General features: G+C 51.3%; 1 protein-coding gene across 1 annotated transcript; it reads right to left on the bottom strand.

The window, feature by feature from the left end:
* Positions 1 to 12,747: 12,747 nt before the first annotated feature.
* Positions 12,748 to 31,863, bottom strand: RSPO1 (R-spondin 1). The gene is made up of 6 exons (XM_061412469.1): positions 31,482 to 31,863; positions 26,462 to 26,858; positions 16,740 to 16,931; positions 14,617 to 14,766; positions 14,174 to 14,362; positions 12,748 to 13,493 (listed from the first exon to the last, which is right to left on the bottom strand). Exons 2-6 carry the CDS (start codon positions 26,553 to 26,555, stop codon positions 13,330 to 13,332), a joined length of 789 nt encoding a protein of 262 aa, XP_061268453.1. The 5' UTR covers positions 26,556 to 26,858; positions 31,482 to 31,863; the 3' UTR covers positions 12,748 to 13,329.
* Positions 31,864 to 63,310: the final 31,447 nt, after the last annotated feature.

Genomic DNA, 63,310 nt, shown 5'->3' with positions numbered 1-63,310 from the left:
TTTGGTGTGCCTGCTTTGCTCACTGCATGTATAATACATTTTTCACATACATCCTTCCTGATGTCATGGTGACCAGAAGAGGCAAGGCATACCTCCAGGCCTATAATTTCTCAGCTTTAAAACTGACATGTTCATTTAACTACCCAGCAAGACTGCAGTGTGATCATATGAATTATAATACGTGAAAGCATTGTATACCCAGCCCATGCCATGTAGATGGAAGCTTTCTCTTTCCCTCCGGACCCAGGGTTAGCACTTCACTCCCTGGAGTCTTGCTCCGAATAAGCACAGGTTTATGTGAATGGGAAGATCCCAACAGGAATACAGTAGGAAGGTGGTTCAAAATAAAGCTTTGTGCCAAGTGCTGACAGGAAAAAATGGACTAGTGTTTTCATGGGAACCAGAGAATCTTTTTTGGTTGTTGTCATTTAATTTTTTTATTGGCGTTTAATTGCTTTAGAATTTTGTGTTAGTTTCTGCTGTACAACAACATGGATCAGCATACATATACAAATTCCCCTCCCTCTTGAGCCTTCCCCCCATACCACCCCATCTCAGTCATCAAAGAGCACTGACCTTAGCTCCCTGGGGAAGCTACGGGAAGCAGAGAATCTCGGCCTCACTTCCTTCTTCATTCTGTAAAAACCTTTTCATTGGAATCTAATGGACAAGTAGCTGCAGCTTTTTCAAGAGGTGTTTTTTTCAAAGCGTGATCTGAGGACCACCAGCATCAGAAACACTTGGGGGAGTCGATGAAAAATGCAGACTTTTAAAAATTGTATTTATTTATTTGCTTATTTATTTGGCTGTGCTGGGTCTTAGTTGTGGCAGGAGGGATCTTTAGCTAAGGCAAGCACACTCTTAGTTGTGGCATGTTGGGTCTAGTTCCCTGATCAGGGATCGAACCCAGGCCCCCTGCACTGAGAGCATGGAGTTTTGGCCACTGGACCACCAGGGCAGTCCCCAGACTCTTTTTTTTAAATTGAAGTACAGTTGATTTACAATGTCGTGTTAGTTTTTGCTCTACAGCAGACTGATTTGCTTATACACACACACACACATATTCTTTTTAAATATTCTTTTCCATTATAGTTTATCATGTGTGCATATGCCAGTCGCTCAGGCATGTCTGACTCTTTGGGACCCCACGGACTACAGTCCGCCAGGCTCCTTTGTCCATGGGATTATCCAGGCAAGAATGGTGGAGGGGTTGCCATTTCCTCCTCCAGGGATCCTCCTGCACTGGGATGCGGATTCTCTACCACCGAGCCGCCTGGAAGCCCATTACGGCTTATCACAGGATATTGAATATAGTTCCCTGCGCTGTACAGTGGGGCCTTGTTGTTTATCCATCCTACATGTCATAGGCTGCATCTGCTCACCCCAAACTCCCACTCCTCCCCCGACCAGCCCCTTGGTAACAGCACATCTGTTCTCTATGTCTTTGAGTCCGTTTCTGTTTCATGTGTAAGTTCATTTCTGTCATATTTCAGATTCCACATATAACTGATATCATATGGCATTTGTCTTTCTCTCTCTGATTTACTTCACTTCTCTAGGCCCCTCCATGTTGCTGCAAATGCCGTTATTTCATTCTTTTTAAGGCTCAGTAATATTCCATTGTGTAGATATATATACACCACATTTCTTTTATCCATTCACTTGCTGATGGACATTTAAGTTGTTTTCATGTCTTGGCTATTGTGAATAGTGGTGCTATGAACATAGAAGTACAAATATCTTCTTGAATGATAGTTTTCTCCAGATAGAAGCCCAGGAGTGGAATTGCTGAATCATATGGCAACTCTAAAATACACAGACTCTTGAGTTTCACCCAAGAACTACTGAAACCAGACCCTCTGGAGGTGGGGTCCAGGAAACATATATCTTAAAAAACTTCTGTAATGATCCCTGTGTACGTAAAAGTTTGAGATCTGAAAAGCAAAGTCTTTCCCCAAAGTCCCCCTGGGGTTTTCTGATGAACTGACCGGAACTGGTAAGACCAGTCCAAGTAAGACCTAGTTCCTTTCCCACCTATCTTAAATCCTGTCTTTTTTCTCAGCAGAGCAGGGTGAGAAAGGCTGCAGCAGTGTCTCCTGCACTCTGAAAATATATGTCTTGGCTCTGCCCCAAATGCCTTGATATTTATGCTGCAGCCAGAGGGTCGGTATCCTTTGGCAATGCTCCATTTTAAGGCCATTAGCTCTTAATTAGTGCCAGCTTGTTGGTGTAGGCTTCCCAGCTGAACTAAGAGCAGAGGCTTCTCTACTCAGCCTCCCGTGTCTCTCTGGCAAGTCCTGATGAAGTGACTCCTGCTACGTGGGGCCAAGAGTTGGGCTCTTGAAGTGGCTGCTCCTCACTCTGAAAGAGTTACCAGCTCCCCACCCCACGGAGAGGCTCTGGGGCCCTGGAAGAATAGAGAAGCACTCTAAATAAATGTTTAGGGTTTTGTTACATTTGCTGAAAGCAAAAAGAGAGAGTCTTCAGACACCCTCAACAGTTTACAAGGGAATATAAGAAAAATAAAGTGTGTTCAACTGGAGCTTTATGGACCAAACTGTCCCCCAACCCCACTTTCAGTTTCGAGTTCCAGGGAGATTTTAGACAAGCATATAGCCAGCTGATGAGCTGGGTGGCTATGGAAAGCTATTAAAAGCTGAGAGATTCACCCCTGGGAACCCCAAGAAAATTCTCTTCATGGATGATGTATCTGGTCACCACTTCTAAGTGGGAAAAACAGAGTCTATATTGTTCTTGGCATTCATCTCATTACTCGGTAAGGAGCTCTTCAAAAAGATCCTTAGATTAAGCTTTGGAAAAATAACCAGCAGCATTTTGCCCCTTCCTATCAGTGAGTCCCTGTGGTTCTCAGCATATTCCACTGAAGAAAATCCGAGAAGCAATTTTTTGAGATGCTATTAATGGCCTCTAGTTTGCAGCTGGGTTTAGATAACTCAAGATTGCTGGCTGCATCCTGAGAAGTGGATTCAGAACACACACTGATGTGGGAATCTGAAGGATAATTCCAAATCGTAGATAATTGTTTAAGCTCCAAGGAGGCTGGAGGGCCCATATTAAGTCATCTCCCCAGGATCAGTGTGTTTCCTATTACACTTGATATCTATCTGTCCAATGATCCTTTTGATTTTTAAGCTGTTAGACTAAATCTTTGTGTAATTCTCCTCCTGCTCCTGCCCACCTCCCTCCTTTTCCTTATAAAAATACGTTTTAAAAATGTTAACCAGCTACCTTAGATTGTTTCCTGAAGAATAGTGTCACATTGAAGCATCTGAACTCTACTTCTGAAGCTGATGTGTCAGGGGAACCTCTGTCTGTCAGAAGGTCAGCCTTGCCCTGGGGGAAGCTTCTGCTCAGCAAGACACTGAGGTTTTCCTTGGCCTCCTGCATCCCTCTTGCTCCTTTGTCTAGTCTAGTCTAGACTGGGAACAAAATCTGACTTCCAAAGGAGAGACACAGACTGAGATATGGAAGAAAGTTAGGACAAATACTTTCTCAAGCAGCGAAGGAAGAAGTGGTCAAAACCTTGATTTATGTAATTTTTTAGAACCTTGATTAGAAAAAGACAGATCTGCCAACTTCCTCATTTCAGGAAAAATCGATCCTTCCAACTCACTGTATCAAGGTTGGAGGAATCTTCTAGATGCTTTCCATGTCTATTAGAGAGAATTTAGAACTGTAAGTTGCACTTCCAGCCAGGGATGGACAAATCCCCCAGATGCCTGGCTACTGTGTCCAGCACCTGGGGACTCAGATTTCTACTGTGCTGTGCCGTCCCTCACCTCCCAGTGCACCAGGCATAAACCAAGTAGCTTATTTCTGAGGGCAGGGATCTCCTGTCATATCCACCAGGTGCCTGTTTTTATAGGGCTCACAAGCTAAGAATGGTCTTTACATTTTGCAGTGATCAAAAAAAAACAAGAATAATATGTTGTGACACGTGAAGCTGTTAAGAAATGCAAATTTCAGAGTTCATTAATAAGGTTTTATTGGAACACAGCCACCCCGTTTGTTTAAAAAATGGTCTGGGGACTTTCCTGGTGGTCCAGTGGTTGGGATTCTGTGCTTCCACTGCAGGGGCTGCAGGTTTGATCCCTGGTCAGGGAACTTGGGTGCTACACGGTATGGCAAAAAAAAAAATTTTTTTAAACAGTCTACAACTGCTTTTGCTCTACATCAGCAGAGATGAAGAGCTGTCCTGCAAAGCCTAAAATATTTACCACCTGGGTCTTTACAGAAAAAGCTTGCCCACGACTCTGTCCTGGTCTCTGGTGTGTGTTCTGTGCATTGAACAGGCATGCAACTGACTAGAGCTGACAGTTTCCATTACCCTCCGAGAGTGAAAGTTGCCTGTCTCAACATGGAGATAGTTATTTTTTTTCTGCCCTGGGAATTCAAATGATGGGGTTCCCTACACATCTGAGTGTAGCTGATGCTTTGGTGGGCCAGCAGGGGGCTCTCTGCAGAGGTTTATATTTCAAGGGGAGGGGGCAGAGGGAGCCTGCATGGAGGTGAAACCAGAGTCTGGGAAGAGCGATGCTGGCCTGTCTCTGTCAGTCTAAGGGAGAAGCAGCTTCAGGCACAAATCTGAACAGCCCCTTTGTCCAGAGTCTTTATGAGATTGGTTTCAGCAATCTTGAGGCAACTACCACACAGGTAGAGAAGAGAGAATCTCTGCTTTGTCCAGCGAGATTTAGGTACTCTGGGGTCTTCAAGGTCTGCAGCTAGGGTGGGCAGTTTCAGGAGCATTCCGAGGAAGCCCCCCTGGGGCCCAAGGCTGGTGCACATGCTGGCAGTCGTGCGGTTTAAGGCTGCCCTGAGCAGCTTCACGGCAATGACTGATGAGGGTGTGGCTGGGAGAGGCAGGGCCTGGTGGATGCCTGTGAGGACCCTGTGGTATTGCTTGTGGTCACATAGGATCTGTGCCCTGGATCCCCCTCCTCGATAAACAAGTGAGACCTGAACAGGCTGGGTGGGGAAAAGTGCAAATGTGAGCGCAAAAATGCAAAACGTGAGTTTTCATACGGCTCAGCAGCAGTGCAGTCAAACTCCTTGAGTTCAAGTCTTGGCTCCACTATTAGCTGTGTGCCCCTGCTCACTTCCCTTGACCTCTTCATGCTCAGTTTTCTCATCTGTAAAATGGGCATAATAAAGGTACCCAAGCCACAGGGCTGTGCTGAGGATGAAGTAAGGCAATGCAAGCAAAGGACTTAAGATAGTCTATGTGCTATATAAATGTTAGCCATTGTTATTTTGAGTATGTCTTCCAACTGTACCCACAGCTTTGTGAGACTTGGGAAATGCAAGAACGAATCCCACAATCTCTGCTCTCAGAGCTGACATTGGGCTGGGGACACTTAGATGTCATAAAGGTTTATAGACAGTCCATAGGAAACACAGAGGATGGGGAGCACCTTCACATGCAAATTAAATCTAAAGATGACATATGAGTAGACCCACAGAGGACAGCACAGGGATCACATTTTAGGGGGAGGGAACAGCACAGGCAAAGGCACTTACATTTTGGAAAATTCATTTGAACTAGGTGCCACTGAATAGTTCTGGGTAGAAGAGAAGATGGGAGGGGGGAGGGGAGTGAAGGGAAGTGACTCTGGAAAACTGGGTTGTCACACCAGTGGTGGCCAATGACAAAGAGATCAAGGTCTGGTTGCTCTGGTCCAGTGCCCTAATGAACTTTGATGCTGGTCTTATTTTTCCTCCCAGAAGGAAAAAGGAGAAAGCCCTATTGATAACTACCATCTCCAGGAATATCATGAGACTAAAGGCATTCAAATGAGACCTTTCCGTTCATTCACTTTTTTTTTTTTTTCATTCTTTCGACAAACACCTAGCATGCAATAACAAAAGACGCATGCTATTGGTGGAAAATACAGGGGACATATGGGCTGAGCAAGGGCTGGGTGTGAAGAATGTGGGGCAGCACATGGAAGGGAAAGCATGCAGGATGGGGGTGGGAGGGGGCTGGAAGAGCTGCGGGGGGAACAGAAATGTCACAGTTGGTCAATGGAGAGGAATCAGAAGGACCAAAAGAGGGAAGAAGGTTTTTTAGAAAACGAGGGAAGTAGGGAGGGGGAAACCATGGGAATGCAAAGAGAATGTGTTTGTGAGAAACTGAGATGCAATGTCTGTGGACATTTTGTTGGTTTGGGGGCAGGAAAAGAATTGTAAATATGCATGGTCGGCAAATACCTCATACAACAAAATACCTTGTAAGAATGGATGTGAGGCAGGAGAGAAATCAAACACAGTCTTCAGCAGTGGCTCTGCCCTTGGGAGACAGGCCAAGTATACATTGAAGGCAGTTGCTGTCAGTCTCCCAGCCCCTGGGGCAGATCCCAAGTCTGAACCAGATGCGTTTTCTGTGAATCTCAACTGGCACAAGCAGCTGATGGGCCACCGTGAGGCTTTTCTGTCTGCTCCCCTCTTTCTCTGTGGAGCTCGGCCCTTGGGAGGTGGCCCGAGAGGCCAGGATTCCACTTGGTGGCCAAAGACAGGTGGTTCCAGCTTCAGGCCTGTCCCAGAGTAAGGCTTACTTTGGACTTTACTCTGCCTTCGACGCCCCAGCCCCATGGCGCATCAGATCGAATGAGTGGAGAGCAGTCTGTGCCCTACAGAATGTGGTTTCCTCATGCCCCAGGTGGTGAAGAGCACAGAAGAGGGACACTGGCCCAAACCAGAACTTTATCCAAATGTAAAGCCCTCAAAGATGACTCTAATGATAGTGATGTTCAGGTGACAATGCTGAGTCCCACAATGATGAGCCTGCTCTTCACGGGGCCTTGACACCTGAGTCCTCCCCTTTGGAATCCTCTGAGATGAGACAGTGGGTTCGACGACCTACATGGCCATCTGCACGTGCCCTCCTGGCAGTCCTGGGGCCAGCAGAGCCAGAGCTCTTGGGGCCACCATCTCAATTGCCCCAGCCTCTTTCAAAGTCAGTGTCTTGCTCCAGCTCCCTTGAGAGGACTCTTCTCATGATCCCTGAGATTGTGACACCCTCATTGTCACCACCATTGCCAAGGAAGCCATCTAGGGCTGGCCTGGGAAAGCACTTTTCTTTGTTCCTTGAGCTGCCAGCTTGTTTGACAGGCTTGGATCTGGTCTGGCTGTTCCAGCATCACTTAACCCCCTCCACTGCCCCTGAATCCCTGTTCCCCCTCCTCCTGTTCCCCTGCCCTGAAGGCTGCCGGCTTATTCCTTTTGGAGATGAACTCATTGTTGACTTTAACTCACTTCGATGTTTCCCAGGGAAGCATGCTGGCTGGAGGCCCACCCCAGCTCCTAGAAGAAGACAGCAGGGCCAGTGCCAAGACGGGGTGCCAGGGGCCTTGGAACTGCCAAAATGCCTCCCATTTTTATGGACGGGCCTGGATCGACCTGAAGACATTCCAAGTATTTAATCAGCAGCCCATGGTATATATTGGGTTGCAGAGGGAGCCCTCAGAAGCCAGCCCTTTCAGGAGGTGAAACTCAGCCAGAGGAAGGAGCCGGCCTTCTCCATGGGCCAGGCTGATGCTCCGCAGATGGAAAAAGTGCCTCCCAATAACAATAATCAATAACCAAAGTCTGGCAGCTGCTGTGGCCCGGCTTGAGGGGCCCTTGTGGGCTTGGCTCTGCCCTCTTCCCTGCACAGGACTGAGTCCAGCCAGGAATCCATCTCACCCACCACCCTGCACCAAGCTCCGGGAGAGCAAACAGGCGAGGGAGGAACCATATTTCACATACTTTCTCTTTCAAAATGTAGCCCTGTTTCGCAATTTCCTACTTAAGTTCTGGAAGGCTCTAGGGTAGGACCCAAGCCACCTTCTCCAGCCACTGGCCGGGTCTCTCCTCCTTCTCACCACCAACGTTGTAAGCTAGAGGTAGGAGAGACAGGTGTGGATCCATGTTGAGCAACCTTTCCACCCTCCCCCATCAGGGTTGCTGATCCATGGTCTATTTGATGCTGAAGCCAAGCGAGGCTTCAGACAAAACCTGTTTATTCCTCCCCCTGTGTCGGCTCTTTCCCTCGGGAGAGCCAGGAGGGACGCCACACCAAAGCAGGTGCACCCAGCTCAGGTATGCTGGTCTCAGCAACCCTGGGGCACCTAATCTCCAGATCTTCCCTACTCCCCTGTAATGAGACTTTTGTTCCGGCTCACTTTTACTAGCCAGGCAGCACTCCAGCCCCATTGCAATAAATCCATCTAATCCTTCAAAATGGAATCTGTTCTCTCTGGTGGTTTTTCTCCTTTCTTACCACCCTTCACCAGGCTTTCCACCTGTTGTCTGTTTCAATCTAATCTGGACCACAGCTGGAGGGGAGTCAGGAGCAAAAAAAGCCCGCACCTGGATTCCTGGCCCTGTGTCAGGGACTTGAATCAGGGCCCAGGAAGCTGACCCTTTCCCTAAATTCTCTCTGTCCTTCTGAACCAAACCAAACAAACCAGGGAAGGGGGTGGGGGGAAACCTACTTAAAAAACAACAACAAATTCAGCATGCACAATCCCATCACCCAAAATATTGAAATGGAAGACAAATGCTTTCCACGGAGAATCAGTCTGAAACATACCAGAGCTGGCATTGGGTAAGGTGGACAGAAATGTGTTAGTCTGAGAGATTCTGGGACCCTGTAGAGGAAGGAGCTAACATTTTCCAAATGACACCATAGCCAGATGACAGCTGTATACACATCCCATGCTGTTGTTGCCTAAACCTGGGAGTAGGGTCTGCAATCTTGACCTGACTCCTCTCTTCAGCACCCCATCCTTCTGAAAATCACAAAGTGACTTCCCATCCATCCTAACGGTCTCCAGCCTCAGGTGGGCTGCTTCCAAGGCTGCACGCAGGTAACCACTCTCCACCTTGAAACCCATACTTTATCTCCAGCTCAAAAACACATTGTTAGTCTTGAAAGGACAGAGACAGACCAGGGTAAGGATGCACTGGAATTGCACCTGGACACACCAGCCTATCAGCCTCAGAATTTGCTCCTATGTGTAATTCTATAGATGTGGCAGCTCAGAACCACCTGGAGCCCCTATTAAGTTCCCTCCTTTAACTGCCTAGAGCACCAGGAGTGGCTTGAGAAGAGATGAAGGGGAGCAGAATGCCTCAGCATCACCCAGGTGATGCAGAGATATGGGAGGATCCAGCTCCTTCTTTGATTTAGGTTTTGGTTTTGATGTTTTAGAGGAAAGTTGAAGGCAATGCTTCTGAAGTGTTTAACATGTGTGTGAATTACCTGGGGGACCTGTTTTGAGCCAGATTCTGATTTCTATGTCTGGGAGGGGCTTGAGAGTCTGCATTTTTAGCAAGCTCCCAGATGAGGCTGACGTTGTTGATACATGGCCACCCTTTGAGTAGCGAGGACCTAGGTTCTAGGAGATGAGGACAAATCAGTGCCAAAGATGGCCAAGACGAGCCTGATGCCCAGAGACAGAAAAACAGGGAAATGATGGTACACACATGTAGAGCTAGAGGCTGGGAACAGAGAAAGACACGCGACAAAAAGTAGGACAGAGAAAGGACAGAGTCAGAGAAACAGGGAAGGGCAAAAGAGAGAAACCAAATGAGAGATGGGTGAGGCAGAGGGCCGGAGAGACTGACAGAGTTGGGGCAGAGAGAAAGGCAGAGTAATGGGACTGGGTAGAGGCTGCAGCCAGCCATGGTCACCCAGGCTCCTGACAAGCAGTGAAGGGACTCAGAGACATGAGTGGGTCAAACCCCACAGTGAGTCAGGGGCACAGATTTGAGACCCCCATATTCCAAACCTTCCAGCCTTCCCACGCCAGCACTGCCATCTCCTTGCCCCTGTAGAACTATCCCCCTCAGAGTCTTCCACTACTGATTTCCCCCTTCTCTCTCCTGTGTGTTCAACCTCTACCTTTTAACTACACCCTTCCCAGCAGGTTTGAAAGATTGTCAAGTCTTCCCCATCTAAAACAAAACAAAACAAAACACTCTTTCTTGACACCATATCTCTTTCTAGCCCCTGTCTTATTTCTCTCTGTTTCTGAGCTAAACTTCCAGAAAGTATTTGTGCTGAATTCTGCCTCCATCACCCTCTGCAAAAAGCTCTGGAGGAGGCCACAGTTGGTGTGTGTGTTGCAAATCCAGGGGTCAGCTTCCAGGGCCTGTTCGTCTGTCTCTAGCAGCTTTTGGTCCTCTTGATCTCTCCTCCTGCTTGCTGGCTTTTGGGATAGGCCACTCCCCTGGTTTTCCCTTTGCCTGCTCCTTCTCTGACTCCTTGGCCTACTGATCTTCTGTTATCTGAGCTTTATCCTCGGAGGGCTGCAGAGCTGGGTCCTGAGACTTCTCTTTACCCAGGGTGCTTCCCAACCCACAGCCCCAAGGATCTTCTCTCCACCAGCTGGCATTCCAGCTCAGATGTCCCCTGTGTACTCTAGGCCTGCATTTGTGTCAAGGCAATGTCTACCTTGAAATTTCCTTGCTGGGAAAGATTGAAGGTGGGAGGAGAAGGAGACGACAGAGGATGAGATGGCTGGATGGCATCACCGACTCAATGGACATGAGTTTGAGTAAACTCTGGGAATTGGTGATGGATAGGGAGGTCTGGCGTGCTGCAGTCCATGGTGTTGCAAAGAGTCTGACACGACTGAGTGACTGAACTGAACTGAGTCTCTACCCACCACCGTCACCAGGACATCTCATTGGTTTCTCAAATTCAACTTGATCAAAACCAAAGTCTTTTTTCTCTTCCCGAACTGGTCTTCCTCGTGGATTCCCCATCTCAGAACACAGCATCATCCTCTGTCTGGATGTTCGAGCCAGAAATGGGGACTTTGTCCTTGACACCTTCCTCTCCCTTCTCCCCTCGTCCATGTCCAGTTTATCACCAAACTCTGCCAACTTTGTTCTCCAAATACCTGTGACTTTGTCCTCCTCTCTCCATTACCACTGTCACCTCCACCAACACGTGTCACCTGGATGACAACGACAGACTCCTAAACAGCTTCCTGATAATCTGTCTTCTATACCACAGCCAACATGCTGTCTTTCAAAATTTGCAAAGCTTCACATCTGATCATGCTGGCTTGCTGCTTAACTCTTCAGCAGCCTCCTTTGGCTCTGAAAATAAAGTCCCAACTCTAGGTGGACCTTTCTGGAAACAACGCACTTCCCTTGCCCTCCAGGCCTCCCAGCTGTATTGGTTTTCTTTCATTTCATTGAACACCAAGCTCCTTTCTGCCACAGGACATTTGCATGTTCTGGGTCCTCAATATAGGACTATGCTGTCCAATACAGTAGCCACCAGTAACATACGGCTAGTGAGCACTTGAAACACGGCCAGCATAACTGAAGAATGGAATTGTTTATGTACGTTCAACTAGTTAAATTAAAAAATTTGGAGCACAGGCTCTAGGTTGCGAGGGCTTCAGGAGTTGCACTGCATGGGCTCAGTTGCTCCATGGCACGTGGGATCTTCCCGGAGCAGAGATTGAAACCATATTCCCTGCTTTGGCAGGCAGTTTCTCAACCACTGGACAACCAGGGAAGTCCTGAATCTACTCTTTAATTTGAATTTTTATTAAACCTAAATACATATCAAGTATTTCTGGTGAAAATTTAGTGTCTGAATTTATATGCTGTGAAGGGTAAATATATACATAGAATGTTGAAGACAGTTTAAAAAAAGAACGTAAAAGCTCACTAATAATTTTGTTTATATTGATTACATGTTAAAAAGACAACAGCTTGCATACATTTGGTTAAATATAAGATAAAATGAACTGCACCTGTTTCTTTTTGCTCTTTAAATGTGGCTACTAAAAAGTATTAAATTAGGTAAGTGGCTCACGTTGTATTTCTGTTAGACATCACTGGTCTAAACGCCCTTGTCTTTATGTTAACTCTTCATCCTTCAGAACTTAGTTCAAATGTCACCTCCTCTGAAAAACTTCCCTGAGATAGCTTTTATTTTTATTTAGTTTTATTTACTTTCATAGCTATGTGTGTGTTTCAGTGGTTTCTGCCTTTAACTACACCCATCGGTAATTACACATTTATTGGAAGGATTACTTGATTCACGCCTGTCCCCCCACCATCCCCAAAGCTCCACGAGAGCAAGGCCCCTGTCTGGCTCCCTGCTGGAAACCAAACATCCTTCCAGAGCTTGGTGGCCAGATGGCTGCCAGTGGACACTTCAGAATGACAAGAAAGGATTCCATCCACTCTTCTGCCATCTACCCCACCACTGGGGTCCAGTGGTCCCCAGCCATCTCAGGGTCCTGGACACTCCCTCCTGCTAAAGTGCCGTGATAACCCTTCAGTATATAGATTCTACCTCTCCCAGATGGGAAGTCTTCCTTTAGAGCTGACCAGGATCCTTCCCGCTGCAAGCTGGCCAAGACCTCTATTCCATCCCTCGAGGGAATGAGAGCAGTGCTTCTCAGGTTTGAATGTACATGCCAGTCACCTGGAACATTGTTAAAATGCAGCCTCTGGTTCTCAGGTCTGGGATGGGACCTGTAAATTCTCATTTCTAACAAGCTGCCTGCTTATAATGTTGACACTGGTCCACAGGCCACCCTCTGAGTAACAGACATGTAGAGAATCTGGTTCCCGCCCCACATATCACCCTCCCACCCCGGCCCGTGGAGGAGGCCAGCAGGGGTCTCCTAAAATTCAGCCCTGTCTCTTCTTGCTCTCCTACATACTCCACCAAACCCTGTACCCTGAAAAGAAGCATAGTACCTGTGGCTACTCTTGTCAGTTGGTTTTCGTTTTTAATTTGAAATAAACCTTTAAGCAGTTTTCAGAGTCAGGAAAGCCCTGATATGAATGTGTAACAGTTCTCTCCAAGGATAAAGTCACACAGCTGGAGATGCTGAACAGTCCTCAAGCTTTGGCTGCTGTCTGCCACGCAGTCTGGTCCTATGAACTCCTCCAGAAGGTTCCACTCTGCAGAGTCTGGGCTTGGACGCTGGTCAACATTCTCTCTGATGCGTCCACTGTTTGCATCACAAACCAAGTGTGTGCCTCTTGGCCCTCTGAGGGGCAGAGACAACCCCTCTGCCTCCCCACCCCGCTCACACAGTGATGTCCAAGGGACAGAAGCGTCTTCCAGTAGCCTCGATGTGTGTGTGTGCGTGCGCGCATGCATGCACACGTTTGCACGTATGTCAGTTACTTGTTTGGACATGGGGTCTGTGTGCATGTGTCTGTGTGTTCCTGTATGTATGGAGAGGGTGTGTACGCATTGCCCCCAGTGCTCAAGTTCAGTAAAGCTCTCATCACACAGAGCAGCACTGGACTCCTTCGCATGGACCGGGAGGCTGAATAGGGTCTCTAGGTGGGCCCCACGGAGGTGACCGGCCCCTCTGTCCCTTGCTGTTGCTGCTGCTGGCCCTTGCGTCTTCGAGCGCCGGTGCCCGCCTCCTTGCTCTCCTTGCGGCCGGGGTTCCTGTTGGCGTTCTCCCGCCTGCCCTGGCTGCCCTTCCTCCTCTTCTGCCCTGGAACCCCAACAGCAGGAAGAGTCAACAAAGGGCGTCCTGACACAGCAGGAGGCCCTGGGCATGGCCAAGAGCAGGAGGAGGGATGTGGTCAGGAAGCTGGGCAGGGGGGTGGGGAGGAGGTCCAGAGGTGGTCGGGGTGCCCTCCAGTCAGGGCTCTGCAACATGGGTACTGAGAGGGGGTCCCATGAGCCTTTTCACTCTCCACCTGAACCAAACCGCCTCCTCTTTCCTCACGTTTCCTCAGACCTTGGATCCCAGTGGCCCGAGGGCATCTCCCAGCAGGGCACTGCAGCTCTGGGGACAGGCAGGACGGCTCCCCACTCCTCCATCCCACACCACTGCCACATCATTGCCCTCTGCGGGCTATGTGACCTTGGCCAAATCACTGCCCCTCTCTGGGCCTTCGCACTCCTCTTCCAAGCTCCCCTTCTAATGGCCCGTCCAGTGCCAGCATCCCCTGAATCAGAAGCAATGGGGAGGGATAGGACCACAGAAGCTTCCCGCCATCCCATGCAGCTGCGTGGATCACTGTCTACCTGGCACGGGTTTGCACAGCATGGGGTCCTGAGTTGAGGATGCCCCATCTGGCCCTGGCCTGACCCCTCTTCTGGGTCACAGGTAGGAAACAGGTGATCAGACCTCCCGCAGCCGTGCTGACCCCTGACCCCGCAGCTCACCCTCGGGGCAGGGCGTCCTCCGCACCGTGCACTTCCGCGTCTCCTTGGTGTCTGAGCAGACTGCGTGGTCTCCCCCGGGGGCATGGAGCACCCTCCGCGTCCGCTCCTCCAAGCCCCTCCGGAAGCCACAGAGCTTCTTCTTCTTGGAGCAAGGCCCCCACAGAGACCACTCACTCATTTCACATTGTGCTGGCGGGAGGGGAGGGAAGCAAGGGGAGGAAGGGGTCACGGCTCCTCACCTGGCCCCACGTGCGCCCCCGGGAGCCTCTCCCACCTGGTCTCGGCCTCAGCCCCAGGCCAGAGGCATCCTTGAAGTCCAGAGAGCATAAAAGTCCCCAGAGAAACTCAGGGGGTGGTCGTCATGAACTTTCCCTGCACGGAGCCCAGCCCACGCTCTCCGTAGGGGTCCCGCCCTGTCTCCGGCCCGGACCCTGCCAGCTTACCCGGGCTGCTGCACTCCATGGTGCCGTCTGCAGGCGCAGAGCCCTCAGGACAGGCGGGGTAGCAGCGGCCTTTGTGCAGGTACAGGCTCTCCTGACACTTGGTGCAGAAGTTGTGGCTGAAGCAGGCCTCGCAGTGCTCAATCTTGCATTCTGAGGGGAGGGCCAGACCGGGGGTGGGGGCTCTGTCTCAGCCCCAGACGGACCCCTCCCCTCTTCCCGTGCCAACCCACCCACACAGGGGAGGACAGTGGGCTGGAGCTGCCACTACCTCAGTGGAGTCTTGGGAGGAAGAGAAATAAATGAAAGCAAGGGGCGGGGAGAGAGGAGGCCAACAAAGCCCCTCCTGAGAGCCCGCTGGGACTCTCCCCACCCACCATCTGCCCAATCCAGCACCCGCTCCAGGCCCGGGAACCCAAGGGGACGCCCAAGAGAGCTGGATTCAGAGCACAGGAGATTGGTGGGGCAAGAAGAGGGTCCCAGCATCTCAGGGCACCCCAAGGACCACCTAATCAGAGCCAAACTGAGGGATACAATGACGCCCTGAGAGTGGCTGTGTGGTTTCCTCTTCCCCTACTGCTGGGCACTAACAGCACCCCAAAGCCTGGTTCTCCTCCTGCCCAGGGAAGCAAGAATCTGCCTGGAGGATGGGGAGCCATCCCAGGGCAAATTCCTCTGCCTCTGCAAGGTCGAGTTCCAGGAACCACCTTGGTCAGACTCCTGGGTCCCTCCCTGATGCCCTCCTGCCAGCTCATCCTCCTGCGGGGAGGTAGGGGGAGAGGGCGGCTGGGCTAGGCTGGAAGCCAGAGGGGTCTTTCACAATCTCGCCCCTCCCGGACTGTGGGCGGAGCTGACTTCCTACCAGTCCCCGCCCCTGAAGTCCGGGCTGCCAGTTTCCCAGGAGCAGGCATGGCGAGGAATGCCCTACCCAGATCCCCGAGGAGCGGAGCGAGAGGGCAGTCCTGGGGTCCCACCTCCATCCTCATAAGCTCCCCACCCCACCCCACCCCACCCTCCTCTGTGCCTCCTGGCCTCTGAGTCCTGGGTTTGGTGGCAGGCAAAACACAAACAAAAATAAGAAGAAAAGCCGCTCCGTTTGTTTTGTGCCAGACACTGAGGGCTGACATATGCCTCTCACAACAATCCTGGGGGTAAAAACGAACACCCACATTTTGAAGATGAGGTTTGGAGAGGCTGCGACTTGCCCAAGGTCACACAATGAATAAGCAGCAGAGTTGGGATTTAGAACCCAAGTCGGCTGAACTCCCCTCAGGCATTTCCCTGGGACCTTGATGTTATCAGCTATGAAAAGGGTACCATCACTTAGGTCTGTCTCCCTCCCAAGGTGCCTGTGTGGCTGAACCGATAGAAGGTCTGGAAATGCATGCTAAACTCCAAGGCTCTAAACAAAATCAGAGGGTCACTGGCATTGTTTACGGGAAAGGGTTCACCGCGTGGCTCCCAGCTGAGAGGGAGGTGTGACAGCACGTGCTTCGGAGCACGTGAAACTGTAGCTGGTGTGAGAGAGCAGAGCAGAGTGAGATGGGGGGTGGGGAGGATGGGGAGAGAGGGCTGACCAGGGCTTGAATTTCCCTGCCGTTAGTGGAGCCAGCAGCGATTTTTTTTTTAGGTTATATGTCTCAGAAGCGTCTTGCTGGCTGCAGGGCAGAGGGAGGGTCGAAGGGAACCAGATGAGGGTTGGGGGACAGATGGAGGTTATTGCAGTGGTCCAGGAGAGAGGGGATGGGAACCTGGATGAGACAACGGCAGTGAAGATGGAAAAGAGGTGGAGGAGGCACAGTTTGGTTATTGAATGGCTAAGGTGGGGGCATAGATGAGAGGCTGGCTCTTAGGTCTGTGCCTTGGGTGATGGGTTGGGACACTGAGAGTCACCCGTGGGAACACAAGTCAGTGCAGGTTTGGAGGGAGGAGATGTGGCTACATTACAGGCTGGAAATGTGGGTGGGATGTCTGGGGAGATGTCTGGCCAGCAGTTGGATATTGGAATCAGGAACTCCCCTCCTCAATATCTCCTCCACCCCTCTTGCAGCCCATCAACAGTTCAAAGCACGCCCGCCCCATATCCAGAGTTTCCAGCACCCTTCCCCAGCCCTGCCCACACTCACTGATGCACTTGTTCATGTCAGGGTTGCGCGCATCAAAGTATCCAGGTGGGCAGGACGGCAAGCAGACGCCCACTTGGCGGATGTCGTTCCTCTCCAGCAGGATGAACAGCTTGGGCGAGCACTTTAGGCAACCGTTGACCTCCGAGCAGAGCTCACAGCCTTTGGCACAGGCCTGGCCTCCGTCGGTGCTGACTGCAAGGATGGAGCAAGGGTGAGAGGCAGCTGTGGGAGAGGCCTCCGTCTTTCCCAGGCTCCCACAAGGATGGAAAGTGAGTAGATAGGAGTTTCAGCCTACAGAACAAATGTGCTTCTCAGAAAGTGCAGGCCAGGCTGGCAGCTCTCTGCAAGGTTCCTTTATAAACCTTCCCAGCATCTGCTTTCAAGGGAACTAGCACAGCAAGAGCTGCCGTCCACCCTAAATGCCCCCTTAGCTCCAGGAGCAATGCAGGCTCACCACCCAGACTCGCTCCACCATCGTCAGAGAAGGGGCTGAAGCCTGGAATTTACACAGCCCTGAGAAAATTTTAAGGACAAGAGGGATAATAAGAAAAAGGCCACCTACTCAGAGACAGAGAGACAACTGGAATAACCTATGTCTAGAACAGTGGTCTCAACCAGAGATGAGTCTGCTCCTCAGGGGAGCAGACTTTTTGGCAAAGTCTGGAGGCATTTTGATGCTCACGCTGGGGAGGGGGTTGTGGCCTCTGGGGGACAGAGGCCAGGGATGCTGCTGCTAAACACCCTACAATGTGTGGGGCAGCCTCCACAACAGCAATCTGGTCCAAGATGTCAAAGGTGCTGAGGTTGGAAGCATCCTTTGAGCCAGTGAGGTCCCCAACCCCAGGGTTGAGTTTCAGACCTACGATCTCGTTTCCTCCTTCACTTGTTCAACCAACACTCACCTGGCCCTGCCCAGGTACCACAAGCAGTGCAAGTGCCAGGGACACGGAAGCAAAGACCCCTGGCTGTCCTGAACTGCTCTCCAGGGAACAGACAGTGCCTCCAAACAGGCACATGCTGGCAGCCACGAGGATCAAGAGAATCCAGAAAGAAGGAAGGAGTCACAGACAGGGGCCATTCGGGTCAACTCTTCAAGAACGAATAACGATTTGTCCATTGGGAAATAGAGACTAGGGCCCTCTAGGGGCAAGACCACAGAGGTGTAAAGCGACCTGAAGGACGTTGAGGAAGACTGGGGTTACAGGCGAGGTGGGGAGGGGAGTGGCGGAAGATAAGTAGTCCTATCTTTCAGCACCTTTTGTGTCATGATGATGGACTTGAATTCTATCTTGCAGCATTTTCCAAAGAATATTCCTTGGAACAGGATTCCCCTAAATGTTCATAGGAAGATGTGGAGAAAAGGCCATTGTGTTAGATACATCTGAGAACCACCGTGTCCAACAAGTCTAAACTGGATTTTCTACTCCAGGGCTTTTTGCAGTCTTTGTGGATCCCCTGGAGAAGGGAATGGCAACTCACTCCAGTATTCTTGCCTGGAGAATCCCATCAGAGGACACTGGCTGTCTACGGTCTATGGGATCACAAAGAGTCGAATATGACTGGGAGTGATTAACGTTTCATTTCATTTCATTGAGCTTCTGTGACTTTAAGTAACTTTCTAAGAGGGAGACAGCGTGAGCTGCACTTCCAAGACATTTTGGCCACAGAACCCTTGTTTCACAATGTTTCAGGGGGACCTTTCTCAGAACTGATGAAATAAAAAAGTCTTCAGCAAGTTTTAAGCAGAAGCAAGGTCTGGTCTGACTTACAAGTTGGGAAGTACCCTCTGCAGCCTGGGGAGAGACCAGAGACTGGAGGACCATTTGGGAGGAAGCTGACATGATCATCCAGGTGAGAAAGATGGAAGAGTCTTAAACAAAGTTTTGTTCAGTGGAGATGGAGAGAAAATGATTTGAGAGATACTCAGGAAATACAATCAGTATGGCCATTGTGACCAATCAGAGGCTGGGTTACTTCCCAGGGTTCTGGCTTAGGGGATGGGTGGGACCAGTCATTAACAGAACAAGGCAGTGAGGAGCTGTGTACAGGCTGGAGGCAGAGAGCCTGGGAAATCAGAGCAGAGATCGCAGAAGATCTTGCAGCAGTGCAGGACTCATGGCTTAGACTTCGCTGGTTGGACCTCAAGTCAAATGCCTGGCCTGTGACCCTGGGCGAAACTCTGCATCCTGTGGGCCTCCCTTCCCACCTAGAAAGGGAGATGAGGATGCTCACTTTGGAGGGCTGTGGGGGAGAGCTCTGGCTTCAGGAATGATCCTTGATTTCCTAAAGGAGAATGCGTAAGAGAAAGGTGAGCAGAGGAGAAGGGGGAAATAGCAAACACAATAATGATAAACAACAACAAAATCTTAATCATAACCTCCATAGCTTACTCCTAAAGGCTGAACACTTTTGTGGCAGGCACTGCTCTCAGTGCTTTACAAGTATCAGCTCATTTGATCCTTAAAACCCATGCAGTGGGTGATACTACTCTTTTTTTCCCCTCTCTTTTTCACAAATGAAGAAATAAGAGAGGTTGAATTACTCGAAGAAGGCTTCCCAGCCAATATGTGTTCCAGGCAGTGAGGGAAAAGTTTATGAAAACCAGGGGCGACAGGGAAACTGAAGATATGGCCAGACTGGTTTTTCAAATAGAGAACTTACTTATATAGAGTCAAAGTTACCATTTAGCCAATCGACAAATTTAAAACTTAGTATCAATCTTGTTGGTTGGGTCATTGTAAGAGGAAAGGACTCCAAATGTGGTATCAGAGTTATGAGGGAGCCTGCTTGGGACTGGCTTTCTACTTTGGGCTGTTATTCAGCTATATTCCAAATGAATAAGTCACTGTAGACTTAGGTACCACTTCCACTCCAATGATGTTGTTATGACTCAAGGATTTGATTCAATTCATGGCTGAAGTGAAGGCTCCCTCTAGGTTTTTGGCTTGCCCTGATCCTGGGAAAGATTGAAGGAGGTGAAGGGGACGAGAGAGGATGAGATGGTTGGATGGCATCTCCAACTCAGTGGACATGAGTTTGAGCAAGCTCCAGGAGTTGGTGAGGACAGGGAGGCCTGGCGTGCTGCAGTCCACGGGGTCACAGAGTCAGACACAAATGAGAAAGTGAACAACAGCAGCAAGAACCAAAGCCATCCAGGTGTCCCGTTTGTAGGCGTCTATGGTTCCATTCCTATAACTCATATATTCCTTCCTTATCACTTTAGTGAAGGGCACATTTGCAAAGGGCCTTCTAAGCGTCCTGCTGTCTGCCTCTCACTTAACCAACAGCAAATCTCTGTGTGCATTTCTCTGCAGAGGCTTCAATGACAAGTAAGAGAAAGTGCGGCCCATGGGGCATCTGAAATTCATTCAGCATGGCTGGTGCGTGGAGTGAGTGGAGAGGAAAACAGGGGGCAGAGGAGGAAAGGCCTGAGCCCGTAAAAAAGGAGCACAGACATTATTCCAAAGGCCACAAGGAGTCCCGGGGGGCCTTAAAACAGGAGACATGGCCAGGGCTCCATTTTAGAAAGATCCCTCTGCAGTGTGGAGAACCATCTCATTTAAGAGGCAGGCTGTGGAAAGGGGGAGAGAACTCAGGGATCTATGCTGGGAGCTGTCGTTTGGGATTAAATCCGTGGGAGGGGAAAGCATCCTGGGGAAGAAGGGGTGCAGCTTGAGAAGAGGACCAAGAGCTGAGGCCTGGGCAATACTCACATTCAATACACAAGCAGAGGAAGGGCCTGGAAAGAAGCTGAGAAGGAATTGCTGGGGAGATGGGAGGACATTGGGATGGGAGATGGAAACCGAGTGGGAGAGGGTGAGATCTTAGGGACCAGGGCTGGGACCTCTGGGAAAACCTCAAGAAGGGCATTTCTGGTGGAGTGGTGGGATGCAGGCCCAACCACGGGGGGCTGAACAGTTAGTGGAGGGGATGGAGGTGAGGAATAAAGTGAGGAGAAGATCAGAGAACACAGAAAGAGCCCGAAAGGAGAGACCAGCTGGGAGCGGGGACTATAAGCACAGGACAGAGGCAGGGAGTGATGGAGTGAAGACCCAAGGATATGAGAGAGTCAGGACAGAACTCAGCCGGTAAGACCAGCCTTGAGGCTTGAGACTGGGGTCAGGGACAGGGGTCTAGAAGCTGAGCTCCATGAGGTTTGGGGGTTCAGGAAGGAGAAGGGTGCTGAGCAAGGAGGAGAGGGGCTCAAGGATGGGCAGGGGCAGTTCAATGAGGAAAGGGACACTTACCCAGGGGGATGGGAATCAAAGAGTGTTCTCAGCTTAGCAAGGCAAAAAGATGAGCAGTGAGGGGATGGAGAGCCAGAGGGCAGGGGGCTGTGTGTGCTGGGAGAGAGGGGGTGTCCAAGGAGATGCTGGGTGTGGGCAGAGGTTACATAATGATTCAAAGGGAGAAACCGAGGCTCGTTCATTCCACAGACGTTCACTGCACACCTAACGTGTGTCCAGAACTGCTAGGAGCTGGGGACGTGGAGGAACAGCAATAGATGCCCACCTAGGTCTGGCTGCACATTTTGGGGAATGGAAGAACACTGGAGGACACGCCCTTACCAAGCAGGCTAGGTGAAGAGGGTGTGCAGACCAGAGAAACAGCCTGGGCAAAGGCTGTGAGGCCCCGACCATCGTAGTGCATCCGTGAAATGGAAAATAGAGCTTTATTCTAACTGGCAAGGAAAGGACCTCAGAAGGGCAAGGTTGGTTCACAATTTGACACAATCCCTCTGGCTTCTGTGCCTATGATGGGAAAGGGCTTGCCTTGTAGGGCTGGAGCCTGGTTGAGGATGGGTGGGCTCAGTGATGGGGACAGTGCTCAAAGAGCTCATGGGGCCTTCTTCCAACTTCTTCACAAAACTCCCTCATTAAGGTTCTGCTCTTCCTACCTGCACCGTACTCTCCACTCCTCACTACCCAACCCTGCCCTCTGCCTCCGAAGCACACCGTGGAGCCCACTGCACTGAGCCAGGAAGTCAGGGCTGTGTCTCCTCCATTCCCTGATGCTTCTTGCCTCCTTCATCCTTGTGCAAACCCCTCTGAAGCTGATCTTTCTGTAGTCAGGCATTGCCCCAGGGTGCCTCAGCCCCGCCCCCTGAAGAGCGGCTTCGGGCCACAGTGCCTCTTCTCTATGGACTTCACTTGTTCCAAGTCCCCATATTTCTCATCCTGGAATCTTTCCAAAACTCAGATTCATGGTGTCATGCCCCTGCCTCTTGGTGGTTGGTGGTTTAGTCGCTAAGTCATGTCCAGCTCTTTGTGAGCCCATGGACTGTAGCCTGCTAGGCTCCTCTCGCCATGGGGTTCTCCAGGCAAGAATACTGGAGTGGGTTGCCATTTCCTTCTCCAGGAGATCTTCCTGACCCAGGGATCAAATCTGGGTCTCCTGAATTGCAGGCAGATTCTTTACCAACTGAGCTACAAGGGAAGCCCACAACCCATCAATAGCTCCCTATCTGCTGCAGAATTAAGACTCAGCTCCTCCACCTGGCCTAAAAACTTCCATGAGCTGATCCCACTCACTTCATCTCTTAAAACTACCTCTAGGCAATAGGGAACTATTTTGATTTCTCTGCATACATCCCACTACTTCACATCTCTGTGTCTTGCTCAAGTTGGTCCTTCTGTCAGGAACACACTCTGCCTCTTCCTAAGCCTAACTCTTTCAAGCCTCAGAACTAAAGTCACCTCCTCCAGGAAGTTTCCCTTGATCTTGCCTTCTGGTAAAATCTGGATATAGAGTATTTCTATGTGTTCTCTGCCCCCAGTATTTGAATCCATCACAGTAGACACTGCCTTGCATCATTATTATCAGCTAATATGTCTTTTTCTCCCATTGGAAAGAGCTTTTGCAGAGCAGAGCCTGCCTTGTTTCCAAATGGGAGCCCAGTAAGGAGTGAGGCTCCACAAAAGGATAGGATTCTCCCAGAATGTAGGGCTGAGGATGTGGCGAGTGACACAGAGGCTCAGGGAAGGGGCTATATGAAGAGAGTAGGGGGAGTGGGACAGGAAATGAGTGGTTGGGGGTTGGGTGAGGATCAACGGCAGGGGAGGGGAAGGCTCCATGACACAGAGAAGGCCTGACCTGGAATTAGTTTCCTTGAGAGACCCTTGAGTTAAGTGGGTGGAGGTGAAGTGAAGTCGGGGTTGACAGGACCCAGGGCCTCACTGAGCAGGCAGAGCATGCTCTCCATTCCTGGTGCCCTGGTGCCCTGGGCACACCCCCCTGGGAAGACTGGCATTTTTCAACTTAACTGTGAACTAAGTTTCCCTGCACTTTTTTCTCACCTGGGTCCAGATAGCCTTTAACTGTTCTGTTGGTCTCCCACCTCAAGCTCCCTCCCCTCATGCCCCACTACAGCTGGATCAAGCACTACTCCTCTGATTCAAACCTCTAAGGGGATGTCCTCATCACCTGCAGCTCAAGTCAGGGTCAAGGGCCAACTCCCAGCCTAGCAGGTACCAAGAGCTCCAACCTCTGACCTCTGCCCATTTATGCAGCATCGCCCCCAGCGCTCCCTCAGCTCCTGGAAGCTTTCATTGCTCTACCCTCATGGGTGTTCGGCTTTTTGTTTTAAGAGCACAACCCTTCTTTTCCATGGAAAAGAGCCTCCATGTATAAAGCAAAACGAGCAGAGCAGTTCCAGTGAAAACCCCAGGGCTCCCGAGAACTGCACCCAGAAACCACTTCTCCAGCTCTCCCACAGCTGCACCCCATTTCCTGCACAGTCTGCACCTCATCCTAGCTCCTCACCTTTGGACATGCTGGTCCCCTGCCTGGGATCCCCCCACCCCCCGGCCTGCAGATCACCTGTGCTGGGCTGTGCTGTGCTTAGTCACTCGGTCGTGTCCAGCTCTTTGCGACCCTATGGACTGTAGCCCACTGGGCTCCTCTGTCCATGGGATTCTCCAGGCAAGAATACTGGAGTGGGTTGGCATGCCCTCCTTCAGGGGATCTTCCCAACCCAGGGATCAAACCCAGGTCTCCCACATTGCAGGCGGATTCCTTACTATCTCATCTTTAAAATTACATCTCAAGAGTCACTCTTGGGGCTCCCAAAGCCCTCCTGGTTCCCCTCGGCATTCCCTAAACTAGGTTGAAATTGTCTCCTTCCCACCACCTGTGGGTGCTTCAAGATCCATCTCTGCACCCAGGACCAGGGTCTGTGGGTTCGAAACGGACGCATGAGGATGGGCCCAAGACACATACATGACTACATACAAAATGCATAACTAATGAGAACCTACTTTATACCACAGGAAACTCTACTTGGTGCTCTGTGGTGACCCAGATGGGAAGGAAGTCTAAAAAGGAGGGGATACATGTATTCACATAACCGATTCACTTTGCTGTGTAGCAGAGACTAACACAACATTGTAAAGCAACTATATCCAATAGAAATTAATGAAGAGAGGAGTGGATGAGGCTTCAGCCAAGGAAGAGAGACTCTACAGACCCTTTTCTGGGGGAGGACGTGAAGGCTTCAGATGGAGGACGGGGCAGTGAGAAGGAGCCAAAAAAGGCGAGTCCAGAGAAAGGCAAGTATCATGTGATATCGCTTATATGTGGAAGCTAAAAACATGGTACAGATGAACTTATTTACAAAACAGAAACAGAGTCACAGATGTAGAAAACAAACATATGATTACCAAGAGGGACAGTGGGGAGGGGGATAAACTGGGAGACTGGGACTGACATATACACACTACTCTGTATAGCCTAGATAACTGATGATGACCTACTCTATGGCACAGGGAACTCCACTCAGTGCTCTGCAGTGGCCCGTATGGAACAGAATCTGGAAGAGAGTGGATCTGTGTATACATGTGGCTGGTGCCCCTCGCTGTGCAGTGGAAGCTTACAGCGTTGTAGATCGACTATGCCCCAGGAAAAGTTAATTTAAAGAAAAGGGAGAAGAGTCACCTCTGTCTGAGCCTCTGTCCATTTTGGACCCTCATTGCACCCTGAGTCTTACCCACCTCTCTCCCTGTCCTCGCATCTCACCATTAAGGATGTCTGTCACTCACACCGCTTGGTGATAAACACTGGGCTACGTGCTACCAAGGCTGTGGGATGTGGCTGTATCAAAAGTGGAAACATCGAAATGGCTGCATTTGATTGGCTGCTGCTGGGACCGGCCCATTCTGCTGGCCAGGCCAGTACTTTTTTTTTTTCCTAAGTACAAAAGATGATGAACCCAGGTCTCCTGACCCTCTGGTGTAGGTGAGTGTGTGGCTCAGCAGCGGAAGTGTGACCATTAACGCACATCACATGATGGTGAGTGGCCTCTCTCGTTTTCTCTCTCCTCTCGGAAATAGAGGAGACTGATTATAAATCGCTAAACTGCATCTGGCCGGTGGAGACCAAAATACTGGCCGCAACAGATGAGAAGGGAGGAAAATCAAGGCCTCGCTGCTGATTAAACCTAACCGTCTCTAATTGTTTGTTAAGCCAGGGATTTTCAGCTTCACCAGTTCTCTGAGCTTCTCTCTCTGGGTTGGATTCTGGCCTCGGCCACTCCCGTGGAGACCCGACAGAACTCCATTGCCTTTCAACCCTTCCTGGTGGGCCTTGGTCTGAAGGCCTCGGAAGTGAAGCAAGAGGTGGTGGGGTTAGACTTGAGAGGAGCTGCCCGTCCGGGGGCAGGACGTCTCTTCCGGGGGATGCTGAGAGACAGACAGACTTGGGTCGGGCCTCCACCACATACCCAGGGGCCACTCCCATGACATGATGGCACGTCCTGAACCTCCATCCCTGAAGGCATCGAGGGAAGCATAAGGGACCTGCTCCCAGGACGGCCTAGGATAGGATCCTGGGAGAGACGGCGAGAATGGTGAGGACAGTTAAATACTCCATCAGGCTCTGTTTTCAAGAAGGCTGGGCTCACAGGAACTGGGAGACCGGGGTTCCAACACCGACTGTGTGTCTTTTAGACTGTCGTCTCTTCCCTTTTCTTAGCTTCAGTTTTCCTATTTGTACAATGATGGGATTTTTTTTTTTTTTAGGCTGTGAGAACCCTTTTCTTCCAATGACACCTGATGTGGAACCTTCCCGAAAGCAAGGAAGAGTGAAGCTGCTCTGGTTTGAAGGGTGGAGGGGCCAGCCTTCTGCCCACTGCCTCCCCATCACCCCTCAGTGCAGCTTCCTGAATCCCACTGGGCAGGGTTAAAAACCACAGTGGTGGACAGTCCCACGAACACCCTGCTCCACTGTCCCTTCCCCATGACCTGGGCAGGGAAGTCTGTTGCCCATTCCCTGTCCCTGTGGGTTTCCTGGCCCCTGAGAAGTTGAGGGCTGTATTTCAGACCACTAAATGAAAGGAACCCTGAATCCTCTGTCTGTGAAGCGGGGACACTAAGCACCCCAGGGGGGACTGGGCTGGGAAGCATCTCCATGGATACCACACAAAGCCGGTGTGATATCAAAGGGCATAATCCACAAACTGGATCCTCACAGGAGAGGGGTTAATCTAGAAAAGAGCATCTACAAAGGGGAAAACAGACAAAGTGAGTTATCTACAGGATGGGTAATCTCAATAAATTAATCCACAAACTGGATAATCTACTGAGTGACGTACAAAGCTGTAATGGACAAAGCAGAAATCTGCAATGGTCATCACAGAATGAAACAGCCGAAGGTCGCAGTCCCCAGACAGTGCCCTCCCCGCCACCACTCCCAAGGACCACCAGGGTCCAGCCCCATCCGTTACTCACTCCGCCTCTGTCTCTTCCCCTTGATCCCCCGGCTGCCAGCGGCCAGATGCATCCAGCTCAGAACCAAGGCCACCACACACAGTCCAAGCCGCATAGTCACTCGCCAGCTCCAGGCCCCTGGTAGGAGGGGTGGTCTCTGTGGGGGTGGATGGCGCAGGGCTCTTGCTAACGCCTCCGGGGCTGGGTCAGCAGCAGGATGTCCAGGCCTGGACTGTATCCCAAATCTGCCCTGTATTCCAAATCCACCATAATCTCAGCTGGGGACAGAGAGGGTGTGGGGAGCCTACTTCTCCATCAGCCCATAAAGAGACCCAGAGAGCTTTCCTCAAAGGTGCCTCAGGGTGTCACATGGGGAGAGCTCTTTGTCACTTCAGTCAGGACACCTCCAAACACCAACCTGTCGGGGGAGGAGAGAGAACGGTTAATTCTGGGGTAGCACTGGCTCCCCCAACCTGGGCCTCTTGCCCTACCCATGTGGTGCATTACCCAGGAGACAACTCAGAATGTTTGAACATTACAAGTTACCCACCTGGCACCCCTGTAGAAGAGATGGGCTCCTTTTCCTATCTTGCAAAAGTCGCTGACATGGGATGGGAGTTGGCTACCCAAGTAGTTGGAATATGGTGGACACTCAAATCAAACTTGTGGATCACTGGAAACCAGCTGCCTGGCTTTTGCCCTGCCCAAAGTGAGCCAGCTGTAGCTGGAAGTCCTTCATTAGGTCTAGCCTACAGACTTCATGCTGCAGTAATATCATGACTCTTAACAAGCAGCTCTCTCTGTCCTTCGGCAAGTGACCCCTCAGCCTTCTCTCCCTGGTGCTGAGTCACCCCTGTGCCTTTCACCTGTCTGGAGCTAGAGCAGTGGCCCCCGACAAGCTGGCAGACCCGGCGTGGCCCTCCGGGCTTGGCGCGAGAAAAGGAAGTAAGGCTTCCCCCAGCCACAGAAACTCTGACACAGCAGGCCCGGCGGGCCTGGCCTTTGTGAGAGGATAAAAGAGGCAGCGATGCCCGCCCTGGCCAGAGACACAGAGAATGGGGATAATCCCCCAGCCCAGCGAGAGCCAGGTCTCTGGGCCCGCTGGCCCGGGTGATGGGGGCAGGGGGAACCGGCCCTCCCCAGTGAAATGTGTCAGGGAAGTTGGTGCCCAACCTGGGAGTCAAGAGATGAAAGCCCCCTTCCCACTCCCACTTTGCTTCACACTTTCACAACGAGGCCTGCACATGCCCTGGCCCACACGCTTGCTGCACACACACCCGTACTCAGGCAGGGACAGGAGGAAACAGTGAGTCTTCAGGAAGCTTTGGAGATGCCAGGGAAGCATCACTCTCCCACTGGCTGGTTAAGATGCCTTGAAAGAATCCCTTAGAGTCTCTGTTTCCCCATCTATGAAATGGGGATAAATACGCCTGCTTCACAGGTTTGCTCTGAGAGTTGTCTGCGTTTCGGCCTAACTAATGAGAGAGTTGAAACACTTGAGTGAAAGTGCCCTTCCCAACCCTGCCCCAGTCTTTCCCCCTTCGCCTCCAGGGAGGCCCCAGGGGAGCCCACCTGCATGGGAGATAAATCATTATCCCACGAGGGAGTTCAGCAACCCCTCCTTGGTCTCTCCCACTGGCTTTGAAGGCCAGACACACTCAAGTGGTTAAGCTGCCTGTGAGAAGTGTTTACACGAACTGATGGATCCCACCTGGAGCCGTGGCCGGAGCCTGTGGAGATGCCCCCAGCCACCCCCAAGTGCCCCGTCAGCTGCCAGCCCCCACCTGCCCCTCCAGTACTCCCTGTGTGATCTGCCAGAACTTTCCCATCTACCCCAGCCCCCACCACACTCTTCCATCACCCACAGATTACAGACCTCCGGCTGAGTGTATCAAACTGGGGTCTTCAGCCTCCAGTCCCAGAGGCTGGCCATCAACCTTGATGGTTAAGGGCATAAACTTCAGAGTCAGGCTGCCTGGCTTTGAATGTTGCCTCTACTACTTATTAGCTGTTACCTTATCCTACTTGCTTAGCTGGTTTGAGCCTCAGTTTCTTTATCTACAGGAGAGTGGTGGTTGTTTTTATAGCTTAAATGAGTTAATATATGAAACTGCTTAGAATGGTGCCTGGCACACTAGGACTCAATAAATGTTGCAATTTCTTCGACCAAGACTATATTTTGTGTCTACATTCCAGTGGTCATCTAAAAAGCAATAAGACAGTTTTCATACCATCTGGATACCAATCGTAACACTGATCACTATGATGCAATTTCCATATTTGCATTTATCTTTATGGTTGATTGCCTTGGCCCCAGGGATCACTCAGAGTGATACAGTTAACCTCTAGTGCTGGCCTTTCTCACACTAAGGTCTGAGGACCCCTGGCAGATACATTCTCAGGGTGCCCTGAGTCTTCCCACCTGACAAATACTGAAGAAGACCACATCGGACAAAGCTGGTGTTAAGTCCTGGGTCTGTGAGGCTTTGGTCTCACTGTATGCCTGGGGTCCTGCGGCAGAACAGATCTATGCATCTCTGCACTCCATGTGCCTGCAGGGCAAGGCGCCTAGCGCTTCCGAGTTCAGTTCAGTTCAGTCGCTCAGTCATGTCCGACTCTTTGCAACCCCATGGACTGCAGCGCGCCAGGCTTCAGGGCTCAGCAAAGGCTAGCAGCCTTCCTCCCCTACCCTCTACTTCCCTCTGAATTCCCCCTCAGTCCTCCCCGGTCTTAGCTTTCAGTCTGGCCCCTGCCAGGCTCACCCCAACCCTTGCCAGGGAGGATCTTCAGACCCACTCCCACCTGTATCCCCACCAATCTCAGCAGGGAAGCGGGGAGGAGGCTCCAGACCTGAATTCCGCTAGAAAGGTGGCTCTGGCCTTCCTCGACCATCATGGGACGGGATGAGTTTCAGTACAAAATCAACCCTCCAAAGGAGTTGTGTTCACTCTGTCAGGGATACAAGCAACAGATGGGAAGGATGCAGAGTGCGGAGGGGGTGAACTGGAAGACAAATGCCCCATCTAAAGGGGCATCTGCTATTCCATTCCAGCTGATTGTTGATGGGCCCCAAGACTGGCTCCACATTACTACATCTTCTGTTTTTTTTTTTTTTTTAAGTTGAAAACTCTGGATTGCATGTGATATCTGATTTTAAAAGCAGGACAGGTCTCAGACTAGAAACATCACAGTAGCAAGCCTCAGAAGATCCCAGGTCTCTGACTCCACTTCCCTCCAGAGAAGAGGTTCCTGCCCTCTTCACCCCCACCCACACTCATGCAGTGGTGCACTCATAGACACCCACAGCGGGGCCACAGCTGAGAGAGGGGATAGGAGCTAATGACTTTCTTTTAAGCAGCCTGCCTCATTTCTATTGGTTCCTCTGGCTGATTTCCTTTGCCCCCCTGGGCTACAAGGCACAGGCAGGTTCTTTTGGGAAGCCCGTCACTCTACACGGGCAGAGCCAGCAATGGGAACTGCTGGCAGTGATCACGGTCTCAGGCATCCGTGGGGGTGAGGAAGGGCACTTTGTCTCTGCCAGGGTTGGGGTGAGGGATCCACATGCATGGCATGCCTGCACCACCTGCCACAGGAGGTTCTCACTGACTCCTCACCACAACGCTAGGAGGAAAGTACCACTTAATGGGCAGGGAGAGGTTAGGGTCTCGGGGTGACAAACACAGTCAGTGAGCTGCTCAGGGTTTGCTGCTCAGGACGGGGACTCCGGAGGACAGAGCAAGAGGCAGGGAGCTGAGAAGTGTAGGGCATGACCCAGCTTGAGGCAGGAGTGGGAGGCAGGGGCAGAGCTGGGGCCAGGGAGAGAGGCCCGCCCACTAGGTGGTCCAGGAGGGGAGGACACGCTGGGGAGGGGGACACAGCCGAGGGGTGGGGCGCAGGGCGGAGACTCAGCGCCCCCAGAAGTTTGCAATAACTTTCACCTTCTTCCCTGCAACACTATTTGGATAAATTGGTACTCGGTCCGGGGCCGGATACAGACCCAAAAATGTAAACCGTTCCGATAATTTCTCATTAGCTTTCCCCCGGACCAGCTACTGGTGGAGAGGACTGGCCGGCGGGGCAGAATTGCTGGGCTGGGGGCGGGACCAAGTACTTGCCCGCCCGACCTGTCGGGATTCGTGTGTCCGCCAGAGCCAGGCCAGGTGTGGGGGTCGACCCAACCCCCGCCCCCCGACACCAAGAGGCAGCGCGGAAAGGTTCCTTCACGTCCCTCCATCACGACTCTGAGCGCTCAAAGTCTTCCTCCCTATCATCTAGAGAGGTCCAGCAGGTGCAGGGGGAGGGGAGGTGGACCTGAAGTCCCCCGACTGACACCCCCACCCCCGCCCCAAATCCAAGAGAACTCTCCAAGTCTGAAAGGCGGGCTTCACAAGAAAACCCTTGCCCCAAGCGCAAGACCTGGCCCTCCTGGGAGCCCTGGCTTAACACACAGCGGCCACCTCTCCCCAACCAAGCAAGACGGTCCCTCGGCGCCCGAACCCTCGGGACAGTGAACCGCGCCGCCTCGTAGCGCCCCGAGGGGCGCAGCACACACCGTCTGCCACGTCGGACCCGGGCCCGTGCTCCGGCACTGGGGGTCTGGGGATGGTAACCGGGAGCCGTGGGATTCGGGGGAATCCAAGGCGAAGACACCAGGAATCAAGAGCTTCTGCTTCGGGGGCTTGGGTTGGGGGGCGATGGGGAATAGGTCTGGTGGATTTGGGGAGTTTGGAACTCCGAGCTAGGAAGATCGAAGAGGGTTGCGGCGTTGAGGGCAAACCGGTGGCGGCATCGCCAGGAGGCTGCCTACAGGCTTGAGGGATGCTAAGCGTGGGGGCGGCAGGACTTGCAGAAGGGGCCCCCAAAGGTGCCCTCTTCCGCCCTCGCTGATTCGAGAGCAGTCAGAAGTCCCCTGTCTCTCACGGTCTCCCCTCGCCCCGGCACTCATCTCGGCCAAGCCCCGATGAGAGGGCCCATGGAGCCCCCGGTCCCTGGAGAAGGGGGCGCTAAGGAAGAGGACGGGGCAGCTCCCGGGGGGACTCACCTCCGCGCTGCCAGCCACGGCGGGCGCAGGCCCGGGAGGGGTGAGGGCGCGGCCGGCTCACCCGCCCGCCGCGGAACTGTCCTGGGCGCCCAGCGCGCCCGCGCTCCGCCCGCCGGTTTCCAAGTTGCTCAATCTGCGGGCGGCTCACGCCCTCCGGGGCCAGCGCCCCACCCGGCGCATCGGTCCTCCGGGGCAGCCCGGTTCGGCCCTCCTCTCCACAGTCCCCACTCGGGCGATCCGCGCCGGGCTCTCCGCCCGCGCTGGGGCTCTCCGTTGCGCCTCGGCTCCGCCGGAGCTCCCAGCCGGGAGAGGGGCTAGTCCTCGGCGCGCACGAGGGAGGGAATCCCCCCCTTTTCAGTCCCACCCCCGAGCCGGCCCCCCTTCCCGGGATCCGCAGCAAAAAACGGACTGGAGCGCCAGGCCTGGGAGTTCGTCGCCCCCCTCCCGCACGCCCTTGCCCTCAGCTGGGGCGCTGCGCTCGGAGCGCAGGGCTGGCAACTGCACCCTTGGTCTGGACTCTGGCGCAGAACCTCTGTGCTGCTTCCTCTCCTTCCCCTACCCTGCATCCCCGGCGATTCCAAGCAGCCAGAGCACCGGCGCAGCTGCAGGCATCCTGGGGTCAGAACAGGCCCGTGAGCCTACCAAAATCTCAGTTTTCCCATCAGGAACCTGGAAAGTGACAAGGAACAGGCTCCGAGGGAGTCTGGGGTCCCGCCCACACTCTCCTCTTCTCAGCAGTCAACTCTTCAGACCATCTTCCCAGTTCAGAGAACTGGCTATAACCTCCAGGGAACCCAGGTGAGGACCCTCCACTGGGAGCTGGTGCAGGATAGCCAGGTAGATCTTGAAGCAAAGCCTAGATACCAGATCCCTGCTCCAACACTTACCAGCTATGTGGCCATTCCTAAATTACTTAACCTCTCTGAGCTTCAGAGCTCTCATCTGTTTTGAGAGGCAGTGAAATGAAGGATGCAAATGCCGGGTAGAATGGTAGGGACCCTGCTAATGTTTGTGGAATGGGTCTTGAAGGGCTGCTGACACCTGTAGTGACCAGATGCTGTTGAAGTCAAGCCTGAAGGAAAGAAGGAGAGAGACTCTCTTCTTGGGGTGGCAAACAGATGTTCTTCAGCGTCACTTCAGATTGGGTAAAGGGAACTGGGCTAAAACTGTAGTTAGCAGGAGTTAAGTTAGAGCAGAAAAGCTATACCAATGTTGGGGGCGGGTAGGGGTGGTGAGTAATCAAGACAGGCTGTGGACTTTCCTTCTCCGGAGAGGAAGGGGGAGCACTGACTATGAAGACAAGGGCATAGGGTCATTTACAGTGACAGGGGGATGGATGGAATGACCTCTGGTGTATTTTGATGGGCAGGCAGCAGAGATGGTGGATGGATGGCCAGAGAAAGCAGAGCAGTTGGGTCCTAAATACCAGGGTCTGGGCTCATTTGGTCAGATCCTTGCCAAGTTTGCAGGGGGCAAACAGCCATTTCTGAGTTTGGTCCTGGGTCCCATCCACCACCACCCCAAGCCTCATCCCCTCCCCTCTACCCTCAGCCTCTCCTCCATCTCGCCGGCCCTTGGCTCTGCACTGTGCCTAATCAAACAGCCCCAAATGCTGAAAACTCAATGTTTATTTTATTTTATTTTTTTACACACTTGCATAACTCCCTGACAAGCCACGCCAGGCGTTGGGCTTTTTGTTTGGTTTTATTTTGTTGCATTTAGGGGGAAAAAAAGAGAGAGAGAGAGAGAGAGAATGAATAACACAAACCACCCAGCCCTAGAAGCTGTCCCAGGCCAGGCAGTGGGTCGGGTTTCCTGCCTGAGGAAAAGTCTGTGGGAGTTGGGTGAGGGGGGGTGGCTCGCTACTAGGCTCAGGAATGAGCAAGAAAGGGAAGAAAGCCACCTGGGTCAGAGAAGATAATGAATTAGAACCATGTGACAAAAATGGATGAATAATAAAGACCATTTCTTGTGCACCTAATATATGCCAAGCACTGTGCTTTGCATCTAAATTCTGTTAACCTAATTTTGCAACCATTTTACTTTCTTTCTTTTTTCTTTTTCTCGCAAATGTGAATTCGAAGCCTCAGAGACATCAAGTAATTTGCTCAAACAGCCTGTAAGTGGCCAGTCCAGTTTTCATTTTGTTAAATGACTTGTAATTTCCCTGAAAGTGTCATATTGCCCTGAGTTTGTGTATGCTGGTCTCTGACCTTTCTCTTACCAGCCTTCAAAATGCCTTCGTGAAGTTTCACCCAGCCACCTTACACGTCCACCTCTGGACCTCATGCAGAGCTATTCGTCACTCGTCATTGGCCTGCAATTATCTCTCCCACTGCAGTGTGAGCCCCTTAAGGACAGATGCTGCATCTGATTCAGCCTTATGATCCCAGCACCACAAGCATACTTAACTAATGTTTGGTATGGCCATGATTGCATCTTTTGTAGTTCCTATATGCTTATTCAGGTGATGTCCCAGGTCACTATTTCTATTAACCCAGGCCAAGATCGTCATTCTTATTAGAAGACCTAAGGTCAGTGGGCTCAGGTCAGGGCAGTGGCTCCTAGAGATCAGTGAAGTCCTTCATAATTCATGTCATCCTCTGCCAGGCAAGAACTGTTCTACCACCTGCAGGGTCATTGTCAATATACTTCCATTACGAGTAACAGAAGACCAACTCACAATGTTAGGCAGCAGGGTGGTGTGTTATCTCATGTATCAGGAAGAGCTGAGGTAGGAATGATCCAGCAGTTGAGGAGCCACACACATCAGATTCTGTCCTCTAGTCTCATTCCACCACCCTCAGTATCTTGGCTACTATCCTCATGATCCCAAGATGGCTGCAGCAGCTCCAGACACTGCATCTTCAACCAAGTCCAGCAATCACTTAAAGAGTTATGTGGCATTTGAAAATGGTTTAAAGGGTAACATTTGAGTTGTTTTATCCCAATTTAAAACATTTTAAAGGAGCTAACTGGATCACATGCCCACCACTGAACCAACCACAGACAAGAGGGTTGCTGCTACTAAAATTAGCCTAGACCAGTCAGGATTTACTTGAACTATGAGGGAAAGAGTGCTCACAGACAGAAGCAAAAACTGACAGCTCTGAAGAAGGGGAGACAGGCTTCTGGGTAGGCAACCAACAGTGCTTGTGATCACACTGTGACTCAAAGCAAAGACGACTTTGTTATTGTCAATTTATTGTAGACTTTCTTGAAAACCTTAGTCTCTGTGATCCCATTGTCCTCTGAGATCGTGTCTTCTGTCTCTCTTTCATGGAGGCAATATAGGATAGTGCTTAAGTGCATAGACACTGGAATTAGCCTTATTGGAGTTCAAAGCCTATCTCTACCACCAACTAGCCCAATGTCCTTGGGCCTCACTTCACCTCTCTGACCCTCAATGTCCTCATCTGTAAAATGGGTATAGAAACACTATGCCCCACCACAACTCTTACGGGCCTAACATAAGGTGATGCATTTAAATAAAGAGCTCACGGCAGGACTTCCCAGGTGGCCCAGTGGCTAAGACTCTGTACTCCCAACTAAGACATGGCACAGCCAAATAAATAAATCAGTTCAGTTCAGTTCAGTCGCTCAGCCGTGTCCGACTCTTTGCAACCCCACGGACCACAACACGCCAGGCCTCCCTGTCCATCACCAACTCCCGGAGTCCACTCAAGCCCACGTCCGTTGAGTTGGTGGTAGCATCCAACCATCTCATTCTCCGTTGTCCCCTTCTCCTCCTGCCCTCAATCTTTCCCAGCATCAGGGTCTTTTCAAATGAGTCAGCTCTTCGCATCAGGTGGCCAAAGTATTGGAGTTTCAGCTTCAACATCAGTCCTTCCAATGAACACCCAGAACTAATCTCCTTTAGGATGGACTGGTTGGATTCCCTTGCAGTCCAAGGGACTGTCAAGAGTCTTCTCCAACATCACAGTTCAAAAGCATCAATTCTTCGGCACTCAGCTTTCTTTATGGTCCGACTCTCACATCCATACATGACCACTGGAAAAACCATAGACTTGACTAGACGGACCTTTGTTGGCAAAGTAATGTCTCTGCTTTTGAATATGCTGTCTAGGTTGGTCATAACTTTCCTTCCAAGGAGTAAGCGTCTTTTAATTTCATGGCTGCAGCCAAATATATAAAATATAAAACTCATGCAGGGCTAGGAATCATACTGACTACTTAGTAATGCTAGTTTTTATAATTAGCTGTAATTTTGTCCTGTCATTGATAAATATTAACTGCTATTGTTTCCCAGGCATTGGGCTTGGAATGGACGATAGGTAAATGGATATCAAGGAATTCCCTGGTGGTCCAGAGATTAGGACTCAGCACTTTCACTACAGTGGCCCCGGGTTCAATCCCTGGTCAGAAAACTAGGATCCCACAAGCTGCATGGTGCAACCAAAAAGAGAGAGGGAAATGGATATTATACTATCTTTCTCAGGTGCTTCTGGTCTAGTGGGGGATAGATTTATAAGACCAGGTAGATGAGGAAGAATGATGGCACAATGAAAGGGGCAATCGTGACTCCTTGAGGGCATCAGAGAAGCGTCTCCAAAGAGGAAAGTCTTGCTTAAAAGACTTGGCATTTTCTAATCATGTGAGAATGGGAGATTAAAAAGGTGTTCTAGGCAGAGAGAATGGTGTGTGGAAAGGCCCAGAGGCCTGATGAATCATGGTGCCCTTAGAGGCATAACTTATCCTCCTTTGTTGGGATTTAGGATGAGAGAGGTGAGAAGTAGGGCAGCAGATGAAATCCTTCCAGAAGGGCTTTGGGTACCAGGCTAAAGAGCAGGGACTTCACCTCAAGGGCAGTGGGGCTTATGACATGGATAAGAGGCAGGATGGAGTTGTGCTTTAGAAGAAGTGCCTGGCAGCTCTTTTGTAAAAAAAATATTTTTTTTTTAATTATTTTTTGGCTGCATGGGTCTTAGTTGCAGCGCACAGGATCCATAGTTGTGACTTTCAAATTCCTCATTGAAGTGTGTGGGATCTAGTTCCTGACCAGGAATTGAACCTGAGCCCCTTGTATAGGAAGCACGGAGTCTTAGCCACTGGACCACCAGGGAAGTCCCTGGCAGCTCTGGTGAAGGCTGGATTTGAAGCAGAGAGCCTGGAGGGGGTTAGCAGCCCCAGTGAGAGACGGTAAGGAGGGAAATTCCCAAGAACACGGCTCTACTCCTCCTCCTCCCTTGCTCAGTCCTCCCTGCCTGAGGGCCGGTGTGTCCTCCGGAAGCCATCTCCCACCACAAGCCCACCCTCCCAGAGTCTCTGATTTGTAGGGAGCTTGGGCTCCCCTAACAAACCCCTTGGGATGCCGCAGCTCTCACCCCTTGGGGTCTGGAAAACCCACTCCTTCCTTTCTTCCCCTTGCCCGCCCTTTGTGGTGCTCCCTCTACCATCCTGGGAACTTCCTGTTCTTCTCCATTCTTGCTGTTCTGCCTCCCTCCTCTCCTCACTGGGGTTTCCCGCCCTCCAGTGATGTCTTTGGTTACCCAGGACTTTGATGTCTATCTCAAGGTGCTCTTTTCCATCACAGGCATAACCATCATCTCGGGGACCTCATGCTCCATGTCAATGCCACTTTCAACGCTCCCAGACCTCCCAATGTCAATAGTCCCTTCAGCCTCCTGTCCACAGGACCACTCCTTCTTGGCCTCACCCAAACTGCTTCATCTCTGAGATCCTAGATGCCCCCATCAGGCCCCCATGAGACCCCCTTCCCCCTAATTCAAATTCTTGACATTTCAACTACTTGATCATGATTTCTGCCCTGTCCTTGCCTCAACATCTCCCCTGCCCTGCAAACCCTCCACCCCTTCCCACTGAGTTCTGGAGGAGAATCTTCCCAGCTAACCTGCCAGCTTCCACTGGGCTCACAGCCATGGGTATCCACCCCTCAAGCCACCCAGCCTCATCAAGACATCTGAGACAGCCAAGAGTGATTCCTTTAATTTCCTGTCCCTAAAACTAAACTCGTGGGACTTCCCTGGTGGTCCAGTGGCTAAGACTTCATGCTCCCAATGCAGGGGGCCCAGGTTTGATCTCTGTTCGGAGAATTAGATCCCATATACCGCAACTAAGAGTTTGCATGCTGCAGCTGAAAGATCCTGCATGCCTCAACTAAGACCCAGCACAGCCAAATAAAATAAATATTTTTTAAAAGCACACACATAAAAAACTAAACTCGTGACCCCCTACCTAGAACCTCTTTCTCTGTAGATTTCTCTTTGGTAAATAGCAGTGAACCTGATAAACAGGAAACTGGGAGTTGTTTTTCATTCTTCTCCTTCTCTCACCTCCCACATTCACTCCATCAGCAAACTATGTCGGTTCTACCTCCAGACCATTTCCCAAACCCATCCACTGCTTACCTCTCTCTACCCTTTATGCAATCTTTGCAGCTTACCTGGCCCACCCGTAAGTATCTCTGACAACTTCCCCTCTGTCCCCACCCCCCAACACAGCCTTCACACAGTAGCCAGAATAAACTTTAAAATTTGTAAAGCAGATTCCATCACTCACTACCCTGCTTAAACCTCCCAGTGATTTTCCATCGCACTTAGAATCAAATCCAAACACCATCCCTTATAAGGCCACATCCCTCCAGCTTCATCTATCGCCTCTCTCTTGGCTTCAGTCTTACCAAGCTTCTTTCAGCTCTCTGATCACTCCAAACTCTTTCTTGTCTCAGGGCCTTTGCACAGATCCCTTGTCAGCTCACACTTCCCACAGCCCTTCACGTGGGCAGCTTCTTTTCTGCCTCCCAGTCTCAGCTTAAACATGGTTTTGTTCAAAGGGCCTTTCCTGACCTCTCCATTCAAGTGGTTCCCTTAATGGTATGCCCTATCACAGTTTTCTTTCTGTTTTAGTGGACGCTGTATTTTTTTTTAATTAAAAAAAATTTTAATTATAAATTAAAAACATTTTTATTGAAGTACAGTTGATTTACAATGCTGTGTTCATTTCTGCTATACAGTAAAGTGGATCAGTTATACATCCAGTCTTTTTTTAGATTCTATTCCCCTTTAGGTCATTACAGAGTATTGAGAAGATTTCCCGGTGCTATATAATAGGTCCTTATTTGTTACCTATTTTATATAGTAGTGTGTGTATGTCAATCCCAATCTCCCAATTCATCCCTCCCTACCCTTCCCTCCTGGGTGTTCATTGGAAGGACTGATGTTGAAGCTGAAACTTCAATACTTTGGCCACCTGATGAGAAGAGTTGACTCATTGGAAAAGATCCTGATGCTGGGAAAGATTGTAGGCGGGAGGAGAAGGGGATGACAGAGGATGAGATGGCTGGATGGCATCACCGACTCGATGGACATGGGTTTGGGTGGACTCTGGGAGTTGGTGATGGACAGGGAGGCCTGGCGTGCTGCAGTTCATGGGGTCACAGAGTCGGACACGACTGAGCGACTGAACTGAACTGACCCTTCCCTCCTAGTAACCATAAGTCTTTCTACATCTGTGACTATTTCTGTTTTGTAAGTAAGTTTATTTGTGCCATGTTTTTAGATTCCACATGTAAGCAGTATCATATGATACTGGTCTTTCTCTGACTGACTTCACTCAGTATGACAATCTCTAGTGGACGTTGTATTTTGTAATCATTCACTCGCTGCCTCCCCTGTGGGACCCGAGTTCCCATTGCTCACATGTGAAGAGCCTTCTTCCTTATGTAGTCCTTGCTTTCCCCGCATGACCCATTGCTAAGGTCACCAGCAACCTCCTAATTGCCCAATTCTGTAAGTCCTTTGTCTTCCTTTTCTATCTTGCTGCAGCTTTATGTATGTATTTATTTTTGGCCTCACCATGTGGCTTGTGGGCTCTTAGTTTCCTGACCAGGGATCAAACCTGTACCCCCAGCAGTGGGAGCTCAAAGTCCCACCCACTGGACTTCCCTCTCTGCTACTCTCATTACCCCTCTTTCTTAGAAGGTTTCTCTCCAGGGTCCTGGTTCCTGTTCTTTGTCCTTTGCCAACCTTTCTTCCCAGCCCTTAAAAGTAATTCCTGGCCCTATGTTCTTCTCTTTGACTAGGAACTCGTATAGATAAAAAGCACAGTGTGTGATAGTTAGAAAAGTAAGTGTGAGGGTTAATTTTGTGCATTAACTTGGGAAGGCCGTGGTGCAAACATTATTCTAATGGTTTTTATGAAGGTATTTTTAAGATGAGATAAACATTTAAGACTTTGAGGAAAGCAGATTACCGCCATAATGTGGGTGGGTCTCATTCAATCAGTTGAAGGACTTAATAAAATAAAAACTGACCTCCACTGAGCAAGAAGAAATTCTGCTAGCCTTTGGAATTGAACTACAACAGCAGCTCTTTCCTAGGTCTGCCTCCAGCTTACCCTGAAGATTTTAGATTTGCCATGTCTCTGCAATCATGTGAGCCAGTTCGTTATACACAGAGAGAATACACTGGTTCTGCTTCCCTGGAGAGCTCCACTAACGGTGTTAACTAAATGTACATCATGAGAAACGCTGGGCTGGAAGAAGCACAAGCTGGAATCAAGATTGCTGGGAGAAATATCAATAACCTCAGATATCCAGATGACACCACCCTTATGGCAGAAAGTGAAGAGGAACTCAAAAGCCTCTTGATGAAAGTGAAAGAGGAGAGTGAAAAAGTTGGCTTAAAGCTCAACATTCAGAAAACGAAGATCATGGCATCCGGTCCCATCACTTCATGGGAAATAGATGTGGAAACAGTGGAAAGAGTGGCTGACTTTATTTTTTTGGACTTCAAAATCACTACAGATGGTGATTGCAGCCATGAAATTAAAAGATACTCCTTGGAAGGAAAGTTATGACCAACCTAGACAGCATATTAAAAAGCAGAGACATTACTTTGCCAACAAAGGTCCGTCTAGTCAAGGCTATGGTTTTTCCTGTGGTCATGTATGGATGTGAGAGTTGGACTGTGAAGAAAGCTGAGCGCCGAAGAATTGATGCTTTTGAACTGTGGTGTTGGAGAAGACTCTTGAGAGTCCCTTGGACTGCAAGGAGATCCAACCAGTCCATTCTAAAGGAGATCAGACCTGGGTATTCTTTGGAAGGAATGATGCTAAAGCTGAAACTCCAATACTTTGGCCACCTCATGCGAAGAGCTGACTCATTGGAAAAGACTCTGATGCTGGGAGGGATTGGGGGCAGGAGGAGAAGGGGAGGACAGAGGATGAGATGGCTGGATGGCATCACTGACTCAATGGACATGAGTTTGGGTGAACTCCGGGAGTTGGTGATGGACAAGGAGGCCTGGCATGCTGCAATTCATGGAGTTGCAAAGAGTTGGACACGACTGACTGACTGAACTGACTGAACTGAAATGTTAACTAAAACATCTCCCAAACTCTTTTCCTTAGTGAGACCATCCTCACAGGTCCAAATATGTTGGGCCTGAGGGTCAGGGCATCCAGGTTCTAGTTCCGGGTCTCCCATTTGCTGGCTGGGTGACCTTATCCAAGTCCCTTGACACTTCTAAACTTATTTCTCCCACGACCTTTCCCATATCAATAAACAGCACCTCCAGCACCCAAATGTTAAAGTTAAAACCCAAGGCATCCTGGGCTGCCATCTCCTACACCCTCCATCTGATCCAGCAACAAGCTGTTGCACTTCCGCCTCCAGAGGGTGTCTGGATCCAGGCACTGGGCTCTATCTCTCCTCCCATCACCCTGGCCCAGGCACTGTCATCTCCTGCCTGGTGATGCTGGTCTCCCGGCTTCCCTTTTGTCCCCACAATCCACAGCAGCGAGGGTGACTTTTTAAAAAAAATACAAATCAAATCAGGGACTTCCCTAGTGGCCCATTGGCTAACACTCCACGCCCCCAGTGCAGGGGTCCTGAGGTCGATCCCTGGTCAGGAACCTGGATCCCACATGCTGCAGCAAAGAGTTCTCATGCCAGAACAAAGACTGAAGATCCTGGGTGCTGCAACCAAGACCTGGTGCAGCCAAATATATAAATGTTTCCTTTTAAAAATCAAATCATAGCCCTTGTATGAGTCTCCTCTTGCTGCTGTAACAAAGTAGCACAACTTCGTGGCTTAAAGTAACATGAATGCAGTATCTTACGGTTCTAGGAATCAGAAGCCCAGTATAAGTGGTTAGGGCTTCCTTCCTTCTGGAGGCTCTGTTTCCTTGCCTTTTCATCTTCTAGAGGCCACCCACATTCCTTGGCTCATGGCCCCCTCCTTGCATCACTTTGACCTCTGGTTGCTGTCATCGCATTTTGTGCTCTGAGCCTCCTGCTTTCCTTTTATAAGGATCCCTGTGATTATACAGGGCCCACCTGGATGATTTGAGATTATCTCTCCATGTTAATCATAGCTGTGAAATCCCTTTTTCCAGGTCAGGTAACACATTCACAGTTTTGGGAGATTAGCAAGTCAGCGTCTCTGGGAGGGCTGTGTACCATGGCACTCTTAAATCTTCCCACTGCACTTAGAATTAAGGTCAAACATTTCCACCAAAATCCTTGTGGCCTGCCCCTGCTTGCTGACTCTGCCCGTGATGACCTCTTGCTGTCCTCTGAGAGCCCCAAGCCTGATCCTGCTGGACAGTCTTTCTCTTCCTTTTGCTTCTTCCTTGAACGTTCTTCTTGCAGGTCCACACGTGGCCGACCCTTCTCGTCATTTGTCTCGGCTCAAATGTCACCTCCTTGGAGAGGCTTTCTCCTGCCTAAAGGAGCTCTGAAAGGCCATTTTGTATCATTTTCTTCATAGCAGTTTATTTCTTTATTTTCTCTCTCTCTCTCTCTCTTTTTTCCTCTTCCAATGAGTCAGCTCTTCACATCAGATGGCCAAGATACTGGAGCTTCAGCTTCAGCATCAGTCCTTCCAATGATTATTCAGAGTTGATTTCCTTTAGGATTGACTGGCTTGATCTCCTTCCAAGACCTTTAAGGCTTCGTTTTCTCCCACCCAGTCCCTCCCAGACCCCAGAGAACTCTTATCTTCCCTTCCGCCCACCAGCTAGAATCCCCAGATACATCACTTCACCCAACCTCTTGCCTATGCTCTCAGCATCCTTACTCCTTGGACATTCTGCTGCACCAGCTCAGCAAAATCACAACCCACATCAGTCCAGATGTTAACCTTCTTTGCTCCAAACCCAAGTTGATGAGCGTTACCAGGGGAAGTCACCCAGCCTGGAGACAGGTGCCACTGGGTATTCCTGGTCTCCAACCTCTCCTGGGTCCTCAGCACTGCCCAGTGAACCCTTCACGATCCCAGTGACCTGTCTGTGACATCCAGTTTCTGGTATGGCCTCAATCTACCATGCATACATTGCTCTGAGACAATTAGGACCTCAGATGCATAGCATTTTGTTTCTGCCTGATGGTTTCCTATCTATCATTTATTTATTTGTTGTTTGTCTCCCCCATGGGAATATAGGCATCTTCAAAGCCAAGCTTTTGTCTCTCCAGTATCCCCAGCAGTGGAACTCAACTAGTATTTGTAGAACGCATTCAGTTCAGTTCAGTTCAGTTGCTCAGTCACGTCCGACTCTTTGCGACCCCATGAACCACAGCACACCAGGCCTCCCTTTCCATCACCAACTGCCAGAGTCTACCCAAACCCATGTCCATTGAGTTGGTCATGCCATCCAGCCATATCATCCTCTGCCGTCCCCTTCTCCTCCTGCCCTTAATCTTTCCCAGCATCAGGGTCTTTTCAAATGAGTCAGCTCTTTGCATCAGGTGGCCAAAGTATAGGAGTTTCAGCTTCAGCATCAGTCCTTCCAATGAACACCCAGGATTGATCTCCTTTAGGATGGACTGGTTGGATCTCCTTGCAGTCCAAGGGACTCTCAAGAGTCTTCTCCAACACCACAGTTCAAAAGCATCAATTCTTCTGTGCTCAGCCCTCTTTGTAGTCCAACTCTCACATCCAGACATTACCACTGGAAAAACCATAGCCTTGACTAGATGGACCTTTGTTGACAAAGTAATGTCTCTGCTTTTGAATATGCTGTCTAGGTTGGTCATAACTTTCCTTCCAAGGAGTAAGCGTTAGTGAGCCTCAACTTCCTCACCTTTTCAATGGGTAAAATAATACCTTCTGTTTCATCAGTTTACTTTGAGGAGTAAATGAGATAATAATAACTATATTTTTTGTTGTTGCCAATAATGAGCCAAGCACTACACTAGGCACTTAAGACAGAATGTTCTTGTGTTAGTTCAATGTCATTTGGTGGCAAGGAACAGAAACCTTCTAAAGCCAGCACAAGGGAAAGGAAGCTGATCGGAATGCTACCTCCCATAACCTCGTGAGGATACAAGGAGAGGAATAAAATGCAGGAGAGACAGGATGACTCCTGGGAACCAGAAGGGTGGCAGTCATCACTCTGCATCTGTCCCTCTATGAGGTCACGTGGTCCCTTATTACCACTTCTGTCTGGGCAGCTGTGTCTTCTTTCTGAAGACTGGCTTGCACAATGCCACTCATGGCCCAACCCACCCTCAATATTTTCTTTTGGCTGAACCATCTGGCTTGCAGGATACCAGGGGCAGAACCCACTCTCCTGCAATGAAAGCACTGAGCCCTAACCACTGGACCACCAGGGACTTCTCCAAACTTTGCCAACTTGTCTTTCTTTGATGACTGATAGGATGGAATGTATTTTGCAAATGCCTACGGCTAAACATGTACAATTTCCCGCTCTGTGACTTGATAGCGTGGCTGCCCAGTTTGTACTCCCGTCTCCCAGGGTCCCAACCCATTCCAGGGAGAGGTGTTCACTGGCCCTCAGTTGACTCTATTATTGACCCCTGGTACAAACACCTGTGGGCTGGATGATGAGGTTATGGGGCACATGTGGCTTCAGGAGGGATTGTGAATAAAAGACAATTCTTAAAGGGGTGTGACTGGACAGGCAACCCAGCACCCCAAAACACAGCTGACATAAAACAGAGTACATAGCACATCCTCAACAAACACTCTCCCTTCCCCAACTGCCCTGCCGGCCTCCTAACTCAGAGCCCTGTGTCTCCTCCACATATCTCTCTCCAGCTTGGTCCTCCTATCCTCACATCAGTCAATACATCCAGCTACCCACCGTCTCTTCAAATCCAACCTACAAAGAGTCAGATCACTCCTCCCCTAGAAACAAGCTCATGTCCCTAGTGCCCCTGTCTCTGACCCGCCGCCCTCTTGCAGGAAGCCCGACTCCGAACCCCTGCGCCTCCTTTCCCGTGTCTTGGGCCTACGGAAGAAGTGTGTGCCTTCCTGCACTTTCCCTGCTATGGTTCGTCATCTCTGCACCTCTGGTCTCCAGCACCAGAGAGTTAATGAGTGTTTGTTCTCTCACAGCATGGCGGGGCAAAGTGGCTAAACCCAGAGCTTTGGAGCCAGACTGAACTGGGTTCGAATCCCAACTCTGCCTGGTTAATTTTGTGACCTTGGCAAGTCTCTGGAGGTTGACAACTCCTGTTTCCTCATGTGTAGAATGGAAGTAATGATAGCTTCCCCCTTACAGGGTTGCTGGGAGAAATGACAGGATGCTTGTAAAGCAGGCAAATACACAGTTTCTCAATGACTGATTGATTAGGATCAGCAGTGTGCTAGGAAAACACAGATAAGCAGGAAATGATCCCTGTTTTAAGTAAGCCTGAAGTTTCTCCATGGCTCGGCGTTACTCATTGTGACAGCCTTTTGACTCCCTGCCTGACAAGGTCCTTCTGGCAATACACCAACTGTGAATTATAGTATGTAACACTAATTATGTATAACTAGCTCCTGGTTATAAGAGCAATTATGATCATTTAGAAAACAAAGCAGGAGTAGACTCATCCCTAATCACCTCACTGTGATAGAACTCATACCTTCTGGGGATGCTGTTTTGCAGCAATTATGTCACTTGTCACGTGCCATCAATTACATTTTGCAAGTATTGCGCTGTGTCATTAAGGATCTTTTGCTGCACCATTTTGAATGGCTTCTATAGGTGATGTAGTCAATGGAACAACATATATGTGCCCCTCTTCCATTTTTAGACACTTGGGTGGGTATTTCCCCCCAAGATAAACGATGCACAGTGGACATCACACATCCATAGGCTCTGCCAGCCGTGGGGAAGGCACTTGAGGTCTGATGTCATAGATCTCTTGGCTTTCTTAGTGCTCAACAATGCTGTGGGCTGGATATGGTCATCCTCATTGTTGTTCAGTCACTAAGTCACGTCAAACTCTTTTGTGACCCCGTGGACTATGGTCCATGAGGCTCCTCTGTCCGTAGGATTTCCCAGGCAAGAATACTGCAGTGGGTTGTCATTTCCTTCTCCAGGGCATTTTCCTGACCCAGGGATCGAACCCACGCCTCCTGCCTTGGCAAGTGGATTCTTTACCAATGAGCCACCAGGGAAGCCCATCTTCATTGTACAGACAAGGACAGGGCTTGGCCACTCAGGCAGCTCTGCTCAGGTGCCACTAAAGACACCCAGATTTGCATCCACTTTTCTGTGACTCGCCACCCAGCTCAACTGTCAGTCAGTGCTGTGCACACGAGTTCTAACCGCGCGGCTGGTGCGCCTGCTTTGAAGGACCCTCATTTATATTGTCAGCCTGCTTTCCAGCACCCAGAACCGTGCCCGGCATGCCACGTGTGCCTGAGAAGTGTTGAATGATGAGTAGAGGAAAGGTGGTTGTGTTTGAGGCTCTCCTCATTATGATTTTACCTCCACTGGGTATTCTCTTTAAAGGAAAAAAAAAAAAAACTTTGCTAATTTGATCGGCAGAAGTGTTACCATTGCTTTAATTTGCGTTTCTTTGATGACTGACATGGACAGAATATATTTTACAAATGTCTACCACTAAACATTTACAATTTCTCTCCTGTGAGTTAAAAAAAATTTTATCGAGTAATAGTTGATATACAGTATTATATTCTGTCCTGTGAATTTTGTATCCGTATCCCGTTAATCTATTGAGGTCTCTGTAGGGAGTTTCCCCCTTAGGTTGTACGAGATTGATAGATGGCAAGAATATTCATTATTTGCTTGTCATATCCATTGCAACTATTTCCCCCAGCCTGTCATTTGCCCTTTACTTCCAATTACATTATTTTTTCCCATGGGATTCCTGGCCATGCATCCATCCTTCTGGTTAGATCATGAGTCCCCCAAAATTGGCAACAACTTTCCCAAATCTCTCAGCTCCTTGTCAGGGGACTGAGCACAAGGCAGATTTCTAATAATTCCTTCTTCAGGGTCACACGACATTCAGCATGCTTCACAGACACTAGCTTCTTTGGATCAGAAGCGTCCCCACAGGGAAGATATTACTGTTTACAACTTTCTGATGAGGATACTGAGGCACAGAAAGGCTAAGTGCTCTGCCCATGAGTGCTCAAGCCTGGATCTGAACTCAAATCGTCTGACTTGATGGCCGGTACTTCCTCCATCACACTGAGATGCTGACAGCAGGTACAGGCCCAAGCTCCTTTTTCTTGTGAGTGTGTTGTTTTGCCCAATGTCCATGGGAGATAGAGAGAGACAGTGAGTGTTGTATGGGGTGAGGGAAGGGAATGAAATAAGGAAGAAGTTGGGACTGAGACTGGATGGTGGAAGGCCTTGAATGCTAATCCAGGGTCAGAGTTTATTCTTTAGAGTAAAGGATATTCAGATTCTCCTCTCATGTCCCTGCCCCTCCCAGAAAACAAGAGCCAGGCCACCCAGACAGCATGGCCCACGATTGGTGGCAGAGCTGGAAAGACGTCAGGAAGCACCTGGCCATCAGCTCTCCTCCACATCACAGAGGAGGGTACCAGGCCGAGCGAGGGGAAGTGACTTGCCCAAGGTCACTCTGTCACTTAGCTATTAGAAGCCAGGTGTCCCGACTCCCAGCTAAAGGTCCCACCTTCTAATCACCCAGCCTCTCCAAGCAAAACCAAGAATGTCTGGGAGACTGGGCTGAAGCTCTCACTCATTCATTCACTCATTTCATGTATTCAATTAATATTTACGAAGCACTTACTATATGTCAAGTTCCAAACTAAAACAAGGGCCTCCCAGGTGGTTCAGTGGGTAGAGAATCCACCTGCCAATGCAGGGGACATAAGAGATGCGGGTTTGATCCCCAGGTGGGGAAGATCCCTCGGAGGAGGGCATGACACCCACTCCCGTTTTCCCACCTGGAGAATCCCATGGACAGAGGAGCCTGGTGGGCTAGAGTTCATGGCGTCACAAAGAGTCAAACACGACTGAGCGCGCACACAAACTAAAACAAAATAAAACTAGAAAACAGTGAAAGATAAGAACGATCTGGCTCCTGTCCTTGCGGGCAGTCCAGAGGGCAGGAGGAACAAGTTAGGCAGCAATTACATTTCCGGGAAAGTGGAGGGTAAGTCGTCATCACAGGCCCAGAGGAAGTAGGAAGTGGCTGAGTGCACACTGTGAGGTTGGCGCAATGACAGATGATGCTCCATAGCAGTATCAGGTGGTGGGCCTAAGTCTGAGTCCACGGAGGGCTGTCCCCTCCGTGCCAGCCTGCTCCAGGTGGACTTACACAGAGCAGGCTGGACAGCCAATGAGATTCAGGTGCTCCGGGCCCTGGACTCTTTGGGGAGTGGACAGGCAATGGAGAGACAGCCCTCACTCAGCCTGCCGAGTGAACCCTCAGTTCAGTTCGGTCCAGCTCAAGTGAGCTCAGGGAAAAGGAGGGGACGGGTAGAGGGAGAGGGTGAACAGGCCAGGTAGAGGGACCAGGTAGGAGCTCTTATGATGAGACTGGATCTGCTCGTTGTAGCACATATGTCTATAGATCTGTGTGCTCATCAGGTATGTGTGTGTGCAAGTGTCTGTGTGCATAGGAGGCTGTGCCAGTGAGTTATGTCCAGGCACACCTGTGCGTCCCATCTGTGAAGCCATCTGTTTGTATGGGGATCAGTGGTTATGGTTGTGTGCTTGTATCAGTGTGTGTGTTCATATGTCTGTGTACATGTGTGTATGTGTTCTCACATAACTCTAGCACTGATGTCCTCCTTTTCTGGGATGGGGGGAGGAGGGTGGGAATTTCCTAATCACCAGCCCAAACACTACTCCCCACTCCCCAACTCCCCAGGCTCGTGCCCACCCCTACTGCCCGCTCCGTGACACACTCCCACCCAGCGGCACCAGGCCAAGAGCTGACTTCTTCCAGCTTCTATGTTCAGCCTTCCCAGGACCTCATGTTGTTTGTGAAGAGTTGAACCCTGAGGCGGGGCAGGCCAGGGTCCCTGAGGCAGAAGCAACTCAGGTTCACTCGCATACAGACACGCACCTGATACACGTATGCACAGAAGTGTCTGCACACATACACACACCAGGTACAAGTGCAAATATGCACAGGCGTTCACATCCTCTGGGCGCTGGTCCAAGGGAGACAGGAAGAGCCGGCCAGGTCCAGTGTGCCCCCAGGAGGCCTGGCTGCCCCGTCCAGTGTCCTGTATCACGCATCCCTATCCGCCTTCAGTGGGTGTCCAGGTACACGGATGCTGGGGCAGGTGGAGAGGCGGGTTTCTGAGTGCAGATCATACAGAGGAGCCCTCACAGGTACCCTGAGGCACCAGAACGCACAAGGATGTCTACGCGTGTCCATGGGACTAGAGGGGCAAAGTGCCCCATGCCTGGGCGCCTGTGCACACAGGGTAACTGTGATCCCCTGCACCTGCTCACGAACGAAGGGGACAGAGCGAGGGACTGACAGCAAGACAGGCCCTGTTCTTCTATTTAGTTGGCTGTGTGATCTTGAGCAAGTTGCTTACCCTCTCTGAACCTCTGGTGAAGATAATGTAACATGGAGATACTAACTGTACCTCCCTCATAGAGTTATGAGACAGTGACAGGTACACATTCATTCTTTCAGTATATACCGAGTGTCTACCCCACGGCACACACCGTGCTAGACACTAGAATTGTAACACTGAATGAAACTAAGATAAAGATCTACCCTTGTGGAGTTATTTTCTGGTAGGTACAGACTAATGCATGCATTGCCCTCAGGCAAGGCCTGGCATACAGTAGGGACTCAATAAATATTTACTTCTTACTCTTTCCTCCCACCTGATGTAATTTCTAGGTGAGGAGCAAGGGAGGAGCCCCTCTGGAGTCCCCCCACCTCTGAAGGAACTCTCAAGCAGCGCCAGGTGAAAGGAAGGTGGCAGGGAATGGGATGAAAGATCAGGATAATGACTCCTCAGCCCAAATGGTCCCCTGGTTGGCACCTCCTGTTCACCAACCCCAACCCCCAGATCTGGGCCATGAACTTAGAAATAAGAACCCCTCTCTCTCTGCCTTCCCATCTACCCCACTTCCCACCAACCACATGTGGCTTCCATCACAGCTCAGCCAGACCAGACCAGCGGTCTGGTGGGCTTAGCCGACCCCTCCACCAGATCCCTTGGGCCTTGCACAGGGTGGGCATGGAGGTGGACTGCTGTGGGGCAGAGGAGCTCTGACAACCAGAAAGCAAGGAAGGGGGTCTCCAAGGCCCACCCTGCCTCCTTCCACTTTCCGCAAGCTGGCCCTCCAGCTGTGAACCACAGCCCCTTGCTCACTCAACCCAGACCCCAAAGCAGGGGGGGAAAAGGGCCTTCCTTGTTAGACCTCAATGAGCCCAGAGAAGCCAGCTCAGCACTTGTGTGTGTTGGGGGGTCTTAGTCACAGCCCAGCACTGCCACACATCAGAGAGGTGCTGATCATCTCCCCGCCCTGCCCACCCTAGGTCCCTAGAGTTGGGTGGGGCTATCCTCCCTTCCCCTCTGCAGTAGGGCCCCCCAGCCTGCCCAGAAGCAGAGAGACTGACTTCCTCCCTCAGCCTCCACCCCAGATACCCAGCCTTGTCCCTAGGAACCCAGACCTGCCCCTTCCCAGCTGATCCTGTCTCTTCCCCCAGTGTTCCGAACTGGGTGTGAATGTGTGAATCAGTTGAGAAGGGAATTGTGCCCTGCGGGGGGTGGTGGTGTGCCTGTGAGTGTGTAGGGAAGTGTGGGTGTGTTAAGGATTGTGTATGGGGGAGGTTTTGCTTCTGAGTGCACGTGCCTTTGTTTACCCCTGCACCTGGGTGTGTGTGCGTGTGTGTGTTGTCCTGGGTTGCTGAGCATACAGGCACACGCAACTGTATACATTTGGAGGCTGAGTGTCAAGAATTGCAGGACCTCAAGGTTCCTAGGGACCCTGGAAAGCTTTCCATCCCACCCGGTACCTGCGTACTCTGCACAGGAGCAGATCAGTGTGTGGGAGGATGTGTGTGTAGGGAAGACAGAAGCAGACTCAGTAAAAAGGACCCGTGTTCTGGTCTGGGAGCCCCAGCTCACTGCCTGGCATCAGGCTGGGTGCTTCTGAGCAAAATCCGAACAAGCATGATAGCCCTTGAGGTTAGGAAGGAGACAAGATTCTTCTATAAACAAGGGAACTGAGCCCCAGAGGACAGGCGTAGACCCTGGACTCAGAGAGTCAGCACCGAGACTGGAGGCCAAGACTTGATCCGGGGCCCCCCATCTGGTGCTGTGAGGTTTACCTCTGACCTGGGAGGTGCACAGACAGCGCAGGACCTGCGGCAGGGGTGGGGGGGGGGCGGGGGAGGGACAGGTGCAGGGCTGTGTGGGCACCAGCGTGCACACTGGGGTGTGTGTGTCAACTGGGTATGTTGAGTGCAAGCACATCTGTGGAAGCTGGGCAAGTGTGAGCAGGGGAGTGAAAGTGAGTGGGATGTAAGTATGGCAGGGAAGCGGGGGTGGATTGTGAAGGTCTGCTGTGGTGGCAGGGGGCGGGGGGTAATGCCAGTCCATGTGCATTTGAGTGAGGGTGTGTGAAACGCATCGAGTTTTCCTTTTTTCTTTCTCTTCTGACTTCAACCAGGAACAGATGTGTGAGCAGGCTAACGAATTGGAACCATCTGAAACAACTGTCCGAGCTGAAGTATAATAAATAGGGCTTTCATCACATTCCCTGAAAGGGGGTGGCTGGGGACAGGCTCCGGGGAGCATTTAGAGGGGTCGGGGGTTGAGAGTGGCCTGAGGATGGATGCGTGGAAGGACAGACAGACAGGCCTCCCCCTTCCTCTGCCTGGGAAGATGGGAAGAGAGACCTACCCCTGGCCCCTCCAAGCTCCACAGGGCCTCAGTTTTCTTATCTGTGTAGGGGGCTTGGAATTTTTTCTGGGGTCAGAAACCTGGAACTCTAAGGAATAAGCATTTTTAATTTGGAAACAGGCTGACAGTTGGCCAGGCATGGGGCTGAGGGCCATCAGCCAGGCTTGAGCAGCCCTCAGACACACCGGTACCCTGGCCCCTGGGCCTGCAGTCCTTGGGCCTGGCCTCTGCTCCCCGACACCGCACAGACAAGGCCTCCTCTGGGACTTGAGCTCTCCAAAGGAAGACACAGTGTCTTGCCTGTGCCCAGCTGTGTCCGTTTAAGGATCTGATAAGAAAAGTACAGCAGGCCTGGTGCGGGCAGGCAGGGGCCTGGAGAAGGGCACCGGACATGCAGTGTCCTGGCAGGCTTCACCCTCACCCCTACGATGGCTCCATCCCAGGCCGACATCTGCTGCAGCTACAGACACAAGCTCCTGAGCATTGCCCGGGGAGTGGAGGCCCAGAGGCCTCGTTCTGACAGGAGCCAGATGCAGCACCCAGGAATTCCAGGGAAGGAAAGATGGGAGGGGTGGGCCCCCAAGCTGGGGTCTCCAGGTCACACCATCGAGAGGCTGGGTATGCGAGAAAGTCAGACCACAGGCTCAGGATGGACAAAGGTGGACAGAAATTTGGGCTCCAGGCATTTTGATCTCAGGCCCCGGGGGCTACACCTCAGCGGTGAGGGCCTTGGAGGCCTGTCCCCAGCCTGCCTGTTCACGCCTGGGTCTTTGTTCAGGGATCCTCTGCAACAGCATCAGAGAAATATCCCCCTGACTCGCCAAAGCCCTCTGAAAGATAAAGCATCCTGAGTCTGTCACTGAGTCACGACTCACTGTGTGACTTGGGCCACCGATCATATCACTGAAGCTGCTGGGCCTCAGTGTCTGTCTGTGAAATGGGGTGCCTTAGCCCCCATCTTGCAAGGCTGCCACAAAGATTCCAGGGAATAAAGTGTGAGTGTCCACTCCAGGAGCTAGAAAAAGATCAGTGCTCCATTCAACAAATAACAACCAAGGGTTTACCCTGGGCCAGGCTCGGGGCGAAACCCTGGAGTTTATAAGGATCTAGACATCCTGCCTTCAGGCCTTTGCACAGCTTTTCCCTCTGCTTGCAACACCCTTCTTTGGCTCTTTACCTGACTATTCCTACTCACACTTGGGGTCTCTCCTTGAATGTCCCTGCCTCAGGAGGCCCCTCTCCAACCCTCTGCCCAGGTTAGGACCCCGAGACTTGTGCTCCACTAAAAGCCCGCCTTGCCCTTCAACATCACTGTGACTACTTGATTAAGATGGCAAGGTTTTGACTGAGCTCTGTGTCCACCTTACTCACTGCTGTGTCTCCAGCCTCAGCGTCTGGTGTGCAGCTCTACATTTTTTTAAGCTGGATTTACATGGCACTTACTCTGTACCAGGTGATATTATGTGAACTTTACATGGATAATAACTCAATTGACCTTAGCAATCCTGAGGAGGGTGCTATCATTATCCATCTTTTAGAGAAGAAAATGAAGGACTCCAAGTTATGCAGCTAATAACAAGTGAATGAATGAATGACATAAAATATGATCGCCATCTAGTGAGGAGGCAGATAATTGGTTACAATTCAGAGAGATAAGTTGTAGCCTAGGAGCCATGGGATGAGCCCAGAGGAAGGCGCTAACCCAGGAAAGGAGTAGGGGAGTAACGGATGGAGCAGAGGTGTCTGTCCAGGTGGCACTAGCGGTAAAGAACCTGCCTGCCAGTGAAGGAGATGCAAAGAGGCTCGGGTCAATCCCTGGGTTGGGAAGATCCCCTGGAGGAGGAAATGACAACCCACTCCAGTATTCTTGCCCAGAAAATTCCATGGACAGAGGAGCCTTGCAGGCTACAGTCCATGGGGTCACAAAAGTCAGACACAACTGAGCACGCACACAAAGTCAGAAAGTCAGGTGCCCTGGAGCTCAGGTCTCGGGCCCCAGTAAAGGCAAGTCTTATTCTAGATCACACGCAAGGTGCTCGTCCGGTCCCTCTGGCCTCAGACAGGTGGGGCCTCTCTTCCTTTACACAACCCTGGTCCATTCCCTCCCACTCCCTCAAAGCCTGTACCCTGCCTCTCCCCTCCTAGCCATCCTTCCCAGACTAGGGGTGGGCCACACCAGCCATCCAGCTTAGGTTTGCTGACCTGCCCCTGCCTGGTCCCCACCCCACACTTGCCGTGTCTGCTGACAGCATCATGAGACAGGGGCCTGGGCTCCTTGCTCCTCCTCCTCCTCCTTTGGTCCAAGCAAACAAACAAGCCCAATGTCCTCAGCTTGGATGGGACAAGGTGTCCTCCCTAATCCAGACCAATCCTTCTCTTTGGCAAGGCCCCCTGTGAATCCTCCTCCCCACCCACCTCCCACCAGAACCCCTTCCTTTTGAGAGCTAGCCCCCTGGGCTTCAGCACCTGAGGTTTTGAGTTGCCGCAAGTGATTCTTAAAGGACCACACCTCAGATGTCATGAGTACTCCTTGACCTTGGAGCCTAGAGGAAGAGCTGGGTCTCTCCATGGGTGGTATTGTAGCCACTGGGGAGGGCCTCCGGGGTGGGGATGGGGGCCCTGGGCAAGTGTATTTTCAAGGGCCTTTCCAGGGCTAGAATTCCAGGGTTCCTTGCATGAAATCCTAACCTGAAAATGAGGACATTCCTGCACGTGTCTGCAAACAGTTGGCTGTGTGTGTAGCTGCAAGTGTGCCTATGGACGTGTACATGCCTGAATGTATGTCCCAGAAGTGTGTTTGAGTGTGTAAGTGACTCTAAGCGCCTACACAGGGGGTCTAGGTAGTGTGTGTGATAGAGGTGCAGACATCTGTGTGTCTGGGGGATCACGTCTGTGAGTGCGCGTCTGCGTGTGTGCATGTCAGGAACTGGGACTGAGGGTCTCACGTGGGTCTCCGTGTGCTCATGCGGCTGGGACAGGCGTGTGTGTGCTGTGGGAAGGGATGCGAGCTCCGGCAGCATAACAGTCACACTCTGCCTGGTCCCCCGGCAGTGGGGGGGGTGGGGTGGTGGCAGGGAAGGGGGGCCTGGCTCACACTCACAGAGAAGATTTCGGAACATTTGAGGAGGCGGCATCCACGGCCCCTTTGCCATCACCCAGACAGACCCGCTGGGTGGGGAGGAAACCAGAGCCTTCAGAAGCTCCCGTGGGCCTAACTCAGTTACATGCTCATTACCCAGTTTCTCCACTGTGAACCCAGCATTGCGGAACAGGGCGGGGGTGCAGCCCCTTTGCTTCCCTCCTGCTGGGTGTGGGGACAGGCTGAGGAGGGAGCCCCAGGGCTGGAAGACTGTCCTGAGGGGGCCCAGCCCTAACCTTGGGGAGCCCTAATCAGAGGGGAGGTAACTAAAGGAGCCTGGACCTGGTTGTCTCTTCCATCCCCCGGTGGATGCAGATGAAGACTGTGGGCCTGGTGTCGCCCCCATTGGCCCCTGCTCAAAAGGTTTTCTTTCTCTTAGGAAGCCCCTTCCGTGCCCCTCTGGGCTGGCACTCCGTGAGGGCTGGGGCACAGCTGTGTCCAGTGCTTTGGGAGCCCCCCTCTGCAAGAGGTGGGAGAGGCCTGACTGCTCTTCTCACACGAGATGCACACTTACTCACACCCCCAACGCTTCACAATTAGACCGTGCGGTTTGCAAAACCCAACACCAGCCTAATGAGAAGCACATTGCCTCCCAAAAGAAGCTAGGAGGACAGAAGAGGGCAGCTCAGCGCCTGGGCACCCTAGACAGGGCCTCTGAGCCGACTTGGAGGGAAGAAGGCCAGTTCTGTCTCTCTGCCCACCCCTCCCCTCCCTGCTTCCCTGCAAACTGGGTCCCCAGGCCTTTGCCTTCCCTCCTCAGGGGGTCATTTGGGAGCCAGATGTGGAGCTCCAGCCTCTGCAAGGGAGGGGAGCAGAGGGAGAGAGAGAGAGAATGGCCTTGGGAATCAAACAGACGGAGACACTGGAATCTGGGTTCCACCACTTGCACACAGACTGTGTGATCTTGGGCACGTTTCCGAACCTCTCTGAGCCTTCACACCAATACTCAAGCGTTGTGGAAGATTAAAGAAAGTAGATGGTGAAGCAGTGCCCGACACAGCAGATGGGCCATGCTTGGAGACTCTGCAGAGACGGAGAGGAGAGAGGAGACATGGGGGTGGGGTGGGGGGACAGGGATTTGTAGGTTAAGCAGCAGCAGGCCCCGGTGGGTGGAGTAAACACGCTGGGCTGGGCACGATGGGCGCTGAGAGCTGGGGCTGGCTGGAATGCCAGCCCTACCCTGGTGCTCCCTGGGGGGCCCAAGGGCAGGTCCTGGACAGTGGAGTAGCTGCTGCAGGGCTGGGGCCCACAGCCCGGCTTCACACAGTCCCAGCTCTACACTTACTGGGTGTGACCACAGACAGTCCTCCAAGGGGGTGGTTTTCTTCTCCCTAAAGCAGAGAGGATAACTCCAGGGTGGTGAAGTGAGAATAAGTTACTACAAAAAGCTCCCGCCTCTGACTGCTGCTGGGTAAGCCTGCAAGGAAATCTCTCTCTCTCTCTCTCCTCTTAATCTATTTAAAATGATCTGATATTCATTGATCTAGTCATTTTACATACACTATCTTATTTAACCCTTAAAATACCCTATGAACAGCCTAAGCGTCCATCAGCTGGTGGATGAATGTGCAATACAGGGTGTACCCATAAACAGAAGACTACATAGCAGTTAGAAGAGGGGGGAAGCCCGCTACCTGCTTCGACACAGATGCATCTCAAAACACGATGCTAAGTGAGAGAAGTCAGACACCAAAGCCCACCCACTGTATGATTCTGTTCATTGGAAATATCCAGAAAAAGCAAATTCATAGAGAGAGAAAACAGATTGGTAGGTGCCTGGAGTTCAAAGAGACTTACATAGGCATGAAGGATAATTTGGGGGTGAAGGAGATGTTCTAAAATTGGACTGGGGTGATGGTAGCACAACCCTGTACATTTACTTAAAGATCATTGAGTTGTACACTCAAAGTGAGTGGGTTTATAAGAGAATTTTATAACTCAATTAAAAAAAAGAAAAACCCAAACATTATTAGCCCTTTGCCCTTAAAAAACTTAACAGTACATTTCTGGAATTTGACGCCAGGTCTGTTTGCTTCCAGAGCTTTTCATTTAGGAGAGAAAGGAAAACAGCTTGAGATGGATGGTCTCTGATTCCAGTTTCCTTCCCAGTTAGGAATCAAGAATTGGCTCAGAGGAGTGAGGTGAGGAACAAGGAGTGGGTACCGGGCCCCTGAATGGTCACTCCCTGGGTGAGGTGTTCTAACACGCTCAGTCCTGCCCCATGGACCTTGGGTGCTTTCCCAGGCACCACCTAGTTCTCTCTGCCATTGTCCCGCAGCCCATACATATGCACAGAACATGTAACATAGATAAGGCCGTGTTTTGAGCACCCACTAAGCTCTAGGCTTTGCACTCAGCATTCGACAGATGTTATTTCTATGCTTCAAGGTGATGCTACAAACTAAGTTATTATTTCCATTTTGCAGATGAGATAAGTGAGGCCCAGCGAGGTCAAGAAGCTTGCCCCAGGACACACAGCTGTGTACAGGTGTGACATGAAACGCAGCTGAAAGTTCCAAAGCCTCCTTTCTCCCTCCTACACCAAGCAGCCCTGATGTCTCCATCTATTTCTCTCGGGCTCTCAAGGTCTCTGTGCCAACTTCCTTCTGTCTCTGTCTTCCCAGCTCCCTCTTCGATCAGTCTGTCTTTTCTTTGTCTCTCTTTGCTTGCCTGTCTCTCAGTCTCTCTGTCTCTGTGCGTGTGTCTCTGTCCCTGGCTCATTTATTTTTTAATAACCACAATAATGAGAAAAGCTCCTTTCCGACCCTCCTGGGGAGGGAGACAAAAGGAGGGGAGTCTGGGGAAGAAGGGGAGGGATAACCTCCCCTCTTGCTCCTGAGAAATTTAATAAAGGGCCTGAGAAAGTGCTGGGCTCCAAGGCCGGCCAGTACCCTGGGAAAGGGGGCAGCCCCCTCCCCCAACACAGACACGGCTCTGCACGGGCCTGGGGTCAGGGGAGGGAATGTCTCCGTGCTGAGCCCCCCTTCTCCAGCTCCCAGGCTTTATCTCTCCCCTCCCTGCTGGTGGGAGCAGTTCCCTCAGCTAATCCGCCCCTGAATATGGTCCATACCAGACTCCCTCCCCTTGACCCAGACCTGCCAGCTTTCCCAGGAGAGCTGCTCAGAGGGGAGAGGCGCTCAGGAATTGTAGCCTCTGGGCTCACAGGAGGTCAGGTGGCCCAGCCCCTGCTTCTGCTCTGTTCAGGCCAGCTCCCCCACAAGGCCAAGCCCAGCCCCCCACCAGTGTCTGGCAAGAGGGGGCTGGGCCTGCCCACCCCGATCCTGGCCTGCATGGGACCTGAGGCCAAAGTATTTAGCTGGCCCCAAGACCCTCCCCAAAGGCCCCCAGCCCCTGATCGCAGAGCCCAGGATCCCAGGGTGATAAGATTCAGCCCTCACCTGCTCCCGTGAGGACCAACATTGGCCAAGACAAGAGACAGCGGGTTACAGGTGGCCCTCAGCCAGTCCCCAGCCTCACTTCACCTGCTCCAACGGTGACATGGAGAGGGGCTTAGCAGCTCAGAGGCGACAGAATGCCCTGGTCCAATGCCCTGGTCCTGCAACTTTTGGAGGAACCAAGGGGGCAAGAGTGGCTGGTTGATGGTGAAAAGGGACCTCTTACTTCTGATAGGCAGGGAAAGGAAGGCTGGACGCTGCCGTGCAGGTGGCATGGACCCACAGTGAGAAGCAGGGCACTGGTAAGGTGTGCCAACTCAGACAGGACGTTGAGGCCAAGTTTAGTGGTGCAGGTGGGTATATCCAGCTCCCCATCCAGGAATGAGCCCAAGGGTCCTGCCTGCTGAGAGCCTGTGCCCGCTGAGAGCCCGTGCCCGAGAGGCTTCCTGGGCATAGTCATCCCGCTGCTCCCAGGTGTCTGGAAACCTTGGGCCAGGAACCACGCTCTGGCAGAGCTGCCAGCATCTCTCACCTGGCCGGGAATCGGAAGGAGGGGCTGGGGAATTGGGGAGCTGGGGCCTGGGACGGGACATTTGCTCACTCCACCAGGCCTGGGCTGAGTTGCAGGGATGGGAGAAAGTAACTAACAGCTTATTCCTCAGAGGGCTTGCAAAGGGCCAGGTACTCTGTTAACGCATCATCTCGCTGGATCCTCGCAGCAAACCAATGTGCTGCCTGCACTTTAAAGATGAGAAAATTAGAAGTACAGAGAAGTCAGGGCTTTTGTCTAAGGCTAAACAGCTCATCAGGAAGAGAGCCGCAATTCAAACTCGGCACTGGATGGAGCATGGCTGACTCCAAGGCCCGGGCAACACAACTTGCCTAGGGATCACAAGACATCCTCCCTGCCTCATGAAGCTCAAAGTCAAGAGAAGTGAAGCAGGACACTGCCCTGGTGGTCCAGCGGTTAAGACTCCATGCTCCCAATGCAGGCGGCCCGGGTTCGATCCCTGGTCAGGGAACTAGATCCCACATTCTGCAACAACAACAAGAGAAAAAAAAAAAGTCCATGTGCCACAGCTAAGGCCCAGCACAGCCAAGTAAATAAATAAATATTAAAAAAAAGAGAGACATGAAGCAGGGCTGGGGTACTGGGAGGGATTGGGAGGGGCACTAGAGTGGGAGCCAAGGGACAGAGGGTTTCAGAGATGACTTGAGCCAGACTTAGTCCTAGTTTATTAGAAACAGGAAGGCAGAGCAGTGACCTCACAGGCGTTGCAGACAGATGCCAGCTGCTGACAGGCTCTGCCCAGACGAATAGGGCAGCCAGAAACAGCCCACACTCTTGCACACCTGGGTTGAAGGGCAAGCCTTAGCGCCCCTGGGCCCCCTCCCCTGGGGCCATAGGCAGAGGAGGAGAGCAAGGGGCCAAGAGATAGATGGAAGAGACAAACACACCCCCAGCTCCCAGCCTCACTCTGCTCTGGACCAGGGCCTGTCCTGGGCATTGTGGGGGTGTTCAATGAGGCCTCTGGGTAGCTCCCTACCCCACCTTGAGGAGCTGATGATCCGGCATCCTAGAATCTTCTCAGAGAGCTCTGGCCACAGGAAGTAGACTGAGGTGTCTACTTCATACATAGGGAAGGGAGATGAGCCAAAGCTAGACAGTCTGAGCTACCAAAGGCCTGCCTTGAGCTATAGGGAAGGCCTGGCCACCTCCTTTTTTAAACCTGTAGCAGTGAAGATCAGAAAAGTAAAATACTTCCCAAACACCCCACCAACTGGTAAAGCACTCTGTGACTTTTAAGACCGTGCCTTGTTCTCTCAGGGGGCTTCCCTGGTGGCTCAGCTGGTAAAGAATCCGTCTGCAATGTGGGACACCTGGCTTCAATCCCTGGGTTGGGAAGATCCCCTGGAGAAGGGAAAGGCCACCCACTCCAGTATTCTGGCCTGGAGGATTCCATGGACTGTGTAGTCCATGGGGTCGCAAAGAGTCGGACACGACTGAGTGACTTTTTCACTTCACTTTGTTCTCTCAGGTTATTTTGGTCCTCCAATCTTGCAAGCCAGGGATTATAAGCTCCCTTTGAAAAAAGGATCTGGGACTTCCCTAATGGTCCAGTGGCTAAGACTCCAAGCTTTCAGTGCAGGGGGGCCAGTTTGATTCCTGATCAGGGAACTAGACCCCACATGCAGCAACTAAAGATTCCGGGAGCCGTAGTGAAGATTGAAGATCCCATGTGCCTCAGCCAGATAAATAAATAAAAATAAACAAAAAGAAAAAAGAACCTGAGGTCCAGACAGGTACAGAGCTTTGTATGAAGATGCACCGCCTTTGAGGAACAGTGCACAAAAGCTGTAGCATACCTGGTGTGTGTGTGTGTTGAGCGGGGTGGCTGCTATATACTGAGGTTGGCAGAACTCGAGGCTGGGGGAGCAGAGTGGGTTCTGACCCCACCTCTCCGCAGTGGGCGGCTGCAGGTGGACGGGTACAGCACGCACCTGGAGTTTAGCACCAGCCCCATAGTGGCTGGTGGGCAAGTGAGGCTCTTCAGGACACGTGTTTCCACTTTCACTGGAGTTGGGAACTAATAGCAGAAAAACCTGTGAAGCTGTTAATGGGATAATGGAGAAAGTATTTATTTATTTTTCGAAGGAGGCCTGAGAGACTCTGGGGCAGGCGCAGTGTGAGGCCATGGAGGCGGGAGGTCAGCCTGCTGTGAACAGGGATTAAGCAGACACGGCAGAATGAGGGGGTTTCCGGAGCAGAGGCTGGAGGCAGGGCCTGGTCGGGTGTCTCAAAGTCAGTCCCCCTGGAGAGGGCAAGGCTGGACTGAGCACTCGAGCCACGTCTGCTAGGGGCACTCATGCCCTGCACTCTCCCCCACGCCTGCTATGTCCACAGAAGGGGCCGGCCCCTGGGAGGCCATTAGACTGATCTCCTGACTCCGGGCAGTGTGTCCCCAGCCCCTCCGGAGGAAAGCCTGGGGACTCGTCTCCTTCTGTGCCTAGCTTCAGGAGGAAGGCGGGTTGTTCTAATGCTCCATTAGCTGGAGCTGGGACCATCGCAGAAAGCTACTTCTGTTTTGTAATCAAAGTACAACGAGCCTAGCCTCCCCCATCTCTGCAGTTGAACTAGTTGTCAAAACCTTTCCAGTCGATAATGCTGCCTTTATACCTCCCAGTCCTAACCTGCTTAGGAGCCCCAGTGGAACTCGAGGACAACAATTCTCTTAGAGGTCCCGTGGTCCCGTGGTTTTCGGTCTTGGGTTTGTGGGAGGCTGAGTGGATGGGAACCCAGACCCTCTCCCACTCCAACTAGAGCAGTTTTGCTTTTATGTGCTTTATACATCGACATTCCAGCTCAGATTTTTCGCCAAAATACTGAAGAGTCCATTACTGTAAAGAACCAAAAGCATTTAAATATCCTTGTCCTTGACCACTCTGTGCAGGGAAATAACTCAAGGCTCAGACAGAAGAGACTGTGGCCCAGGGTCACAGAAAGCTGGAAATTGACTGCAAGTCACCTGCTTCCTGGCCCAGAGCTGTCCCTCCACCCTCTGCTGGAGTAACTAGTGTGACTTTGGGAAAACCAGAGAGAGATGGAAAACAGCCCTTTAGGATGTGAAGAGGCAGGAAGGAGTGTGTGGGCTGGTGTTCTCTGGGCCCTTGTGAGGTTTTGGCTTCATCCCTCTGAGCTGCATGAGGCCTGTGCAGCGGAGGCGACAGTGAACACCAGGGTGAGGGCAGAGAGGAGAGGACACAGTGACCTGTCTGAGGTCCTGCTGGTGGGGGTGGGGGGCTCTGCTTTTGGGACTGACCTGGACTGAGAATGGGGCTTCCCAGGCAGCGCTAGTGGTAAAGAACCTGCCTGCCAATGTAGGAGACAGGAAAGACGTGGATTTGACCCCTGGGTTGGGAAGATCCCCTGGAGGAGGGCATGGCAACCTACTCTAGTATTCTTGCCGAGAGAATCCCATGGACAGAGGAGCCTGGCAGGCTATAGTCCCTGGGGTCACAAAGAATCAGACACAACTGAGGCGACTTAGCATGCACCCAAGCATGGGCTGAGAATGGGCCCCTTCCTTCTTACAGAGTTAGCCCTGCTAGAGGCCACTTCTCAACCGCCTGCCGGGTGGTGGCAAATTGTCCTGGTCCACGCCAGGGAAAACCTGAGTCTCTGGAGACGCCCGGCCAGACTCCACCAGGCAGGCATTCCATGATCCCTGATGCCCCACACCCCAAATGGTGAGAGCTCACCCCTCTTCGTTGCCAGAGCCTCTCCACCAGGAAAGCTCTTAAGATTCTGGTCAGATGCAGGCCCCCCACTGCCAAGCCCTGCTCACCACAACTACATCCTATTTCCGCGGGAACATGTGCTTGACATTTGTCAGTCCTGTTTCCAACCCCCACCCCCAGCCCCTTTCCTGTTCTGGTCCCTTGTGCAGTCTTACCCTTCGGGAAGCAAGGAGAGGCATTTGGGGAAGACACTCATCTGCCTCCCGAGCTGCCTGGCTCTGGGACAACAGGCTTAAGTTATTCCTAGAGATTTAGGCAGACATTGGTCAGAACTTCCTGACCAACAGGGCTTAGCATCTGGAAAGGGAACCAGAGGAAGACAGTGAAATCATTGGCCCCGGAGACATTCTACAGGGACTGGGCAAGAGGGGAGGCCAAGGAGCTATCCAAAGTGGAGGTAGGTTACCTCTTCGAGGCCCCAATCCTACATCTGGCCACAGGCCCAAAGTCCATACCTCACTCTCCTGTTTGACAATTATCTGTCCAGCATCTATTCCATGCTGGGCATCTACTAGGTTCTGGAGAAGAGCAGAAAGCAAGAGACATAGGGCATGTCCTTCCTCAGTCACGGACAAAGAACTGGGCAACTTCAAGATATGCATCGCTAGTGACAGACAAAGAGTCAGGAGCTAAGGACAGGCCGCATAATCCAGTCCAGAGGGGAATTAGGACGGCATTCCTGAACGAATTCAGCTACCACTAGAAAAAAGAGGAAGGCATAAACAGAGGAAGATCCTAGAAAGTAGTCACCCTGGACCCGAGTCCCTTGAAATGCCCCCAGAAACACTCACCTAGGGTGGTGTCAAAGAGCCTCTTTCCTTTCACTGATGATTTTTTTTTAAATGAATAACCCGGTGAAGAGAAAATCACCAGACCACACAAACGACAGAAACCTGTGTA

Source organism: Bos javanicus, chromosome 3 (genome assembly GCF_032452875.1).
Source record: "Bos javanicus breed banteng chromosome 3, ARS-OSU_banteng_1.0, whole genome shotgun sequence".
Lineage (NCBI taxonomy): Eukaryota > Metazoa > Chordata > Mammalia > Artiodactyla > Bovidae > Bos > Bos javanicus.
The sequence above is the reverse complement of the archived record's forward strand: the minus strand, read 5'-3'. Positions and strand labels throughout refer to the sequence as shown.

Coding starts and splice junctions, on each gene's coding strand:
- RSPO1 (XM_061412469.1), bottom strand. CDS start 26,555: ATGCGGCTTGGACTGTGTGTGGTGGCCTTGGTTCTGAGCTGGATGCAT. Junction 14,363..14,616: donor CATGGAGTGCAGCAGCCCGG/GTAAGCTGGCAG, acceptor CCCTCCCGCCAG/CACAATGTGAAATGAGTGAG. Junction 13,494..14,173: donor GAGGACGCCCTGCCCCGAGG/GTGAGCTGCGGG, acceptor TTGGGGTTCCAG/GGCAGAAGAGGAGGAAGGGC.